Source organism: Acinonyx jubatus, chromosome D1 (assembly GCF_027475565.1).
Source record: "Acinonyx jubatus isolate Ajub_Pintada_27869175 chromosome D1, VMU_Ajub_asm_v1.0, whole genome shotgun sequence".
NCBI classification, from domain to species: domain Eukaryota; kingdom Metazoa; phylum Chordata; class Mammalia; order Carnivora; family Felidae; genus Acinonyx; species Acinonyx jubatus.
The window spans coordinates 111,802,745-111,865,679 of NC_069390.1; the positions used below are offsets into that span (position 1 = coordinate 111,802,745).

At 46.5% G+C, this 62,935-nt stretch overlaps 2 protein-coding genes and 3 long non-coding RNA genes across 6 annotated transcripts in view; all 5 read left to right on the forward strand.

Annotated features, from left to right (window-relative positions):
- The first annotated feature begins 8,576 nt into the window (after positions 1-8,576).
- Positions 8,577-18,771, forward strand: MMP10 (matrix metallopeptidase 10). Its single transcript, XM_015073921.2, has 10 exons — positions 8,577-9,046; positions 9,672-9,916; positions 10,008-10,156; positions 10,262-10,387; positions 11,843-12,007; positions 12,194-12,341; positions 13,650-13,783; positions 16,580-16,739; positions 17,467-17,570; positions 18,590-18,771. Exons 1-10 carry the CDS (start codon positions 8,942-8,944, stop codon positions 18,688-18,690), a joined length of 1,437 nt encoding a protein of 478 aa, XP_014929407.1. The 5' UTR covers positions 8,577-8,941; the 3' UTR covers positions 18,691-18,771.
- A 2,185-nt stretch (positions 18,772-20,956) lies between these two features.
- Positions 20,957-28,063, forward strand: LOC128311967 (uncharacterized). Its single transcript, XR_008290738.1, has 3 exons — positions 20,957-21,355; positions 23,600-23,712; positions 27,474-28,063. It is a non-coding gene; the product is annotated as an uncharacterized LOC128311967 (long non-coding RNA).
- A 6,109-nt stretch (positions 28,064-34,172) lies between these two features.
- On the forward strand, positions 34,173-36,531 carry LOC106976478 (uncharacterized). Of its 2 annotated transcripts, XR_008290737.1 has the most exons (4): positions 34,173-34,313; positions 34,760-34,885; positions 35,976-36,040; positions 36,424-36,481. It is a non-coding gene; the product is annotated as an uncharacterized LOC106976478 (long non-coding RNA). The 2 variants fall into 2 exon arrangements; XR_008290736.1 differs by having other exon boundaries at positions 35,976-36,531.
- A 2,658-nt stretch (positions 36,532-39,189) lies between these two features.
- Positions 39,190-50,334, forward strand: LOC128311966 (uncharacterized). The gene is made up of 5 exons (XR_008290735.1): positions 39,190-39,450; positions 40,892-41,057; positions 43,281-43,322; positions 46,624-46,702; positions 48,876-50,334. It is a non-coding gene; the product is annotated as an uncharacterized LOC128311966 (long non-coding RNA).
- Positions 50,335-51,634: 1,300 nt separating this feature from the next.
- Positions 51,635-62,935, forward strand: part of MMP8 (matrix metallopeptidase 8) — a 17,995-nt gene continuing 6,694 nt past the window's right edge. The window contains exons 1-6 of the mRNA XM_053204192.1: positions 51,635-55,757; positions 56,217-56,571; positions 58,497-58,741; positions 59,306-59,454; positions 59,542-59,667; positions 62,204-62,365. Of these exons, the coding sequence (XP_053060167.1) occupies positions 56,437-56,571; positions 58,497-58,741; positions 59,306-59,454; positions 59,542-59,667; positions 62,204-62,365 (817 nt within the window). The 5' untranslated portion in view covers positions 51,635-55,757; positions 56,217-56,436. The remainder of the gene's footprint in view (positions 55,758-56,216; positions 56,572-58,496; positions 58,742-59,305; positions 59,455-59,541; positions 59,668-62,203; positions 62,366-62,935) is intronic.

Consider the following 62,935-nt stretch of genomic DNA (forward strand, 5'->3'; position numbering starts at 1 on the left):
CTGTCTCTCTCTGTCTCAAAAATAAATAAACGTTAAAAATAAAATAAAATTAAAAATTAAATTTCCTTATAACCTGCAGCCCATTGACCAATGGTTGGGTCAGGCAGAGTAAGACACTCCTCCAGGAAGTCCCAACTGTCTTCATGATAAAGCTTGGCTAGAGTAAAAACAACCGTAGCTTGACAATATCTAAGCCTCCAGTATCCTGTGAGTCTTTAGCATGTGAAAGTCCCTTTGGAAACGTCCCCTTGCCTTTACCGCCCTCCCCCAATATAATCAGTCTCTCCTCACAATCCCAGGGAAGCTCCTCCTGCCCCTGGGCCCTGTCCCCATGCTTTAATAAAACCACCCTTTGCACCAAAGATGTCTCAAGATTTTGTTCTTGGCCATCGGTTGTGAACCCCAACATTTTCCACATCAAATATCACCTCCAGATGGAAACACAATTGTAGGTGCACATTTCTCCAGTGGTACCCTCTTGCTGTGGTGATCACGAAAGCACAGCCAGAGCATCCACGACATGGAAGAAGCCTGAATTCTCACCACTCAAAGCAATCACCCCAAACCTCAGTAGATTTTGCTTAAAAAGCTTTGATTGTTCTAAACTCCTAAGATTCTAGATTTTGTTCAAGTGGCATAATCTAGTTATTCTTTATGTGGTTTATCATGCCTAATTTGGGAGGGTGTTCATGTAAGTAGGAGTCCCACAAGTAGTATCTGAGCCCTGCAAGTTTTACGACGAGCTCATGGGTGTTCATGGTATTGGTGGACTTTCTGGTACGTAGAAGAGGCTTGGGAATATTTTGAGGTACTCATGATTCTGGGGCAGGCAGTTCTCAGCTCAAGAATTTGGAAAGAAGTGTAACCTCTCCTTTGGCCAGGTGTCTTTCTTTCTAATAAACATGTTGATATTGAAGTATATATAATGTAAATACAGATAAACGCACAAATCCTAAGTGTTCCTATCTGTGAGTTATCACAAAGTTAGCAATTTCATGTAACTCTCACCCAGATCAAAAAATAGAACATCACCAGGTACACAGCAATCAAGACCCTTTGATCACTGCTCAAGTCTGTGTCAGCTCAGTCCACTTGAATCAGAGCCTGAAACAGGAAGACTGGGAGAGGAGTGTTCTGAGGAGAAGAGTGGACACAACATTTGAGAGCGAGGAAACAGCTACAGAATATGGTCCCAGATTGCTCCAATCTAATGATTCAAAACTTGAATCACAGCTAATCCCATCTCAAGGCAAAGGGACCAGATTTTGTACCCCTGTATCCTCAGTCATCAGCCGAGGTCTGGTTTTGGGGGGTGGGGAGGGTGCATAGCTCCCAGGCAAGATGGCTTCTCTTTGGCAAAGAAATGGGACAACTGAGAATTGCAAGCCACCAACCCTTGAAGAAGCAGGAGGATGGGCACACTGGTGCTAATGGGGGTCTGGAGACACGACCAACCGTGTGTCCAGTACATTCTCCATTTCCCAGAGGCAGCCCTCATGCTGACCTGGAACATCTGAGATTAAATCTGCCTGTTTTTGAACTAAATTAGATCCAGTGTATCTTCTCCCGTATCTCCCTTGCTGTGTTCAACATCATGTTCCTGCACTTCATCCACTGATGATGGACTTTGATTTGTGACCATCTGGGGGCTCTCATACACTACTGCTCTTATGTAGGCACTTCTGTTGATTTTATACCTAAGAGTGCAATTGCGGAGTCATCCAGATTCCCAGTGCAAACACCCTCTTCAGATTCTCCCTTGGCCTCCTGTCTTGTGTTCCAGCCACAGCAGCAGTGACTGGTTCTGTCCAGGTTTTAAAGCAGCTTCTAAGCCTCTAGCTGTTCTCATCAGGCCTCTGCTCTCTGCTCTAGGGCTCCTGGCCTTTCCTGTTGATGTTGCATCAAGCACTGCTGTGGAACTCACTCAGAACACAAGCAGTCTGTGCGAAGAGCAGTCACCCGTGGAACAATCATTGTACCAGTGTGACAGACACAGATGAGTAAGTGGATCTCCCTCTTTCCTCAGTGGGATGTTCCCAAGATGGGTTCCAAGTGGGTCCTTGGTGCCATTCTGAGCAAGCTATTTCTCATCTCTGCCTGGCTGACAGTTCATCTTTGTATTGTCTCTTCCACTTTCCCTGTTTTGCTCTCCCCAACCCTCAATCCAGCCCTCCCTCCACATCACATGCCTTAATAGTCACTTATCTTTAAAATTTTTTTCAAGTTCTGCTATATGAAAATACCAGATTAAGTCCATTTGTACTAGAAGTGGGGCAGTGATAACCTTGGTATGTAGTGTCATCACAGTGGTGGAGATTCTCATCTGTGGTTGATTGTGAAGGAATAAAGGTGAATCATGAGTAATGGGTGATCAGTTGGCCATAACCCCTGAATGACATGGCAGGAGTGGTGGTTATAGGAAGTGGGGAGCGGGCTGGTTAACCACCCTTGGAATTTGATAAAAAGAAAGTAATTAGTTCGGGGCAGCTAAATGTCAACTGAAGAGCCACTGTGAAAGTCAAAAGACATTAATGACATTTAAGGAAATTCTCATCTATTGCAGGCTGTGCTGAAAATCAACCCCAGATCTCATTGCAAATTTGGGCACTTCCTAGCTGGAATAATGGGGGTACCAATCTGAAAATATGGAACACCTAAATTCTCCTGAAAGTTCCACATGGGCAGCAGTCCCTTTGCCAGAGGAAGGCAACATCCCCTTGCATAGGGAATCAACAAAGCCCTTACCCGAGTCAGTACCTCACAAGATAATGTTCATCCTCCTCTCAAATTCCTTCCTTCACTAGTTCCCAAGCAAATAACTAGGGTCAGGTCTCAGTATAGTTCAAATTCTAGCTATGGCAGGAAATTGCTTATAAACCAAAGGCATTAGAGGATATGGCCCTTGAGTGCCATCAGGAACTAAGGGAACATGCATGAGAATGGACTTTAAAGGCGTTGGACCAGGGTGGGAGGATGCAAGCCTGGACTGAGAAGAATTTATTAACATGGTGCACTCATTCTGGGCTCAAGAGTCAGTTTTCTGGCAAGGAAACTGGGACTTTGTCCAATACTCAGCTGATGTAAAGTCTCTAATCTTGAATGCAATGATGTCCTACAGTGTGTGAGGTAGAGATGCCAGCCCTTTTTGTAGCACGGTGTTAGGGAATGAGCCAGAAGGCACAAGGAGATGGGAATCTTGAATGGATTTCCCATCCATTCATTTCCCATCCCCCATGAGATTGGGGGACTCACCCCCAGATCTTTTCTGGTCCACATGGCTCTCCATTCATTGAGGCTGTACAGAATGCACTAGTGAGGGGATGTACTGGTGTCTGAGATACACAATGATGGTTGCTCTCTGTGGGCTGGGGTGACAGTATGAGGTGTGGCTTGGCATTGGGCTCTCTAGCATCATAGGGATGCTGTGATTTCAGGATGTCAAGGGCAGGTGTCCCACCTAACCATCAAAGGCAAGGTAAACTAAAGCAACTCTCATTAACGTGGAGACTAGACTAGGACTAGAAGGCCTTCATTTCCACAGATCATGTGTTTCTAGCAGTAAGTAGATGAGTACACGGTAAAGGTGCTGCTGAACTGATATTTTAAAAATTAAAAACTGCCAGTATCAGTTACTGCAACAGAAAAATCCTTCTCAATTTCCAAATCTAAAATGATTTACAAACTCAAGCTCATTGATTGCAGAGGAGTCTAGGTCTCCTTGAAGAAGGATCCTTCTTCATACTTATGTATTTGTATGGCTTAAACAACACAAGTTTACTTTCTCATGATTCTGGAGGCTATGATTTTTTTGTTGGTTGGTTCTATTTATTTTTGAGAGACAGAGCGTGAGTGGGGAAGGGGCAGACAGAGAGGGGGACAGAGGATCTGGAGCGGGCTCTGCCCGTACAACAGAGAGCCCGATGTGGGGCTCAAGCTCACAAACCAAGAGATCATGACCTGAGCCGAAGTCAGATGCTCATGTGACTGAGCCACCCAGGTGTCCTGGAGGCTGTAATTCTGAGATCAAGGTGTTGACAGGGTTGGATTCTTCTGAGGCTTCTCTCCTTGGCTTGCAGATGACCATCTTCTCCCTGTTTTTTCCTGTGGTCTCTCCTTTGTATGCACTGGTGTCCTAATCTTCTCTTCTAAATACAGACCCCAGTTATATTGGATTAGGGCCACCCTAATGATCCCATTCTAACTCAATTGGCTCTTTAGAGACCCTATGTCCAAATTCAGTCCCATCCTGAGGCATGGAGGGGCTAGGACTTCAACATATAAATTTTGGAGACAAAATTCAGCCCACAATACGCAGCCTGTGTGCCTGTGTGTGTGTGTGTGTGTGTGTGTAGTAAATTATCCCACAAAAGGACTTGTGTCCATTGACCAAGGTAACTGTGCTCTGGGGAAAGAGAAACATCCAGATTTTTCAAAAACAACTGGATACTAGATCTGAACTGACAATGACAAAGAGGCCACAAAATAGCAACTTGATCTTCTAGTTTAGAAAGGAGCCTTATGATACACCTGAAACTAAGAGTATACTGTATGTTAACTAACTGGAATTTAAATTAAAAACTTAAAAAAAACTAAAGAAGCCTTATGAAAGTTTAATGAACAAAGTTCTGACTCAAGCTCATCGTGGGTCCAGTGGGTCCATGGACACATCCTGTGGCCATTTTCTTGGTCAAACTTTCCTCTTGGTTTGCTTACTTGTGGCATCAGAACCTTATGTGGGAAGGATCAAACAAAAGCCTCTGAAACTGCTCCTCCCTAAATTCTCTGGCAAGATGATAACTTAGAAACACCAAAAAAAAAAACAGTACCACATCCTGGAGGATTGCATAGACAGGTAATAAAATCAAAGACTTCAAAACAACAAGGAGAGTGGTCCCTGTTGGAACTCCATTCGATTTCTCCCTCTGGCCCCGGCACAAAGTGGATGGATCATGGTGGGTGATGGCAGACTTCTGTAAACTTAACCAAGCAGGTGGCATGCCCTGTGGCTATTGTATCAGACACAATTGCTTTACTGGAGCAAATCAACAGAGCCACAGAATCTCAGCATGGAGTGATTTAGGAGGAAGGTTTGAAGATTTCCCTTCTTCTATGAGCCCAGATGCACTTTGAAAAATAGAGTATTTGCTTCTTAGTGTTTTGGTTCGGTTTTAGCCCCAAATCTAACTTTTCCAGTTGGAAGCCTTGGGAGAATTTAGAATTTAGAATTTACCATGATAAGGGGAAATAGTAGCTTTTTTTTTCTAGACCTCTTCTATGCGTGTTGAAGAGGCAGCATTCTGGCCAAGAAATTGCAGCGAAAGCCAGATCTGCTCTACTCAACTCTCTGTGATGTTAAGCAAATGATCTGGCCTTTCTGAATCTTCATTTCCTATCTGTGACAAAAGAAACATAATGCAGGGTTTTCCTGAAGACGGACAAGTCTACATCACCCAGCAGAGACCTGTCACATAGAAAATATCAAATAAATGAGAACTGCCTGTTCCTTCCCACACCCTCCTAAGCCCAGAGTTTTTCATCACTGTTACTTGCCTCACTAACAAGTTTCTTTCTACCAAAAAAGCGCACGATACTAATGACCCAACCCAACAATGAACCAGAATCCGGATTGAAAATACAGTAACATTATTTTGCGTATCCAACAAGTATTAATAATAGTGCTTATTATAGGTCACCATGTATAATCATGCCTCTGAATATTTACAAGAGGCACTGAAGCCACAATTCTGAAACTTGTCTAACCCCTGCCTTGACATTTTGCCTCCTTAGCTGATAGTCTTTATCAGGTCAGAAACTTGTTACCTAAAATACTTACCTAAATACCAGGAAGGAAATACAATGGGTGAAAATTCAGCAATAAACTATGTTCCCACTCTGCAACAAAGTGCTATTTAAAAGCATGGGAAAGGAAGTGGACTTCTCATTGTCCTCACCTTTGACCCAGAATGATAACCCCGACCCGTAATAACATCAAGACTTTCCAATGAAAGAAGAAATTGCACATTATGGTAGCTGGTATCATGACACAGCTCACTTAGGGTTATGTGTGTATCTACAGTCTTGGAATCAGAGGTTGCTGGATGTTGAAAATTGATAGGTAACCAGTTTTTCCAAGAACTGGACCATCTCTAAGTGGGGAGCATCCTACATTTCTCAGGCTCGGTTACAGGACAAGATGGATCGTAGACAGGTTCTATCTGGATGGCATCCGTACAACCCCCACATAAGGGTGCAGGCCACACTGAGTCCATTTCTCGCCCCCCCACCAGTGCACAGGTGGCATCCACCTTAGAGAACTACCCTGTGACTGCACCACTGTGCCCCTCGCTTCCTAAGAGCTGGGGATAAGGAGCAGAGAATGGGAGAGAGGGGGAGGGGAGAATAGCTGTGTGGTAGGGCCACACAGTACCTCCCGCCTGGGTCATCCACCCAGCTGCCTTGTCAGTAAGTTACCCTGAATAAAACTCCACGTGAATGGTGCGCAGTGGCTTGCCTTGTTTTTCGGCATTACAGCGACTTCTCAGGCTGGAGGGTACATCACTGGCCTCCCTCCGCCTTCCGGCGCCAGAAGGTCAGGTGATGGAGCAGGTGGACACAGACCAAAGGAAAAGCCCGGATTCACAGGATGGTCAGAGCATTGAGAAGACAACACAAGCTACAGAGGTCAGTTGAAGGCCCTTTCCCAGGTGTCGAGAATGAGAAAAACCAACAAAAAGTGTACAGAGGTGAGAGAAAGGCATTGGGGGCAGAGCCAAGGTTCAAGCCGAAAGGCTCGTTGATGGAAATGTAAGTTGCAGTGGTTAGGATTCTGAGTAATCACTTATCACTTGTTTGCTGGTTTACTTCATTTTTCTGATACTAATCTACACCACGGCATTGTTTTGAGCATGGGAAATAACACACTTTTAGGGCCTGGCATATCCCTAGAAAGGTTTCTCCTTTCTTTAAGAATCAGTTCTATACTTGCCTGACCATACATACACTTTAAGAAGCTTGACAAAGCCACGAATGACTTACGGACAAACCTATAGCGCTCTTCCCGCCCCAGGTCATCAATTCCTTCGCACTGTGGTGGGTGAGTGGAGGACACGGTACATACCAGCACCGCTCGTGTGAGGCCTGTGCTCTGGTGTTTCGACAGTTGTAATCACAGCACTTACCACCACATTAATTCTCATTGTGTCATGACCACATCGTAAGATCCATCAACAGGATGCTTGACAGCAATAAAATTATGACTCAGATAAAGACGAGGACTCCCAGAGTGTGCCCCATCCGTGCCTGGGACCATTGCCACGGAGCTGTCAGGCCAACAAGCTTTGTCTGGTAAGAGACTTGTTCCAAGCCTAAAACAACCTCCCTGCCAGTTGGGTTACATCCACCCTGTTTCTACAGAGGCCAAAACAGTGGTCCACAAAAATGATACTCTAAGTCCCACTGACTTTCTCAGAGCCCCACGTCCCTCATTCTCCAGCTGAGGTCCGTTCCATGCCACTGTGGTAGAGCCGACCCTGTGGCTCCATCAGCCACAGGTGGACGGGACTGGCTCAGGGCACCCCCACGCTTCTTCCAGCTCTGTCTGCCTCGGTGGGGCTTAAATGGCAGGTGGGCTGATGGGTGATTCCTGCACACTCATGAACTTAGACTCCTATCATGTAGAGTTAATTTGTCTGTAGTGAGAGAAAATCCTAATTCTACTCTACAAGAATTTTAGGGCTGTCTGTATTAATAGGTTAACTGGGTAAAAATAAGGTGTTGCGGACGTACTATGTGAAAAACACTGCATTTGGCTGAGAAAAGGAAAGAAAGAGACAAAGTGCTGTTTGTGTGCAGAGGTGAGTGGCTGCATGGGGAGGGTCTGACATCATTCCCCGTGACATATCTCAGTCCGTCTTCTTGCCCTGTGTACTTGCAGACGAGGAACCGAGGAGATTTTTCTTAAAGCCAAGAAGGTAGGAGGTATTTCCTTTCCAATTTAATGGGTTTTTACAGACTGGTTTCTGTGAGCGTGTCTTTCCTTCTGAAATCCACAGCCTCCATCCAGCACAAGCCGGGCCACAGGGGAATCAGTACGTGCTCCGTCCTCCCCTCTGCGGACCTTCCTTTCCACCACCTGCTTCCTTCCCAAGCAAGCCCCACCCCAGGGACAGCAAATCCATCTGAAAAGCAGTGGTGACAGGGTTTTACGACTCAAGAAATGAAATATCTCTTCTAATATCTTCTAGATAACAATGCCCACATTTAGACCAAAGCGGTGTCTGTCCTTTATTTCCATTCATCTACTTCTACCTAACCTGCTTATATTTGAGTTTAAAATAAAGTCTTTTTTTTTAACGTTTATTTATTTTTGAGACAGAGAGAGACAAAGCATGAGCGGGGGAGGGTCAGAGAGAGAGAGGGAGACACAGAATCTGAAACAGGCTCCAGGCTCTGAGCTGTCAGCCCAGAGCCCGACGCGGAGGCTCGAACTCACGAACTGCGAGATCATGACCTGAGTCGAAGTCAGACGCTTAACCGACTGAGCCACCCAGGCGCCCCAAAATACAGTCTTTTTAAAAGAAAAGGTCACTGCTTCCAAATGTCTCTACATATGATGTGTTACTAGGCTTTTCAGCTACTTCTCAGGAAACACACAGAGGTGAACAGTCCTTTATTTTTCCTCTTTCCAAACACAGAAACCATTTCTTGAAAATTAATCACGATTACATTACCCAAGTTGAAGAGTTGAAGGGAAGGGAAATTCTGATGTAGACCAGATCAGCTTTACATTAAATTTTTAAGAATATTCTTGATGTTCAGATAAAAAAAAAAAAAAACCACGAGCATGAATCATGCTCTTTGGATATAAGCACCATCACCCTAGAAAGGGACAGCCCCTGGAGGGTAGACACCCAAGCCAATAGGCAAGATATTTTCCTGAGCTATGAAGCATCCTGCAATCCTTGTGCTGTTTTGTCTGCCAGTCTGCTTTGCTTATCCACTGAATGGAGCAGTGAGGGAAAAGGACCCGAGCACGGATCTTGTCCAGGTACATCGTGATGGCGGCCACTGCAGCCGCTGGCCAGTCCCCCAGGGAAAAGGAAGCTGCCTGCTTGGTCTTGCAACACAAACTAGGCTGGTTTGATTGTCAGTCACTGTGTTGGACTAAAGTAGCATCGGGCACCTCGAGTGCTAGAGGTGGGTGTCCCTACGTTTGAGCAGAGAGGGAAGAGAGGTGCAGGAAGGGAATAGGGACTAGAAGTCTGAGCTCCTCGAGGTTGTAGGAACACACCAGCGGCTGCTTTGGCGCTAAGGGGAGGAACAAATGGGAAGTGCTCGAAACTTCTCTGGCTTTAGAATTTCTTTGGTGGAAATAATTAGGGCTGAGGAACATGCTCATTGTGACTTTCCAATAATTTCAGGTAATACTGTTCACATTGTTACTCATCATGTTTAGGCAAAAGATTTTATCCTCGTTAAGTCTTGAACCAGGAGTGGAGTAACTGTATCTTTCTGCCCCCTTCCTGCCTTTAACACCGTTCCTTTGCTGTAGGTGGACAGACGTCCTTTACACTCCCTGGATGGGTTGCTGACTAACTCATGACCTGTTCAATAAAGCCAGTTTGATCTTTTAAATTCCTCAGTGAAGTTTTTGTTGTTTAACATCCCACTAGCAATACCTGGAGAACTACTACGACCTCGCCAAGGATGTGAAACAGTGCGTCAGAAGAAGACACAGTGGACCTGTCGTTAAAAAAATCCGAGAAATGCAGAAGTTCCTCGGGTTGGAGGTGACGGGGAAGCTGGACCCTGACACTCTGGTGATGATACGCAGGCCCCGGTGCAGCGTTCCCGACGTGGGCCAGTTCACCACCTTCCCTGGCCTGCCGAAGTGGAGGAAAACGCACCTCACCTACAGGTAACGGGTCCAAAGAGGTGTTCACATCACACTGTGATTTTACCAAGTACCAACACAGGAGAAAATAATCTCTTCAATTTTTTTCTTAAAGGATTGTGAATTATACACTGGATTTGCCAAGAGAGGCTGTTGACTCTGCCTTTGAGAAGGCTCCGAAAGCCTGGGAGGAGGTGACACCACTTACTTTCTCCAAGATTTACGAAGGAGAGGCTGACATAATGATCTTTTTTGCAGTTAGAGGTAAAAAAAAAAAATTACATGGATCATTTATCTGGCGCTTACTGGAAAAGGGCATAAAGAAATTCTAAGCGCTTGTATTACCATTATTTTTTTTCCCTCTGCCAGAACATGGAGACTTTATCCCTTTTGATGGATCAGGAAACGTTTTGGCTCATGCCTATCCACCTGGCCCTAGTTTAGATGGCGATGTTCACTTTGATGATGACGAGCTGTGGAGGGAGGATAAATCAGGTGGGCACCAGGTTCCCTGGATGATTTCAGGAACAACGTCTAACACTATCCAAGAATAGTTAGATCATTCAGCATGAGCAGTAAATGTGACATCCTAATAACTAAAATTTCTGACGGTTTGGGTGCTAACAACCAGAAGCACTGGTGTTTCAGTCATCATTGATGAACATTTTCTAATGTCTGCGTTTGCTTCTTTGCTCCCAACAAGCACAATATGGGAGGCACCATTCAATCTTATTTCCACAGCTCAGGGTCCCATGGAGCTTTTTTAGGATCAGCATGTTAACAAATGCTTCTCATGTCTTTAACTAGCAATGACAAAGGTAGAAGGAATTGCACTGAATTGGTTCCAACCTAAAATGTGCCCTGGGGTTTCTTCTTTTCTTTCCATTTGCCTCCTTTTCTCTTAAAAGATCAGGAAAATGCCAGAAAATAAAGGAAATTGTTAAGTCATCTCTTTAAGGAAACCTATAACTATCTTTAGATTAGGAGCCTTTTCTTTTTCTAAATTAATTCTGAAAGACTTTACTAAGTTTAAACACAATGACCAAAATTAACTACATTTTTTTTCGAGGGGCTTCTAAAGTTTGGAAACACACAGTTGAACAACTGTTATTTTCAAGGTGGGTTGGGATGATGTTCGGTGCAAATGCAAAGAGCATCTTTGCTGAGGGTACACACGTGCCATGAGCAACGATCTTGCTTTATTGGAACGACCATTCTTTTCTGCATAATTGCTTGGAGACTTGCTTAAATAATTTCTACTATTAATTTCAATAAAAATTTTTAGAAGGTAAAGAAAAGCTGAAGCCAGCTGTGTTTGTGCTGCAGAAAGCCGTTATTGGACATATTTCTATTCTAAGCTAGAGATTGTACCTATCCATTGGCACTGACTACAGAAGACGTTTGTTAACCACCAAAAATTGTGTGATTATGTTTGAAGAAGAGGAAGGACAAGTCAGATTAAATCCTCACAGGAAATGACTAGTTTTGTTGTGTAAGAGTGGAGGAACACGGCGAATACCCTGTGATTAATTTGAACTTAGGTTACAGCTGGCACATGTTACTAAATTTGAACAATAACTAACTTTGTATTTGTAGAGACAATGAAGAGTTATCTGTATTGACATGTAGTCTTGGTACCTCCAAAAAATTATTTTGGAAACAATGTTTATCACCGTCAGTCCAGGCGAAATGACCAGGTTTTCCTGGCTAAAGAGAAAACTGGGGAGGAGGAATATGGTGAAACCCTCTCTTATTATATTGACTTCAAGTCAACCTTGAAAAATAATTAAATTTCTATGAAGTATGGAATATGCCAATCAACGAATGAATCCACAAATAAGGAGAATAGTACCACATGGTCCCAAGGATAGTCACTGGCATGTGTTCATACGTATGTGTTCACAGAACAAACAGCTTTTCGATTCTGAACATTTATGGTTTTTCAAACAGGAACCAACTTATTCCTCGTTGCTGCTCATGAACTCGGCCATTCCCTGGGTCTCTATCACTCGGCCGACCCCACAGCTTTGATGTATCCCGTCTACAACCCACGCACAGACCTGACCCGCTTCCGCCTTGCCCAAGATGATGTGAACGGCATCCAGTCCCTGTATGGTGAGTGATGCTGGAAAAAGGAGGCATTGGAGCTTTGCAGCCATGGTCTTCGGGAAAGCTTTAAAATGCTGCACAAAGCATTTGCAATTCGTCGCAATGCACTCAGAGAGTGTTTGGGAAGCATAGAAATCGACAGAAGCATCCCATGTCGCCTCATGTTTGATCCCCCACATCTGTTTCCTTTAGGACCTCCCCCTATGTCATCCCCTGATGGCCCCGCGGGGCCCACGGAATCTGTGCCTCCAGAACCTGGGACACCAGCCACGTGCGATCCTGCTTTGTCCTTCGATGCCGTAAGCTCTCTGAGGGGAGAAATCCTGTTCTTTAAAGACAGGTCAGACCAGAAGATTCTATTTCCCTATCTATTCTTTTAATGTACAATGCTTCGAAAGGAAAACAGAAACTTGACAGAAATATTTAAATAAGATATTTCCTCTACACTTTACAATCATTCAGATCTGGCTCTTGTTGCATTTTATCATCTCTTTAAAGTAGCCTGGATCATTTTTTTTACAGACGTACGAAGGATGATTCTGGGTCACTAGAATGTAAGCCAGGTGAAGGCATGGGGTTCTCTCTGTGTTGTTCGCTCTTTGATCCTGGGGGCCTATAACGGGCCCAGGACATGCAGTGTGTAAGGCGAACAACTGAATGATTGATTGGTGTATTTAACTATCATAAACCAGGTAACTTCTACTTCTGGAAGTCGAGCCGTACCTTGACCTGTGTGAGCAAATACTACTATTTAAATTGACTAATTTGAGAAAAAGTGATATATGTTTCTGGCACAATATTAACATAGCACCAAAAGACACAGAAGGAAAAGCGAAATCTCTCTCCCGTCTCTGACCTAGGTAGTCCCTATTCTCCCGTAGATTCAACCACTGCTAACAACTTCCTTCGTCTCTTTACAAAGCTATTCTATTCACATACAAACATAAATGGGTATGTTTTTTCTTACTTTTTAAAAAAATACTAATGAGGGCATAATATACATACCATTTTATGGACTTCTAGAGTGGTGTAGCTTATCGATTAAATAAAAGTTACTTAAGAGACAGCCTGTGCAGGAAATAAATCTCCAGGGGAAAGGTGCCGTCTCTGTACCAAGCGGTAAAGACACATCTTCATCCCCAGAGATGGGACGTTTAGAGCCAAGAAGGCTGGGTAAACAACCCTTGCTACTTTTTACTATGTGCTCCCCCAGCCCAAAGTCCGTTGAGGATTCCTTACTAATTAAAGATCCCACAGTTCAGCTCTCCTTGCTCTGTCCATGCCTCACAGATTTATGGTTTCTTTGTCTCGAAACTACGACAATTCCCTACGTCACTCACTTCTCTGGGTCCCAATTTCATTATTGGGCCTCCACATGCACGTAATACAACTTCGGTTTTTTTTCTCTGGTTAATCTGCCTCACATAAATTTAATTCTACCCGAAGGTAGAGCAGAATTCTCCTTCCCTTCAATGGGCACTGAGCTAAGTAGTTATATTACCATGGATTTCATCACCTTGGATCATAGGAAAGAAGATGGCCCAGTACAGACTTCTGAGTTGTCATTGATGGAAAGAGAGAGAATATGTTCTTTTATATATACACTGAAAGGAGAAAAACAATTGTAATTAATTTTTATGTTTTCCAGATATTTTTGGCGTAGATCTCGCTGGCACCTTGAACCTGAATTTCATTTGATTTCTACATTTTGGCCCTCTCTCCCATCAGGCTTGGATGCTGCCTATGAAGTTAATAACGAGGATACCGTCTTTGTGTTTAAAGGCAAATAAGATATCAGAATTTTAAGTTGTTGAAAAAGTTCTCTTGCCAAAATTTCACTGACGTGAATTTTCTCCATTATGTTAAATTTTATATGATTTATTACTGCAAAGACCTAGTGCCAATACTTAGACAAGATGTGTATAAGAACATTCTAAGTTTTACTCTCCATTATTCAATGACACTGGGGCACCTGGCTGAGCGTCCAAATTCTTGATCTCAGGTCAAGTCTTTTTGTTAAAACAATTTTTTTTTAATTTTTTTAATGTTTATTTATTTGTGAGAGAGACAGACAGACAGACAGAGTGTGAGTGGGGGAGGGTCAGAGAGAGAGAGGGAGACACAGAATCTGAAGTAGGCTCCAGGCTCCGAGCTGTCAGCACAGAGCCCGACGTGGGGCTCGAACTCACAAATTGTGAGATCATACCCTGAGCCAAAGTCAGATGCTTAACTTTGGCTGAGCCACCCAGGCTCCCCCCAATTTTTTTTAATGTGTACTTATTTTTGAGAAAGAGAGACAGAGCACAAGCAGGGGAAGGGCAGAGAGAGGGAGACACAGAATTGGAAGCAGGCTGCAGGCTCTGAAATGTCAGCACAGAGCCCAACACAGGGCTTGAACCCACGAACAGTGAGATCATGACCTGAGCCAAAGTCTGATGCTTAACTGACTGAGCCACCCAGGTGCCCCTCAGCTCAGGTCTTGATTTCAGGGTCATGAGTTCAAGCCCCACGCTGGGCTCTATGCACTGGGCATGAAGCCTGCTTAAAAAAAATTCAATGATACCTAAATAATAGAAGCTACCCCACGTTCATGAATAAGGAAATAGTAATAATGTAATGTAGGAAACATAGAGACAGTGTAGTAAAAATGTCAACTTACCTATAAATACAAGATATTTCCCATTCAAATGCCAAAATAGTTTTCATGGAACTTGACAAATCGGTTCCCTTGCGTGGGAAAGCAAAGGCCGAGAATAGCCAGGGTACAGCTGGAGGAGAATGAGCTAGGGAGGACAAGCCAAGGAGGACGAGCTGGAGACGATGGCCGCACGCTGGAACTGGAGTGGAGAACACCGTGTCAGCGTGTTGACAGTAACAGGCGGCCAGGACTCTCTGGCCCTTTCTCAGATTTTACACCTGCTGGTTCAGTCTCTTCCACTGTGAATGTGCTCTTTGAGTTCTTTTACTTCTGGAGTCAGCGTTGCTAACATATCTTTCTAGGAATGTGTCCATTCCGTCCATTTTCAAATCGACTGGGATGAAGCTTTCTGAGTATTATTTTGTTATTTCACTTATCGCTCAAGTTCTGTTCCCTTTCTCCTTCCTGCTCTTGGGTCTTTGTGCCTCTCTCTTCGCCCATCTCATTGGATAACAGGATACTTAACAATTTCATTCGGCATCTCAAAGGACTCTCAGCTTTGTCATCCTCTCTACTGCCTTTTTGATTTTCTGTCCACATCACTATTGCCCACGTTTTTGCCGTTTTTGAATGTATTCTGTTACTGTTTTTTATAACTTCAGTTTGGTACTCCCAGCCCTTTCTTCTTTCCTGGTATAAACATTTATGCCTAAAAATATCCCTTTCTTCTCAACTTTTGTTCCATTCCTACAAGTTTTGATGTGTAGTAGTTTCATTGTGTTCATTTTTAAGTTTTTAAAAAATTTTTTCCATTTTTAATTTTTCCCCTTGCTTCAGAGTTGTTTGGGAGTCTTTGTAAACATCAAACTGTGTGGGGATTTTTAAAAGTCAGGTATTTCTGACAATCTCACTTTTATGAGGAGGAAATGAAATCACCTGAAGTTGCATTGGCTACTGTAAATGTTCTCTAACTCTGAGGCGTTGCTTTCACCCGGTAATTTATGTGACATTTATTTATCCTTGCGATGTGCCAGTCAGGGTACTCCTTAGTGTAGTTCAAACCGGAAAGAGGCTCCTATTCCGGAGAGGGCAGCAGGGCTGAAATCGAGCGCGTTAGGAAAGATAAGAGCTGGGATTGAGGGGAGCTCGCAGGTGCCGTGGGGGACAGCGCTGGCCCCGCATCCAGGGCTCAGCAAAGACCCTGGGACGGGATGATGGTCAGGATGAGTGCTGAGGGAGAACTTTGTTCTGTGGAAAAGGACCGAGTGTGTAGAGTGGAAAGGCCTTCAAGGAGGAGGGACAGTCTACACAAAGGAAAGACAACATCTGGAGCTGCCCAGACAGGTGCAGGTCATTCGGGTGAGGCAAGACAGACACAGGACAGACTGGTGTTTTAGGTCAGTCACCCTGGCAGTAACGTTAGGGAGGGATTCGGGGCATGGCAGGGGGTGTGATGAAGTAAAAGCAGAGAGACTGATGAGCATTCAGTGTCCTGATTCACTCACATTTGGGTGGCTTCCTAGGCTACTCATAAGAAGCACAGTTTGGACTAGTGACCACGCGGGACCCAAGAAAAGTATCCAATAAGTACCTGACTTTGTGATGTGCAGTTACAAGAGGGTTCCTAGGTAGAAACTCAGACCAAGGAGTCACCAGCAATTGTAAGAGATGACCAGGACCAGTCACTGTAATTACAAACTGCAATCAACTGTATTATTTATAGATAATAAATATAAGACCCAGAAAGGACAGAGACCAGAGTTAACTACTCATTCATTCATTCGCTCATTCAGGGAATGTTTGCTAAATACTATCACCTGGGCGTTGGGTTAGTGGCTGGAACTAAAACCAGGATTTCCTGTCTCCCACAACAATGTGCTAATAGCTTCTCTAAAACCACAAGGCTTCACTAAAATTTCTTCGCTTCCTTTTTTCAAAAGGAAATCACTTCTGGGCCATCAGAGGAACTGAGGTACAAGCAGGTTATCCAAAAGACATCCACACCCCGGGTTTTCCTCCAGCCTTGGGAAAAATAGATGCCGCTGTTTCTGATGAGGAAAAGAAGAAAATGTACCTCTTTGTAGAGGACAAATACTGGCGGTAAGACGCGGTTGGAATGACTCTGTATGGAGCCTGATTAGGGACGTTAGGTTCTTTCTTTACAGATATCCTCCCTCCAGTCCCACCCTCTAACTCGGTCTAACCTCCAACTTCCTGATTATGAAGAAGACGACTTAGAGTTACCCCACTTCTCAGATATAATACAGGGCTCTCAGAATGGCTGGTCCCCGGGTCATATATCCAGACAGCAGAAGACATCACGAGAGGCCACCTGAGGTCCAGACAGCAAGCCACCATAGGAAGCCCAGGTGTATCAGGCTGTAGAGACATGATCTACAGGGCAAGTGTGATAAATAACCAGAGTTTGTTTTTAGCCAAATGATTAATTCACTTCGCATCTTATGTGTATGCAGTCCTCATGCATTTGTGGCAGAAAGGCACTTGGGCTCTGTGTTGAGGCTCAGAAACTTGACCTCAGACATAGAAATGGAGCTCCGATGGAATAGCATGATATCCTTGCCTCTGGAGTAAACGTTGGTTTGTGTGCTAAGCTTACGGTCTAGGAAAGTCGCACATTTTTGTAGTCCTGAAAATGCTTACCACTTCTTTACCCTACCTGAGAATTATCTGGGATTCCACACTGGAGCAGTAACATTATTTCCTACTGTCGTATGCAATGGGGCCTCTGCTCGATGTTGATATCATACTGTCGTATGTAATGGGGCCTCTGCACAATGTTGAGCTGTATTTCTTTCACTTGGTACAGATTTGATGAAAATAGCCAGTCCATGGAGCAAGTCTTCCCCAGACAAACAGCTGACGACTTTCCAGGAGTTGGGCCAAAGGTTGATGCTGTATTTCAGGAATTTGGTAAGAAGGCACCCACTTCATCGCCAGTGGGGACACTATGGGGCATTTTATGGAATCAAAATGATGTGGAGAGTCAATCTTCAAATCATTCAGTCTTATACCCTTTATTCTCTAAATTTTTGAAAATTTTAACTTTTAGCTTACATTTATTTTTCCTGGATACTTTCCAAGTCTCTGTTTCATACCTGCACATAAAATGAAAGGGTGCTTCCTCACACCGTGGTCAGTATTCCTCAGGTCACTATTTGGTAAAAAAACACAAGCAAGATTGAGCCAGATTACTGATGGCAGGCTGCCATTCTCCTCTCTCCCGTCCCATCCCAGGGGGCCTTGTGTGGGCTCGTGTTGAAGTCTGTAGTTGCCTACATTGAGTAATTCATTTGTAAATCAATAGCAGTCTTCCCTTATGCTCAAAATACACAAAATTCAATTCCTGGTCTTGGCTAGGTGGGATGGTGACATGTGTGCTTGTTCTGAAGGCATTTTGGAGGGAGATGCTGGGGCTCGACAGTCATGAGGCGTGTGATCTTATTGCTAAGGTATCTTGACCTTTGTGCATACAGAGTAGGAAATGACCTCCAGTGCTTTGTGTTGTTGGCCTGATTCTCCTTGGTCCAGTTGCCTCCCAACCTGCGCTTTAGGACCTAGAGGGGGAAGTGGGGTATTTAAAATACCATAGAATATTGTCAGTATGGAGGCAGTAGAATCCAGTGTTTTAGAGCCCTGGCTTTGAAGTCAGAAGAGATAGAGTTCTCTCTCCACCTTTCATTAGAGATGTTACCTTGCAGAAATTGCAAAATCTCCCTAGTTCTCATTTTTACCCCCATTCGTGACATCTCACACTTTTTTAGTTAAGAGAGAAGACATAAAGCGTGTAAGCACTCAGCACAGTGGCTGGCGCAGAGTAACAACTGAATAAATGCCGTTCATTATTAGTTTCCTCTCATTCTGAGCTTTGCATGTTACAAAATTGATTTATTTGAAGAATGTCTCATCATTTTCCTCATCTATACTTACAGGATTTTTCTATTTCTTCAGAGGACCATTACAGTTTGAGTTTGACCCGAATGCCAAGATGGTGACACATGTATTGAAGAGTAACAACTGGTTATATTGTTAAGTGAGAAGTGAAAGAGATTCATTTTAAATGAATCTAATAATTATTCACCTATTTTATTTTAAGTCAGAGGGATGAATTTTTCCTCTGACTTAAAATTTGTTTGGTGCAGTGGCCAAAGAAGAGGAGCCTTGCAGGCACTTTCACGTGTCATGGAGCATTTATCTGGGCCACTTCACTTGCTTTTGGATTACATTGACTAGAAGTTGGATACATCCATGTGCACTAGTCAGAGAACGTATTTCTGTGGGTGTTTTATTTGCTACTTAATAAAGATTTCTATTTTTGACCTGTTCCTTCTTTCTAGAATAATTCATTTTTAATATAAGGACCACAGGGTGGACTGAGCACTTAACAGCTGTTCTGCTGGTAGGTGTAATGGAAACACACACTCCAGGGATGTGGCATATGGCGGTCATGTGCCCTCTCCCGTTCTCTCCACCAACAGGATCTTTATTTTTACCTCCCAGATATCGTAAACATTCCTTACACATCTAAGGAAGAAAGAGCTTAGTCCATAGTTGTCCAGTAGGACTGGGTCTGAACAATGTTGGAAAATAGAATTCTAGAATATTGGAGCTTAAGAACCTAGCAAATCATCTACTGCATGTTATCGCTCACAGGCATGGAAACAAAACTAGTTTGGAATCCAGCCACCATTTTTTTTTTTTTTTACTTTTTTTTACTTTTTTTACTTTTTTTTTTTACTTTTTTTTTTCTTTTTTTTTTTCTCTTTTTACTTTTCTCTCCTCAGAGAGTCCCCCTTAAAATTTCTTGAGGGCCCATTTAGTGGTCACGAACTCCTTTAAGTTTTGTTTGTCTGGGAAACTTTTTATCTCTCCTTCTATTGTGAATGACAGCCTTGCTGGATAAAGAATTCTTGGCTGCCTATTTTTCTGATTCAGCACACTGAATATATCCCTCCACTCCCTTCTGGCCTGCCATGTTTGTGTGGATAGGTCTGCTGCGAACCTGATCTGTCTTCCCTTGTAGGTTAAAGACTTTTTTCCCTCGCTGCTTTCATGATTCTTTCCTTGCCTGAGTATTTGGTGAATTTGACTATGATATGCCTTGTTGATGGTCGGTTTTTGTTGCATCTAATGGGAGTCCTCTGTGCTTCCTGGATTTTGATGTGTGTGTCTTTTCCCAGGTTAGGAAAGTTTTCTGTTATGATTTGCTCACATAACCCTTCTACGTCTTTTTCTCTCTCTTCATCTTCCGGGACCCCTATGATTCTGATGTTGTTCCTTTTTAATGAGTCACTGATTTCTCTAATTCTTAAATCATGCTCTTTTCCTTAGTCTCCCTCTTTTTTTCTTCTTCAGTATTCTCCATAAGTTTGTCCTCTATATCACTGATTCATAGTTCTGCCTCATCTGTCCTTGCCACCATGGCATCCATTGGAGATTGCAGCTCAGTTATAGCATTTTCTATTTCATCCTGACTAGCTTTTACTTCTTTTATCTCCACAGAAAGGGATTCTAATTCATTTTCAATGCCGTCTAGTATTCTGATTATTGTAATTCTGATTTCTGGTTCAGACATCTTGCTTGTATCTGTGTTGATTAAGTCCCTGGCTGTCATTTCTTCCTGCTCTTTCTTTTGGGGTGAATTCCTTCATTTTGTCATTTTAAAGGAAGAAAAGGAATTAATAAGGTAAAAAAATTAAAATTAAAAAATTAAAACAACACACACACACACACACACACACACACACCAAGCAAATGATGCTAGATCCTAGGTTTGTTTTGGTCTAGGTGTTGAAAGGACCTTGATAGATTAGAGAAAAAGAGGGGTAGAGAAGGAAAATGTTTGAAATTTTTAAAAAATGAATACAAGGAAATAGAATAAAATGAAATGATGGAAGTAAAATACAATTTGAAAAATTGACAAAAAAGTAAAAAATATAGTAGAAAAAAGTTAAAGAAAAATATTTTTAATAAAAATTGGAAATAGAAATAACCTTTTTCTCTTTCCGTATTCAAAAATAAGAAAAGAAAAAAAGGAGAAAAAAGAAAATTGAATAGATGGAGTAAGGAAAAGACTGAAATACGGTTGGAATTACATCTGTTTCCCCTAGAAGTCAGACTGTGAAGTGCTTTATAGTCCGTAAACTAAGCAGGCTGGAGAGACTCATGTTCTAAAGAGAGACGTTGGCCCAGTCAGGCGGGGCTTAGTGTAACGGCTCCGTTCTCCACTAGATGGCGCTGCTTAGTTTACAGGGGTGGATTGTTGCGATGCCTGTAGGTGCATATGCACATGTGCGGGAGTGGTGAAAATGGCGTCACCCAGCTACCCAGTCTCTAGTATCGGAACTCTGTTCTCCACGACCAGCAATCCGGCACCCGTCCTTTGTCTCCGGCTTCCGTTCACTCCTCGCTTTTACACTGTCCGTGACCAAGCCTTCAGGCTGCCAGGCGGCACCTCCCTCCTGAGTTTTATCTCAGATGCAGCTGTGTTTCCCGCCCCCTCGCTTCTGAGGGACTGCGGCTTTGACCAGCTCGGATCCTCTGCCAGAGGGTCTCACTGATCAGTGGCTGGAGCCAGGCACCCCCAGGAACATTTGCACGATCCTGTTGCAGCAGCGCCTCAGGGATTATGGAAAATCACAACACGCATCTGGCACCAGCCTTCGCCCTTCCCACCAGAGCACCGCCAGGTATCAGCTGTGGAGTTGCAGACTCTACGCTCCCCCTGTTTATAGTCTGAATGGAATTTAAACCCTCTCCTTTCTCCTTTCTCCCTTTTTAGTTCAGTCCCTGTGGCTGTTCCCACTTTTCCACTTTCTCTGTGGCTGCTTTTGAGGGGGGGGTGGTGATTTTCCCAAACTCTCCCCCCAACCCCATCTCCATCCTCTCTCCACAAGCAGAAACAGCTTCCAGCCCTCTGTGGCTTCTCTCCCCCAGTTCACTTCTCCGCACCATGTACCTGCTGAATTCTGTGGTTTAGGTTGTGCAGATTGTTGTGTTAATCATCAGATCAGTTTTCTGGGTGTGCAGGGTAGTTTAGTGTTGGTCTGGCTGTATTTCATGGATGCGAGACACACAAAAACTTACATGCTATTCCTCCATCTTGGCTCCTCCGGCTCCAGCCACCATTTTCGAACCCAAGTGTTATTTCAGTGGTGCTCCCTGACTGCCCTAGAGACCAAATATCTCATTTCCTTCTCATTCTTTCATTAAAATATTCTCTCATTACCATTTTGTACCTGGCAGCTCCTGAGCGATAATAGCTCCCGTAGACCTGCCAATTGTATGGTTTTGCTGAAGTGGGTTTATCATCACTCAGTTATATGCGTCACACCTTTCCAGGTACCCTACAGAGACTTGGTCATTCTTTTGTTGATTCACCTACATGACAGGCACTTTCTTGAGTACAACATGTAGGACAGTGAGGAAAACACATTTGACCCAACCTCTTTGAGTTCTGCCTGGTGGGAGTAAGAAATCAAAGAACATGAACACAAATTAATATATAATTATAAATAGTAAAAATATTATTAAAGAAATGACAGAATGATAAGGGAGAGTAATGTTAGGGGTGGGAGGGAGCTACCAGCTAAAGCCCAGTTGTTCAAAAATGTCCCTCTGGGACAAGAACGAAGAAAAAAATGCATAAATTCCGTTGGCCAGGCCAGTGGGTGGAAGGAGATCCAGCATTCTAGGAAGAGAAAATGCACAATAATGTCAAGGCTCAGAGGTGAAAGAATCTTGCCACGCTCCCGGAATTGAAAGAAGGTGGGCGCCTGAGTAGTGTGTTGGAAAGTGGCTGTGGAGTAAGATGGTATCAGGCAGGTAGGAAGGATCCAGTCACGTCTGACATATTAAAGAGCTGTATTGTATTTTAAGTGCATTATGGATTTGCTGAAGGAGTTTTTAAGCAAAAAACTGACACAAGCCCGTGTGTATGCTGAGTGAGTTCCCTAGCTGGAGAGAATTGGAAGGAAGTCATTTTGCAAGTTGGACAACACATTAAAGGAGGTGATGGGGGACTGGGACATGTGATGGGCATGAGCTGTGTCTTAACATCATCTGATTCAGCAACAGGCTATCCCTGAGGGCAAAGAAGGTGTTCACAGCAACCGCTGGGTTCCCAGCATGAGTACTGGAAGTAGCAGTGACTCCAGGGTAGTTGAGGGGCACTGGGAGGGGAGCAGTTTTGTGAGAGATAGTTAAGAGTGAGGAAGAACGATCTCATTTTCCAAAGTTAGAAATTCCTGTGAGATAATCAAGTAAAGGCATCAATGGGCCTTTTGATGAAGGAGTGTGGAGCCAACACAGAGCAGATGATGCTGTGGGAGATGGGGGTGTCTGTGAAGTCATGGGAACAGGTGGACATGCTCAGAGAGCTGCAGGGAGGAGAGGGTGGTAAGGGACCAAAGTCCGTGGCATGAGTGTCACCCAGGCTAGACCAGGCTATGCTGTGCTCACGAACAGCTCCCAACTTTCTGTGGGTTAAAGCTAAAAGCCCACCATAGTGTCCTGTTGGGATTTCTACTCCAAGTTGCCCCCTTCCAGACCCAGCAGATGGAATGGCCACCCCCTCGAGCTTTGTCTGTTGCTGTGCAGAAGGAAAGGTTGTTGCTGTGTCTCGCCGACTCCCAACTCTGTGCGGATATAACCAACATCCTTCTGTCTGCATTTCATTGGCCAAAGGAAGTTCACTTTGCCTCATTGAATGCCATGGATCCACACATAACATCCTGTCATGCGCCTGAGGGGAGTCGGAAATACTTAGTAATGAACCACAAATCATCACCACAGGGGATTGTTTCGTTAAAAAAATGTAACATTTACATTTTTTCTTCAAGTATTTCACATTAGACTCTGAACTGGAAGTACAATGGACCAAAGTCCAAAGGAAGAAAGCATATTTGTTGAGTATAAAGTTTTTCTCCCTCCAACTTCCCCAGTTGTCTTTCCCAGACGTCAGCACCACTCCCGTCATCCATGCCTCTGTTTTGTGCCGCTTACTCCATGCAGTGTGGCTGCGGTGTCCCGGGATGGTTCGAGTGTAGACGGATTGGTAGGTCTTAGGGCCATCTCCAGTTGTGGTGTAAGAGTTGTGTCCCCTACTGTTTGGGCTCCACGATCAGAATAACAGCTGTATCCTTCAGGCCGGATTCTCTCGTGGGGCCCAAAAGCCACTGGCCTTATCTTTCCTCCATCTGTTATCTCTGTCCATACCATCTGTGAACTGTGCCTCATGGGCCACGCTACGTCCACCACTGTGGGAAGGAGAGAGGACCCCACACCCGGGACTGGCTCAGACCTGCAAAGGTGGGGGTGCTCAGTCCCAAACTCATCGTGCCGCAGCCAGCGAGCAAGTGAGGGCACACTTGATGTAGAGATGACAACATTGACGTTTTCCACTGAGAATGATATGAAGTGAGAAAGTGGAAAGTGGGCACAATCTCCGGGAGGTTTTGGCAAAGAAAAATCTGCTGAAGCTGTTTTCTCTTATGCTTCCAGGCTAATGGATGCCTTTTTTTGGTTGAGGGGTAAGGAAAAAGTGGACTTTCAATCTACAGGCCCCATATAAGGTGCTTTATTTGTGCAATCCATTCAGGCTTCATAAAAATGATAGTAAACAGTAATGTCTAACTATTGCAGGAATCAGGCTCTGGGGGATAGACTTTCCTGTGATCCACAACTAGTCAACAGTCTCACCGAGATCCTACTCCAGACCTCTGTGGGTCAAACGTCTTGCTCTTCTTGAGGCTAGATCAGAGATCTCAAGTCAACCCACACTAGTTTAGCTTTGTCTCCATCATGTGCTAGTTAACGTCTTTGCTTTTAAAGGCACACAAGTTCATCGAGATTGTGGTTCTCTGAGATAGCTGCACTAAATGCACAGGTGTTCCTGATTGTGTAGACCTCAGCAGATCAAAACAAGGGAGGACAGTTAGCCCTGAGACAAAACAAGATTCTGACTCACCCTCAGAACTGGCAGATAGGTGTTGGGCTCATGGCCCTTTGTGCCATGTGTGGAACCCTTTAGATTCTTGGAGACAGGAGAGACTTGACTCCTATGGTTCTGCTGTTCCCTTAACACAGGTGGCCTTCCCAGGCTTGTTCCTTCTTCCACCTTCCCTGGTTCAGGTAACAGCGCAAACTTCTTTTTTTTTTTTAACTTTGTTTATTTATTTATTTATTTATTTATTTATTTATTTATTGAGAGAGAGAGCATGAGCAAGGGAGGGGCAAGGAGAGAGGGAGAGAGAGAGAATCCCAAGCAGGCTGGCCACTGTCAACGCAGAGCCCGACACGGGGACTGTTCCGGTGAGATCATGACCTGAGCTGAAATCAAGAGTGTCACACTTAACCCACTGAGACACCCAGGTGCCCCACCACCTTCTTCTTACATATTCATCTTGGAATCTTCTTCTCCGACTCACAGGCCACATTCCCTCAGTTGCCGTGCCATCTGGATTCTTCATGTGCCATGTGTAGAGAGAGCAAAATAAAGGGCGTCAGCCGGAGAGTGGCAGATGGGATGGGAGGAGGCCACGTGGGAGATGTTGTTCAGCCTTTGTAATTGTCTAACTGCATGCTCTGCTCACGCTGCCCTGATTCTCAACCCTCTCCCCATCTCTACTTGCACAACACCGACCATCCCTCGTGGCCTGGACCGTCTTCCACCTTGTCCATGCTATCCTCCCACGCAATATTAACTTCTGACAGAGATTCACGCGGTCTTGAAATCAGTTTAAGCATAACCACTCTCTTAGAGCGAGACACAGCTCCAGCAGGTGCCGATGAGGAGATTCAGTCCAGGGCAAAAAACACACATCCAAAAGGGGTATCAAACTGAGGCGGGGCATAACCTAGTCAAGCGCGTGAGGTTTCAAGTTGTGGTGGAGACACCGGCAGCAGGAGGACCACTGGGCAGCGCAGCTGTAGGCAAGCGGTACCAGGAAAGCCGGGTGGCAATCAATTAGGACCCCCCGTCGGCCAGAGTCCAGCACTGATGTTCAGCTGGCAAGGATTCCCAGAGAGAGGCGCATCGGAGGTTACTGACTGACCTCTGGCCAGTTTTGGTCCAGGCAATTGGAAAAAGGATGCCCTCATCTGCAGGAAAGCTTTGAGGAGACCAAGGAATGTTGGGGTAGTGAACGGGCTGGAACTCGTCAAGACATGGCCATAGGATGGGGCAATGAGATGGCAGAGAAAGGAAGTGAATACAACCTGAGTAAGCTTGGGAGTAGATTCTCCCCCAGCTCCAGATGAGAATGCAATGCAGCCAATGCCCTGGGATTTTATGAACCCCACTACGCCACGACCACAGAAACTAAAATAACAAACTAAAATAAATAATGTTCTAATCCACCAAGTTTGTGGTAAGTTTAAAAGCAGCAGTACATATCTAACATGGCGCATGATTGTAGGTGGGGTTACAGGCACATAGCAATTATCCAGAGAACTCAGGCCAAAATCCAGTTCTGCTAAAGAAGGTCTGGAGGCAGAAATGTCTTACCCCCTTTTGGAGCTCACAATACCCTTGACATAGACAGACATGTGACTGTGTCTAAGGGGAGCTTCAAGGCAAATTTTGAAGTAGGGAAAATTGGTCAATGATGCCCTTGTTTGATTTGGGGTATCTTTCTCTTTCTCTTCCTGCATTTTTTACTCACCCCCTTATCAGGCATCAGGCAGCACTATCACACTGCATTTTCAGTCATTAAGGAAATTATGAATGATGACGAGTTTGATGCGTTTGAGTTATAATGTCCCTGTCTTGCTATTGAGAATTATGAGGGTACATGTGTTAAATACACATGTAGAGAGAAATAGTAGAGTCAGAGTAAAACAGAGAGAGAGGGAGGGAGAGAGATGAGAGACAGTGAAACAGACAAGGGAAGACAGCGAGAGAGAGAAAAGAAAAGGTGACATGGTGGAGATCCAGGACGTGCGAACAGTATTTGAAATGCACAGAGGTGATCCGGTCCTGAGCAGACCAAAGAAGAAGAAGTCTGAACTGGTGGAGAGAAGGAGACGCACCGTGAGTGGAGAAGGAAAGGGTTGGGATGACATCGTGTAGGACCACGTGAGGAAGTTACACTGGGGCCAGGCCACCTACAACGGAACCTGGGGGTCGGAGAGGGGAGAGCAGCCTGGGGAGCAGTGTCACCACAGCCCTGAGGTGAGACAGAAAACCTGGCACGAGGTCTTTATGCCTCACGTACCAGGAACAGAGAGAGTGGAGCTGGTCCACCTACGAAGCCGGCCTTGATTGCTCTCCAAGTGGGTGCCACACCAGGGACACAGGCACAGAGCACTGCAGACAAGGCTGTACGTTGTGGATGGAGAAGTGAGCGGTCTGGCTGATCTGGTACCAAGCACCCCAGCCATGATGGGGGAAGCCCGTGGAGCTGTGGAGTCACCTAGAAGGGGCTCCATCCCAATATCCAATACTGAAGGGTCACTGCAGGTCACCGAGAGGAAGAAACATCCACATGGAAAACCAAAGAGCAAGGATTTAGGAGCCAAGGGGAAGGGTGGTGGCCCAGGTAGGGAGCAAGGAGAGTCTGGGGAGGCGTTAGGACCTCACACTCTGAAGAGGTGCTTCTTACAATACCTGCAGCAAAGGACCAGTTTCTTAAACTTTCAACAAATTACACACCAATATTTTTGTAAACATGCATTGAAAAGGAATTACTAGGAAAGTGAAATGTCAAAGATTTTAAGAGGGCTCAGTTTTTAAACTACTTGATTCAATAGACATAACTCACTGTCAAACCGCGAGAACTTCAGACACTCGTTCTCCTTTCCTGTGTCTAACGACAGGAGGGTGACCAACAGTTCACGGGCACAAAGAACACTTGGAGTGGCCCTGACCTACGGTTTGCAAGCGAAGAGATGTATCACGGACAGGGGGACCTCGGACTCTCCTGCCGAAAGCACTTCCCAGGTGTAGCCGGTGTTCAGACTCTTGAAAACCAGGTCTGGAAACTACCCATGCCCCTGACTGAATTGTCACAGTTGAATCTTCCAGACCCCTCCTTGCTAACACCAGGGCAAATATTCTGATAGAGAGAGCGGGGCCCCGGCGACTGGAATGGGGAGAGTTGGGGAACGAGCTGGAAGAAGTGATGGGGAACTCACTCTCCCTTTCTACCCCTTCTTCTAAGTGCTTATCACTGGGTGCCGTGCAAGTCTTCTACTGACTGACAATAAACCCTCTTTTGTGCAATGTGACGGACTTGATTAAAAACATAAACAACATAAACTTGATTAAAAACAAAACATAAACAGAAGCTCAAACACATCACAAAGGCTGTCCCCACGCCTCTCTCCCTTGTTTTCCACAGCTCAGCTCTGTTCTCCCACGTGTGTTACACACATCGAGCCCAGGGGCTCCTAAAATACTTCTCATGTTCCACTGTAACTTCTTGCCTCAAATTTATCCTATATCAGGCTGCAACCTTCTTGAATTATTTACTACTCTAACCTACTCAAGGGCACAAGGATTGGCATGAAGCAGATGGTCAATACCTGATTGTTGACTGAATGCAGAAATGGGTCCAAAGGAAATAATGCTGCAGCTTACAGTAGAGACTGGGAGTTGTCAGGCTACAGATCTGAGGGGGAAGGGCGTTCCAAGGGCAGGGAACAGCATGAGGAATGGCATAGAGGTGTGAGAGGACTCGGAAGATGTTTGGTTAGAGTCCAGAAAAGCATAGGCCCTTTTGATGCACATTGTGGAGATAAATGTTTGAAGCATTCAACTTGTCAACTTATAATTAAGAGCCTGAGATTTTATTCAATATATGAAACAATTGAGTTAAAAGTTTCCACAGAGTTCATGTCTGGCTTTACCTTTTGTTTTCTAGGATTCATTTACCACACTCATTCATTTGTTCATTCAATAATCATTTAATCACAGCATCAAACCCATTTTTTTAAACAAGCAAAACTTAAGCTGAAAAAGAAGGTGCTCAGCTAGGATGCACAGCCTATTCCATTTCTTCAATCCCCCAGTGCACACACACTATTTTGGTAAGTGTGCAGGGGAAGGAATGGCCTGTCCTCTGAAAGACGTCATCAAGGGAGATCATCTGGTTATTTGTTGTTGTGTACAAATAAACACACTTTAGCCTGGGTGGCTCAGTCAGTTGGGCAGCCGACTTCGGCTCAGGTCATGATCTCACAGCGCGAAGGCTCGTGGGTTCGAGCCCCGCGTCGGGCTCTGTGCTGACAGCTCAGAGCCTGGAGCCTGCTTCCAATTCTGTGTCTCCTTCTCTCTCTGCCCCTCCCCTGCTCATGCTCTGTCTCTCTCTCTCTCTCTCTCTCTCTCTCAAAAATAAATAAACACTAAAAATAATAATAAAAACTAAATACACTCTAAACCTTAGGAGCTTAAAATGACGATCCCTCACGGTTGTGTGGGTTGACTTGCATCTCCCTACTTCTTGCTCAGGCTCATACGTGGTTCTACTCAGATGATTACTCGGGCTGGGGTCATTGCACGCGTCTTCCATCGCTTGTCCGGTGCCTGCCTGGAAGGGCGGAAGTTACCCGATCCCACGCCTGCAGCCTCTCTGGCTGGGTTGGGCTCCCTCAGGGCATGTGACCTCAGCAAAGACACATCTTGTACACGGACGCTCAGGGCTCCAAAAGCAAGTGTTCTCAGACAAAAACCAAAGGCTACCAATCTCTTACGGCACTGCACCATTTCTGTGTTATTCTGATGGCCAAAGCCACCACAGAATTCATCCGGATTCAAGATCAAGGACACAGACCTGATCTCTCAAAGGCTGGGGTGGAGGAGAGCTGGAATGCTAAAAACTGAAGGCCCTTGTTTATCTGCCACGCAGATACTTAAGGATTCGTGCAAACTCGATCCCTGAAAAGTCAGTAGAGCACACAGCTATCTGGGGGAGAGTCTTCCCTGGAGTCTGGACTTGATAAGAGATAGGTCAGTTGATACCTGAACCTGATTTGTAAATGATTGTATCAGTAAGCTTTCCTGAAAAGATTCAAGGGGCGGCATTGTGCTGTCATTAGCTAAACCACAGGCTTGCTTATGTAAGATACGTGACTCAAGGCACAGTTTATCTCTCTTGGAAGCATGTTATTTTGGAAAGTATTCCTAGTATCGCATTCCACTTGTGGTGATGATGGTGATGATGAAGGAACACGTGACCACACGGCTGTTTCTTGGGCGAGGCTCCCAAAGTCCTAAAGGAGATGATTCAATGCAGAGTCTGTAATGTGGATACAGCTGAAAGTATTTTGTCTTTGTTTTGTCTCGCTGCAGAAACAATTTGTTTCAGGGTCACACCTCCTTAAAGGGGCTGAAATCCACCTTGGACGATCTCACCCATCCCTTGAATCACTTCCAGATCTCAGTTTTCCCTTCTGTCATGTAAGGAGGTTTAATTGGGTTATTTTTAAACAGATATCTGTCCATTCTAAAAAAAAAAACCATCAGTACTCACTGAGCAATGTATCTCAGTGTGACAAGAACTGATGCATACACATCACACACATTAGTGAGCGGGACTCTCCCGAAAACCTTTTAGGGAGATATTATTATTCTTGTCTCTGTTCTCCTGCAAAGGAAGCAGGCTTCACAGGAAAATCCGCCAGCCACGTTCTGCATGCCCAGTAGAGAAGACAGTCAGGGTTCACACTCCTCTCTGCCTCTCACCAAAATCTTAATCCTTCCAGTTTATTTTTATTTGAGTACAGTTGTGCACTACTGATGGGAATGCAAACTGGCGCAGCCACTGTGGTAAACAGTACGAAGGCTCCTCAAAAAGTTACAACTACAAATACCCTATGATCCAGGAATTACACTACTGGCTATTTACCCCCAAAGTACAAAAGCAGTAAGTAGGGTTACACGCACCCTACTGTTTACAGCAGCACCGTCAACAACAGCCAAACTGTGGAAGCAACCTGCGTGTCCATCGACTGATGAATGGATAAAGAAGATGCGGTGTATACGCAGTGGAATATTACTTGGCCATCTTGCCGTCTGCAGCGATGTGCATGTAGCTAGAGAGGATGATGTTAAGTGAAATCAATCCTTTCCCTGTAAAGGGCTGCCTTCCATCCAACATCCCATGAACCCATGATCATGAAATCATTCAGATTTTCAGTGAAGCTACTTAAGGTCTCAATCACTTAAGGGTTGTGTCAAACTTGTCCTGTGTTTTCACTACTTTAGTTTGTAGTCTCTCTTTTGATGTCAGAGAGATGCTTTGTGAGCAACACTTCGCCTTTGTAATTCCTGATGATAGGGGAAATCTACCAGGGAAATAATAATTATCACAATTTCATCAGTACAACTGAGGGAGGATTCATTAATGTAAGTTCGCTTTTAATAACCTGGAAGGAGAAGCATTATAATTTCCTTGTTTATAACTGAGCATCATAGACGTTAAGAAGATGGTCCGTGTGCTCAGTTTACAAGGGATGGAGCTGGGATTCAAACCCCAGCCCGCTGACTCTCAGCTGGGCTTCATCAAACGTGCTGCTTGGAAGGTATCAAAGTGCCGCCTCCACCCTCACCCGTGCGCGACTGTCTTCAGACCCCAGGTTGTCACTCTAGGGAGCAAGCCACGAAAACCAGAAGGAACACTGACTTAGAAATCCATTCATTCTGGTCCTAAATCTCAGGTATGTGTCACCCCGAGGAGGGTCATCTAAGTGCCAATTCCTTGTCACTTGTAGGTGTTTGGGGAGGGATTGTCCTCCCTCGTCATTGTACAGATATCGTCTAGGATCTTGATGAAAAGCAACGCAGCATGAGCTGAAGTCACAGGTGAATCCCTGAGATCTCTCTGCAGGACTGCGGCGCCCACGTGAGGGAAACCGTGTGCCCTGATTTGGGAGACATTTCAACTTTCGAATATTGTGCTTTATGGTCTGCCTTTGCTCCTGTGGGCTTGTTGACATCATGAGCCTCGATTAGGAGTACACTAGATGGATTCCCTCAAAGCGTAGACACTACCTGCCAGCATCATGCGTTGAGCAAATTCTGGGCCAAACACTCGACTTTAGGCTGATGTAATGCGCTCCAAAGAGACTTGACCTTTCAGTCATCTGTGTGGGAGAACAAAAGTAAAACCAGTCAGTTCTCACTAGTCATAGAATACAAAGCATGCTTCTAGGTCTGTGTCAATAAAATTAAATAATATAACATCGTGGTTTGGTTGGAGGCCCTGTGAATCAATATTTAATAATGATCTATCTATCTACCTATCTACCCATCCAACTATCTTTCTATCTGTTTCTCTCAGTAACTCATTCAAAAGCCAAGATGTCTGCATCGTTCGCTGATATGTACTTAGAGCTTGGTTGCCTGTTTTGTGTTCGAAAGACCTGGGTCGCAGATCCTCCCCAGCCATGTGGTGGCTTTGCAACCTCAGGCCTGTCCGCTTAATTTTTGTGAGGAGCTAGCCTCCTCATCTATCAGGTGGAACTAATAATATCCACCCTAAGTGCTCTATAGAAGTGTGGCGAAGACGAAGTTAAGCTCACGTTGTAAAAGGCACGAAGCTCTGCGGACGTTACGTGTGGTACTTTTCATCCGGTGCGCATTTGACCAAGAGTTGACTAATTGACGAAAGCAATAGATCAAACTAGTTGGCCTCATAGTAAATTAGGACAGAGGCATGAGTAACCTAGACAAAGAAAACAACAATGCATCATGTGAAAATTCCTCTGTCCAAATTGAGGCAAATTCAGCAAAACAGAACATAATCTGTTTCATAATCAGAACCTGATTCACAGAAAAGGGATCTGAAGGCAGGAAATCGACACACATTAGCGAAGTCATAGTCTGGATTGCAGCATGACTAAGAGCCCACAGAGATGCCCCGGGCATCCCCATACATCTCAAACCTCCACCTGGGGGCAGACATGCGGGGTCCTGGCTCGTCCCCGCCGAGGCTCTTCTTCAGAAGAGCCGCACCTGCCAGAGAAGGTCGGCTCGTGTGAGGGCGGCGCCCTCATCAAGGGTGTGCCTGTGCCGTAACTCGGAACACCTTCCGGATTATTTCATAAGGCACACCCGCGAGGAGACGTTTCTGGCCGCACACGAATAAAGCATGGAGACAGCGCGGAAGCGAAGTGACCTTCCCTCGAAACACCCACTCAGCAGCCACTCGCACTCTCACTGGCGTCTCTTAAAAAATTATTCCTCCCAAGGAGAGTAAAACACACTGAATCTCATCATCCAGGGCAGTGTTTTTGCAGATAATTGAACCTGTGAACTTCAGCTCCTTGGCCCAGTCCACATTTGCGGGTCCTCTCCGAAGGGGCCACGGCGGGAGTGACTGCAAACTGTCCTTGCAAAGGAATCAATAAGAGAACTGTGGGGGGGGGAAGTGTGTCTCTGTTGATGTCCTGTTTGATCACAATCACAAGATTGTAAAGACAAAAGGAAAGATGAAAGGTTACCCCGCTTGAAGTCACGATTTTTGAAGGTTGAGCCCACCCGTTGCAAATCAAGAGGATGCGGCTCTTCTGGGCAGATGTGAATCAGTTAGCCTTTGTTTTTCTGGGGCTGCAAGGACCCTACAAAAGGGGGAGCCCTAAGGCGAACACCCTGGAGCAGCAGGAGATGGGGGGCGTCGGAGGTCTTCAGCAGAGAAGGACAACCTAGGTGAGCATGCCCAGCCTTCCCCTGCTGCTGCTGCTCTGGGGCATGGGGGTTCACGTCTTCACAGCGCCTGCTGAAACACGAGAGCGAGATGCCACGATGGTCCAGGTAAATGCTGATTTCCACATGCCATCCTCACGTTTCCAAGGTCAAGGTCTAGAAGCTCAAGCAAGTCTGGGATTCATTCTGGGGTAACTACTTTCTCTGAAACAGGTTCCCTCATAACAAAACGAAACATGTCTTTACACATCTGTAGACATTTCTTTGGAAGATAGAAGGAAACAGAGACAGAGAGAGAGAGAGAGAGTCCTGACTACCTTAACACTGACTTCACAGTGTTATTATTTATTGGTAAGCCTCATAAAGGCTATGAAATCATCACAGATGCAGACAGGTTTTTTTCCCCCCTCTTTGCCCGAAATGTTCAAGACAAAAGAACTTCTTTATCCCCACAGTGAAATCCTGAAGATTTTCAGGCAGTAAATGAGAAAGGTTTCACGTTTCGTGTTTCGATATTTGCCTCCTTATCAGAAATACCTACAAAAGTACTACAACTTGAAGACTGGAACCAACAAATCTGGAAGGCAGAGAAACAGCGGTTTAGTGGTTGAGAAGCTGAAGCAATGCAGAAATTCTTTGGGCTGAAGGTGACTGGGCGGCCAGATGCTGAGACCCTGCACATGATGCAGCAGGGCTGGTGTGGGGTGCCCGACGTGGCTCCCTATGTCCTCACTGAGGGGAACCCTCGATGGAAGCACACAGACCTGACCTACAGGTAACCAGAACGGGCACCAGAGCGAGGACTCTATTCCCCATCAGAGCCATGACAGAGGAGGTCTGACATGTCTCTCTTTTATTTCACATGAAGGATTGAAAATTACACACCAGACCTGCCAAGAGCAGAGGTGGACTGTGCCATTGACAAAGGTTTTCAACTCTGGAGTAATGCCTCCGTCCTGACCTTCACCAAGCTCTCTGAGGGTCAGGCAGACATAATGTTATCCTTTGGGGAGGTAAGCCCTTCTTATCTCCCAAATCTATTCTGGACTGTCCTGATGCTCGCAGGCCTTCTCCACTGGGGGTGGAGGGGTGTTGATTTCATGGGCCAAAGAAAGGAAGCTTCAAAGATCAAGAATAGCTTTGGGGGGCGCCCGGGTGACTCAGTTGGTTAAGCGTCCAACCTCGGCTCAGGTCATGATCTCATGGTCCGTGAGTTCAAGTCCCGCGTCGGGCTCTGTGCTGACAGCTCGGAGCCTAGAGCCTGTTTTGGGTTCTGTGTCTCCCTCTCTCTCTGCCCCATCCCCACTCATACTCTGTTTCTCTCTTTGTCTCAAAAATAAATAAACATTATTATTATTTTTTTTTTAAGAATAGCTTTGGGCTCTTTGTCACCGCCCTCGCCTTTCCCGGGGAAGCCAGACATAACGGGGATACGCCCCTGCTGTCCTGCTCTTCACAGATCATGGCGATAAGTCCGACTTTGGCAGAATCAGAAGCCCGCTTGCTCATGTGTTCCCGCCAGGAAGGGGCATGGGAGGAGGTGTTCATTTTGATGAGGAAAAAACATGGACCGATGACTTCAGAAGTGAGTCCACAAATTCTTCCTATTTCCCCCTTTTGTGGGTCAGTGTTTTCTCTACAAGAATGCCTTTAGTCAAGTGGCCCAGCTTTGTGATCAGCCTTAAATACTTTAGTAAACATAAGCTTTTATTAAAACTATAATTGCTTAGAAAGCCAATGGGAACTCTTTGATCTCATTTATTTTTTTTAAATGTTTTATTTACTTTTAAGGCAGAGAAAGAAAGAGCATGAGTGGGGATGGGGCAGAGAGAGAAGGAAACACAGAATCTGAAGCAGGCTCTAGGCCCTGAGCTGTGAGCACAGAGCCAACGCAGGGCTCGAACGCAGGAACAGTGAGATCATGACCTGAGCCAAAGTTGGACGCTTAACCAACTGAGCCACCCAGGCACCCCTGGTCTCATTTATTTAAAATAAGAGAATATTATTTCTGCAAGTAATACCATTTTACCCATAAAAGTACGTTACTCTAAAAATGTAGCTAGGATGTTTTAAATCACACTGTCACATATATTATTACATACCCAAATGGTTATTTTTGGTAAAGTGATTTGGGGGAAGTTTTCTTGGTGCTTTCCTATGTTATCTAAATTTTCAGAAGTAGACATAGAAGATAATATAAGATTTATGAGCAGAAAACAATAATAAATGTCAATAGAATCCTATTATTCCTCTAGAATATAACACTTTCTACCTTATTTTATGATAGTTATTTATCAGTGGGATTTTTCTTTGTCAGTTGAGTTTCTTCCGGGAATTATACTAGTCCAATCTCAGAAATTCAGACTTTCCTCAGCCCACCTAAAATTATTAAGACACTCTTCTTTCTTTGACGAAACGTACACACACACGTATACCCCACACAGACATACCACCAGCTACACACCAAATCTGCACAAAGAAAGTCAAAAATAAAGCTTCTGAGGTTTGGATGTTTATATTTCCCCTTTGGGTTCCTCAAAAGTGCATTCCAGTAATTGCAAACATGTTCTGTTGGTCTTTTTAGACTACATCTTGTATTATGTGGCGGCACATGAGTTGGGCCATTCCCTTGGACTACTCCATAGTGATGACATTGGCTCTTTGATGTTCCCCAGATACATCTACTATGGTGATGCCCTGCTGTCTCCGAAGGACATCAATGCCATCCAGGCCATCTATGGTGAGCACAAAGTAAAAATGCTGGACAAACAATTAGGGGTCTAGATGTGGGTTTCAAATAAACAGCTTTCAGCTGCGTCCTTTAAGAAAGAGCCTTCGTTCTGTGGGGCAACTGGATGGCTCAGTCAGTTGAGCATCTGACTCTTGATTGTGGCTCAGGTCATGATCTCAGGGTGGTGAGATCAAGCTCTGGGTTGGGCTCCGTGAAGAGTGTAGAGCCTGCTTGGGATTCTCTCTCTCTCTCCGCCCCTCCCCTGCTTGCTCTTTCGCTCGCTCGCCCTCTGTCTCTCTAAAATAATAAAAATAGAGGCTTCATTCTAAATGTTTTTGTGTTAACATAATATGCCAACTTAACTTACTTCAGAACTTCTATTTATTTTTTAGGACCTTCCACAAATCCCATCCAGCCGAAAGAACCGCCAATCCCACGAGCCTGTGATAGCAAGTTAACATTTGATGCTGTCGCCAAAATTCGTGGAGAATCATTCTTCTTTAAAAACATGTAAAAAAGAAAGAAAAAAAGAGGGGCTCCTGGGTGGCTCAGGCAGTTAAGCATCGGACTTCAGCTCAGGTCATGATCTCACGGCTCATGGGTTTGAGCTCCATGTCGGGCTCTGTGCTGACAGCTCGGAGCCTGGAACCTGCTTCGGATTCTGTGCCTCCCTCTCTCTCAGCCCCTCTTCCACCCATGCTCACTCTCTCTCTCTCTTTCTCTCTCAAAAATAAACATTAAAAAATCTAAAAGAGAGAAAGAAAGAAAGAAAGAAAGAAAGAAAGAAAGAAAGAAAAAGAAAGAAAGAAAAAGAATTGAAGAAAGAAAGAAAAAATCACCATTAATACTGATATGCTTTTAAGTTGTTCTGACATTTTTGTTGAACGGTCTCTGTTTCTTTAGCAATATATTTTAATTGGTCATTTTCATAGTAGTGCATTTGTATGAAGTGATTTATTCTTCAAAAATTTTTATCACAGATAAGGGGCACCTAGCTGGCTCAGCCAGAAGAGCATACGACTCTCAACCTCAGGGTTGTGAGTTCAAGCCCCACGCTGGGTGTAGAAATTACTTAAACAAAAATAGAAAGAAGAAAAACAAATTTTTATCATAGGTAAGTCATTCAATCGCCAGAAAATTCATGAAGTCAAAGGCATTATAAGGCTTCCACTCCACACTGGCCCACAGGCAAACTTGTGGGTTAGGCAGACAGATAGATCACAGGCTTGTCAGTAATGGAGCTGGAACTCGTCTTCCAACTCCTTTCACCAACCCCTGAGCTGTGAACCTCCTGAGCTTGTTTCTGCTGTCTGGGATGATAAACGTGTTAGTGAGTTGGAACAAATAGGTTCTTCCGAGCAGCACTGCTCAAATCAGATGTCTACACCACGCTCAGGGCAATGTAGTCTAGGGCCCAAAAAGGAAGGTCCAGGGGATGTCAAGAGCTGAGAGGGACTGATGGGGGCCAGTGCCGACACTGCAGGGGGCTTGGTGGTGGGTCCAGGGACTGCGAGCAGCGGCTGGGCCTGCTAGGAGGCTAACAAGGAAGGTTCTTTCCGGGACATGAGCCCTCTGGTCCTTCCCAAGTCTAGTGGCTCGCTGTATGCTTCCATTTGGTGTCTATGGTCTTGAGAACACTCCCGTCAGCCCACGTAGGAGCCTGTGCTGAGCTGTCACCCTGGTCCCCAGGACGTGACACAAACGTAGCAAAACTCCCAACCAGAAAACCCTACGATGGAGAAGCTTGGTCGGAGCCTCTCACACCTTCTTTAGCCTCGTCGTCGGCCTGTGTCATCTGCCGGCACGTAGGATCTCTGTGAGATGAGACATCCCGCACGTAGAGGGCCCAGCATGGGGGGGGCAGACTTGTGTCCAGGGAGAAGAGCTGGTCATCAACCCAGGCTGTTGCACTTACAATCTTTTCCTCTCTTCTGAATCAGGTTCTTCCTACGCACAGGTGTCTTCTACGAAACAGTGGATCCCGACGTCATTTCTGACTTAGGTAATGGAGTAGACGCTGCTTATGAAGTTGCTAGAAGAGATGAAGTTTTCTTTTTTAAAGGTAACGCTTCCGGGGGTTTTTTTGGTTGATGGGTTTATGAGTTACATGTTTCATCAGGTTTTTGTTGCTAGTTGAAAATTAAGGGGGCCATTTCCATAAGTCAAGAATCTTGAAACAGATCTAACGTGTGTGGAGAAAACAGGAGGGTTTATATACACACGAGGTCTCACACTGCCTTCTTGTGAGGCGGTCGCGTGTTTGTGCTCATACTGCGGCATCATGACGTGCGATGCGCTGATGTGCTGGAGATGCTAAGCGAGCACGTACCAAGTTCTTTGCCAGGAGCTGAGAGGGGCCTCCCGGGGAGATGCCATGGCCGCAGGACCCCTGTGCATCTGGGGAAGCCAGCCGCCTGCACCCCGGACAAACGCCTGGCTCGGGGACACCACACTTGGGAATAAAACCCTGTATCCACCTCTCGTGAATGAGTGTCTGCAGGAAAGCCTGACTACTGTCCTCAGAGCCCTGGGCACAGTGTTTTCATGCTCGATTTTTCTGTTGACAGGTGGTAAATACTGGGCCATCAAGGGGCACCGGGCACTGTATGGCTATCCCAGGGACATCTACAGCTCCTTCGGCTTCCCCCAAAGGCTGAAGAAAATCAATGCTGCCATTCACAAGGAGGAGACTGGGATGACGTACTTCTTTGTTGCCAGCGAGCATTGGAGGTAAAGACAGGCAGATCACTCAGCGGAAGGAGCTGCCTTTTTAAAAATCATTCTCAAACCCTGCAGAACCTCCATCCTCCCTTGGTGAATGGACGCAGCTAGACCAAGAGTCACTCGGAAGCCTCTCTGTTATCGTCACGCCATGTCTGTCCTTGCGAGGCAAGGGACCTGTAGGATGGAGTTGAAAAGGACGATAGAAAGCGGGAACAGAAAGGAACCTTCTTTCCCACGGTAGTTCTCCTTGATAGGGCAGACAATGGAGTCCGAGATAAAGTTTGAATCAGATTTTAGGGTTGATGCTGCTCTAGTCTGTTCCAGTCTCCCATAACCCTATTGAACTGGGACCCTTGCCAGTTGGCACCTATTATTTCCATGCTGGCAATGCACCCACTCACAACTGTTTACAGCGGTGGTTTTCTACAAAATGAAAATGAAGGCAGCCCCCACCTCTCAGATTTATTGTGAAGAGTTGAGGAAGCAGTATACTTAAACCACTCAGAACAGTGACTTGATACTTAATGCTGAGTATTACTTATTGCTATTAATCACACATTCTGAAATTTCTAATACATTTTTTTTTACCGGGTATGATGAAAACACGCAGTCCATGGATGCGGGTTTTCCCAAAGAGACAACTCAAGACTTTCCCGGAATTGGCAAAAAAGTTGATGCTGTCTTCCAAGATGGAGGTAAAGATGTCTCCCTTTTGTGGCCATAGAAATGACAAATGTACTGTTCCTTAGATATGAAAGCAAATTGCCTGTGTGGAAATGGATATTTTTTTTCAAGAGTTCATATATAAAATCACCATCTATTTGTCTCATAGGATCGTTACCTTTCATTTTCTTCCTAGGATTTCTATTTCTTTCGTGGAAAAAGGCAGTACAAATTTGATCCTAAAACCAAGCAAATTTTGACTGTCCTGAAAACCAACAGCTGGTTCCACTGCAGAAGTAAATGATGATTGACTATCACAAAGGAGAAAAGAAAAAATACCCCTGATGAGCCCAGGGGAGGTGTTTCCCTGAGGACCCAGATATTTCAGTATTTTATTCTTGTCTCTCGGCGATACTGAGGCACAGGCGTATGAGCACAATCTGATTTAACCTCGATCTGGAGATAGTCTGGGTTAACGAGATTGTACTCCTTCACGAACTTCCACACCTTAGCTTGACCTGAGTGCTGAGGGTCTCATGGCTGTAGCTCATCCCTAGGTTTACCTACAGAAAAGCTTTTTGTCAATATTCTATGATATTTTAAGTAATTATGCTTCTCAAGATAACACCTTCTCACGTGTTGTGTCTGTAAGGCTAGGCAAGCTCACCATGAAGTTTGTGGGAGGACAGGATGTACAGAGTTTCAAGCACATTCCTTTGTCATGGCGGAGGCATCACCTGAGGGGAAGGGGCTGGTTATTGAGCCACCTCTCTGGTTTTGATTACAAACTAAGCCTTAGGTCAAGTAAGGGAAGGGATTGGGAGTGCCTGGCTGGCTCAGTCAGTAGGGCACGTGACTCTTGATCTTGGGGTTGTGAGTTCAAGCCCCACATTGGGCATAGAACTTACTTAGAAATATATATATAAAGAAAGGAAAGAATAAAAATGAGCAGCTTTTTAATAAATAATCACAGTGGAAGAAGGGATTTACTGAGCTTTGGCTGGGGGTCCCGGAGGGAGCCCTGGATTCGGTAGGTTTATGTGTATTCCCTCAGCCCTATGAGGTGACTTCTCTCCAATTTCTCAGTGACAAAGTCCAGAGCCTGAAGCCAGCACATAGCCTCAAATTTACTGCAGAAACATGAGTGGGCTGCTTAGACTTCTCCACTATCATCCTAGCTATCTTCATCAGGTTAGGAGCTGGTCCCCGAACTACGTAGCCTGAGGGCTCTTGTCCTCCAGGGAGTGTTCCGTGCAGAGCACTCTGGGTGGGTCACATTATGCAGATACACTTTGCAGAGGCTAGTGATTGCTGCTGAAAAACAATCGAGGCCATGCAAATCCTCGCTTCTGCTCATACAACTGATTTCTCTTAGGTTTCCTGATGCTGCTCTGTGCTCAAGGCGCCTCGATTTTATAGTGAAGTATTTGTATAATGTTTGTGGTTGAGTATTTTCTTTTTCTGTTTACCAAGATAATAAATGCATGCTCAGTAATTCTGGGCAAGATGGCAAGCCGCCTGCGGGCTCCTTCCTGTGAATCAAAGGCGCAGAAGTAAGGGGAGGCCGGTGAATCCTAGAATAGACGCAAGCGGGGAGAAAGCCTGAGTGGCATGGGAAGAGGAAACAGCACCCCGATGGGTGAGGGACAGCTGCCTCCATGCGGGGGCGGGATTGTGGAAGTGGGTTCTACTGCTGCCCCTTCTCTCACGTGTTGCTGTGGACCCCGCATCGGCACGGCAGGCCTGGACGGGGCAGGATGAGCGAGAGACGAGGGGTGAGGTCAGGGCAGTGACCCTATTTCACGCTCAGCGAAGGCTCAGGCCCCTACAAGGCCCTCCAAGCCTGCTCTCTCTGCACCTCGTTGTCTAGCATTCTCCCTCTTGGTTGCTGCATTCCAGCTGCACTGGCTTCTTTGCTATTTGTGGAGCGTGTGACATGTATTCGGGCCTCAGTGCCTTTTCACCACGATTCCCCCAAATACTTGCATGGTTGAGTCCTTCATGTCTCCTGCAACTCTGCTCAAATGTCCTTCTCAGGGGGACCATCGCTAGCTGCCTCTGTCAGTAGTACAGTGTGCACCACCCCTCCACAGAGACACGGAGTCCTGACTGTCCTACACCACTCTACAGTGGTCACCGTCTAGCATATTCTGTAATTCAGTCTCTCCTTACATCTGCTGTTTACTGCCTGTCTGCCCTCTACAAAGCAGGCTCGTGAGGACAGGAGCCATTGTTAGTTTCTGTTTGATGTTTGTCATTGTTATACTTCGGGAGCCAAGGAGGTACACGCAAAAAATTAACAAATTAATACAGAATTGAGGCGGGATGCCAGCGGAGCCGGGACGCCAGTAACAAGGTGTGGGGTCAGCTTGACCAGCTCCTGAAGGACCCGGCTCCCCGTGCCCCCAGCCCGGACACGGCAGCAGCTCCCAGAAATGCTCGGAGCCGGACACAGAATTTCTGAGCGGTTCCTGGTGGGGTGGGACCCACTGATGAGGATGAGAAAAATGAGAACAGTGGAGTGCAGACTGTCTTACCAAACATCTGCCCCAAGCTGCTTCCATTCTATCTTGGTCCAGCTCGCAGAGAACACGCCAGGACCCAGGCCTTAAAACCATCCACAGAGTCCAGGGAGACTGACAGTTTCGTGGAAATACGAGATCACGGGGGAAGTGCGTATTTCTAATACCTACATCTGACCAACGACTTGGACCCAGTAGAGATAAAAAGTTCCTACAAAGCAATAATAAAATGACAACCCAAGTAAAAATACACAGAAGTCTTTTTTTTTAATTTACATCATTATTGCCTATAGTGCAATAATGATTTCAGGAATCGAATCCAGTGATTCATCACTTACATATGACACTGAGTGCTCATCCCGACAAGTGTCCTCCTTAATGCCCTTTACCCATTTAGCCCATCCCCCACCCACAACCCCTCCAGCAACCCTCAGTTTGTTCTCTGTATTTAAGAGTCTCTTATGTTTTGTCCCCCTCCTTGTTTTTATATTATTTTTGCTCCCTTCCCTTATGTTCATCTGTTTTGTATCTTAAATGCCTCATATGAATGAAGTCCTATGATATTTGTCTTTCTCTAATTTCGCTTAGCATAATCCCCTCTAGTTCCATCCACGTTGTTGCAAATGGCAAGATTTCATTCTTTTTGATTGCCGAGTAATACTCCATTGTATATATAGACCACGTCTTCTTTATCCATTCATCAGTCGATGGACATTTGGGCTCTTTCCATACTTTAGCTATTGTCAATAGTGATGCTATAAACATTGGGGTACATGTGCCCCTTCAAAACAGCACACGTTTATCCTTTGGATAAATACCTAGTGGTGCAATTGCTGGGTCATAGGGTAGTTCTATCTTTAGTTTTTTGAGGAACTTCCATACTGTTTTCCAGAGTGGTTGCACCAGTTTGCATTCCCACCAGCAGTGCAAAAAAGATCTTTTCTCTGCATCCTCACCAACATCTGTTGTTGCCTGAGTTGTTAATGTTAGCCACTCTGACAGGTGCGAGGTGGTTTCGACTCCTACTTCCCTGATGATGAGTGATGTTGAGCATCTTTTCATGTGTCTGTTTGCTGTCTGGATGTCTTCTTTGGAAAAGTGTCTATTCATGTCTTTTGCCCATTTCTTCATTGGATTATTTGTTTTTGGGTGTTGAGTTTGATAAGTTCTTTATAGATTTTGGATACTAACCCTTTATCTGATATGTCATTTACAAATACCTTCTCCCATTCCGTCGGTTGCCTTTTAGTTTTGCTGAGTGCTTCCTTCACCATGCAGAAGCTTTTTATCTTGATGAGGTCCCAATAGTTCATTTTTGCTTTTGTTTCCCTTGCCTCCAGAGACATGTCGTGTAAGAAGTTGCTGCGGCCAAGGTCAAAGAGGTTTTTGTCTGCTTTCTCCTTTAGGATTTTAATGGCTTCCTGTCTTACCTTTAGTTCTTTCATCCATTTTGAGTTTGTTTTTGAAAAATACACAGAAGTCTTAATCAAATCAAACTCTTCATAAAGGAAGACATACAAATGGCCAATAAACACATAAAAAAAGTACTTAACATCATAAGTTACCAAGAAAATAAAATTCTTATAAGACATTACTACAAAACCACTAAACTTATTAATATGAATGACTGAATATACTCAATGAGGAGCTAGAATATCTATACCTTTCCTACGATATGGAAGTCACTCACAAAGTTAAATATTTACCTACCTTATGACCTCTTCAATATATTTTCCTGGGATAAATGAAAACACAAACCTACAAGAAGCTTGCTTGGGAAGGCTCGTAGAAGCTTATGCATGTAGCCCAAATCTGGAAAGAGTATATTCACACGGTACAATACCATAGAAAATGGAGTATAAATGATCTACGAGTATACACCACCACACAGATGAAGCTAAAAACTATTATTCCAGGCAAAGACTACATATGCTTGGTTCCATTTGGATGACCTTATTGATTAGGAAAAGTAATCTGTAGGGAAAGAAATAAGAACAGTGGTGAGTCTGGGGAAGGATTCAGATCGGGTGAGAAAGCCATAGAGATCTTTCTAGGGCGATGGAAATGTTCTAGTTCTTCGTGGGGGGGGGGGGGAGGTGGATTACATGGGCAGGTACATTTGAAAATTCACCGAATTATGCACATAAGACTTGTATCCTTCACTGTATGTCAGTATCTCAAAAATATTTAAACCAAAAAGAAACTAACAGAAAAAAGAAGTCTTAATCATTAGATAACTACTAAAACAATTAGAAATAGTGATTTACAAATCTTCCCCCAAACACTGGCCCAGATAGTTCTATGGATTTTTTTGTGCAAAAATTCATTTCAAGGAACAGATGGCTCCAATATTACATGAACTCTTTCAGAGAAAACAGTGTATATTCTACTATGACACACAGCAGATACGGACACACTTCACTCATTGTCCTATTAAATAAATGCAAATAAGACAAAACAGCCTACATCATTGATGCTTATTCCACATAGTCTTGGATACCTGGCTGACAATTTGGACAAGAAAAAAAATGAGAAAAAAATAACATGAGTTATAAGGATCAAAAGGGAAGAGTCCAAATTACCATTATTAGCAGGTCATTTGATCACTTCCATAGAAAAGCCCAAAAGAATCAAAACTCCTCAGACAGGACAGACCTTTCAGTGTTCCCAAATATAACATCAACACATCAAAATCACTTATGCTCCTACACATTCACAATAAACAAGTAGATAACATATAGAAAATAAAATACTGATAGCTACAGGAAAATCTATAAATCTATCTAGGAAGTAATCTAGCAAAAACAGAGTAAGACCTCAATAAATAAAATTTTTCAGACCCTATTAAAGATAAAACAAGAAAAGCTAAAAAAAAAAAAAAAGAGAGAGAAAGAAAAGAAAAAAAAAGAAAAGCTGATGACCTACAACTCCAAAGATGACCAATTTTCCCCAACTTAATTTGTAAGTGTAATGAAACTTCAATTAAATCCCAATGGGATTCTTTAGGAAACTTGAAAAACTGATTTTGAAGTGTTTACAAAGGAATAAAAGCAAAGACAGAGAGAGTCCTCCCCGCCAGACATGTTACAAAACCACTGCGTCGCCAGGCGCAGAATGGATACAGAAGCAGAGATAGAAGGAAGCTAACAGAACCAAATATGAGTCCAGAAACGCATCCTTGGTGTGACAGAGGTGGCGTCACCAACTCGAAGGAAAACAACAGATTATTATACGATGCCTTGGAGAAGACTGCATGGAATCCAGGAAAAAACCCAGATGCGTTAGATCTCTCCTCAGGTGTTCATGATTTATACATTTCACCACGTGTTTCCGGGTCCTCTCCTGCTGGACACAGGGAAGGGTTACCCGTTCCAGCCCATTTGCAGTGTTTTGGCGTCAGATCACTAGTTCTGGACAGTGAATTGGCAGTGTCCACCAATGGCGGACGTGTGGCGTAGGCCAGAGATGAACTTCTGTTGCTTCGAGAGACCTTAAGGAATTCAGGGCTTCTAATCTCCTAGAAAAAAGACAAAACTCTAAAAATAATTGTAAAAAGGATAGGCAATTTTTGCCACCTTAACGTGGGGAAGAATTTCTCAAACAACACCAGAAACGCTGAAGCTCTATGGGGTGGGGCTGATAGGTTCGACCACATCAAAATTTCAACCGTATACCCAGGTAGCCAAGAGCAGGTGAAGGCATATCCAACTGTGCAATCAGAAAAATAGGAAATGTAGACAGGTTGTAGATTTCTACCCATCGAAATGGCAGAAATTGGAAGTTCTGGTAATCCTAAGGGCTCGTACAAACATGGGGGGGGAAAGACGTTCATTCTAGCTGGTGGCACGGCTCTGCCCGAACCCCAGTGATTCCACTGCTGGGTGTTCATTCTGATCACGGTCCGCAGGAGAATTGTCGGAGGGTGACCGTTAGAGCAGGGTCGGTGACAACAGGGAGCTAGCTGCGGCCTGGGGCCTTTGCTGGGAGCTGACCAGGGGGATGGGACCCATCCCCGCACGCGATCGAAATATCAGAATACCACGCAGTGCTGGTGGACCGCACACCAAACGGCACCAGACCAGCAGGGACTGACTCGAAGGCCAAGTGTGAGAATGAAGAGCCAAGGCCAGTGCCATTTATAAAAATAGAGAGTTTACACACAAAACGGGGCCATATGCTTTTCAAGAGATCGTGCAAATTTACATGAACCTTTGGAAGGAAACTGGGAGGATATATATTAAATACATTAGGTATTTGGTTTTTGTTCGGTGGCAAATCCTTTTTTAAGTTTGTATTTAAATTCCAGTTAGCTAACACAGTGTAATACTGGTTTCGGGTGCACAGAACGCGACTCAACACTCTGCACGTCACCCAGTGCCCGTCACAGCGAGCGCCCCCCTTAATCCCCATCACCTGTTCCCCATCCCCGCCCCACCTCCCCTATGGTGACCATAAGTCTGTTCTCTATAGTTAAGAGTCTGGGTCTCAGCTGGCTCTCTGTTTCTTTTATTTCCTTCCATTTGCTTGCCTGTTTTGTTTCTTAAATTCTGCATACGAGTGAAATCACGTGGTATCTGTCTTTCTCCGACTGACTGGCTTCACTTAGAATAATCCTCTCTAGCTCCATCCACATTGCTGCAAATGACATTTCATTCTTCTTTTTTTTCCTTTTTTTTTTTTTAGGTAGGCTTTACTCCCAGCAGAGCCCGACATGGGGCCCGTCCCGGGGCTGGAACCCACAACCCTAAGATGAAGACCTGAGGTGAGATCAAGAGTCGGGTGCTCAACTGTCTGAGCCACCCAGATGCCCTAACTTCATTCTTCTTTATATCTGAGTAATAGTCCATGGGGGGGGGGGGGGGGTTAGGTGTGGTGTGGGTAAAGAAGAAAACTGATAAAAATAATAAAAGGAGTAACATATAGACTAGTGAGGATAGTACGGCCTGAGGGGGAGAAAAAAAACCAGAAAACAAGAAAATGGAAAAAATGGAAAAGAGAGGGGAAGAGGAGAAAGAAAAATTGAAAGAAAACTTAAAAAACCCTAAACATTCCAAAAATAAATCATTTATAATGTTACCACCCAATGTTAAGCACCGTGAATATTTTGGCTCATAAACTTGTACTATTTTGATGCTTATGTTTCTCTTTATGAATATGAAAACACATTGTACCCAGGTTTCTATCGCCTGGATTTTCCTCCTAGCAAATGTCATGATATCAAGTAGCCTCTACATCGTATTAAGTGAAAAAAGCCCTTACTGACCATCTACTATGTGGATGCGGCTTTATGCGCTTCGGCGGCATCGGCAACATAGTGAGAGCTGTCTTCGTGGGGTTCACACTTCTGCTCAGGGAAGACAGACACAGAGTCAACGTAATTTAAAAAGAAAGCCTGTAGGAGGGCGATACACGTTACGGGGGAGCACGCAGGACGAGCGAAGGAAGAGTGTTGGGCATAGGGGTCCGCTGATCCCTGTAGCGTCGCAAGCAATAGGGTCAGCACTCACAGACCAGGTGTCCCTTGAGGGGAGACTCGGAGCACAGGAACAGGGCACTGATCGCCTGGGGGAGCTTGCTTGGCACAGGTCACCAGCCAGGGGGGACGCCCCAGGACGGGACAGGCACCCCGGTGCACGTGAGAGCCGCGTGGCAGCGTGGCTCCGGCTGAGTGAGGAAGCCAGGCGTGGGGACTGAGGCAGCAGACGGCCCGAGTGGACAAGTCACCATGGGCCGGTGTGAGGACTTTGACTTGGAACCCGGACGCCAGGAGCCAGGGGCACGCTGACCAAAGCAGCGCACGCTCACTGCTGCTGGAACACATGCCGCAGGGCACCAAGAATACAAGCAGGAAGCCTGTTGTCCGGGCACGAGATGACGGCGGTTCAGACCACGGTGGCAGCAGGGGACACACATGACAGAAGGCACTTGTAGGTGTCCTGTTCTCCTCACAGACATCTCTTTTCTCGCAGGTTCTACTGGGCCCTGTCCTATCGGTGGTAGGTAGTTACTAAGCCTTCAACTGTTATTTGACGGACAAAATGTTTTCCTTTTACCATTTCCAAAGCAAATTGTGACTCACTGGGCCTCTGGGGACCTGCATATGAGGTCCACCTGTGACCCAGCATCCACTGAATTCGCTGAGCAGCTGCTCTTGGTGAGAAAGCTGCGTGGCCCGGCAGCTGGGGGGACAGCCTGTGTGAAGCACGTTCAGGCGCTGAGTGCTGGCCACTGTGTGACCACGTGCGGCCTCTCAGTGACCTTGTACAACTGCTACCCACAGCGTGACATCAAGAAGATGCTCTTCAGTCCCTGAGGGACAAAACTGCTTCGGGACTCCATGGCTGCTCCGTGAATTCCCTGCCCTGTGTTCTCACCCACAGCAAACTGCGTTTGAACGAGCTTTGGCTGAGTCCCTAGTGCCCAGTCGTCCAGCGACCCTGCCTTGTTCAGAGCCTGGCCGGTCCTCCCCAAATGAGATGATGGCAGCCCTTGCTTCCGTTCCCATTCAGGGGCTGCCCGAGTGGACTCTGGGCGCCCTCTCCTGGTCTCGCACGGGCGTGACCAGCTCCAGCCACACCAGGGGGGCCATGTGTCCGGCATCCAGGTTTCCATGGCTTCCACGAGCCCAGCTCCGGGGTGTCTGGCATTTTACACTGGATACACCGGAGTCCTGGAAGCTCTCCCGTAACTCATGGCAAGCTCCCGTATGTGCCACGAACACACAGAAAACTCCCTGCGTGGAGAGAACGTGCGTTGACAGCTGTCACCTCTGGCGGAGGCTTAGGAGGGTCACATTGACCTGTCGTGCTTAGGAGTGTTTGAAATTGCTTTTCACAGAAACGTGTGTAGTCCTGTATTACTAGAATATTTTCAACGATTTTTTGTGAGTCCTGTGAACTTCAGTTTATGACCTGCTTTCCATCCGCTGCCTCTAGGACGCACGGCTGTCCTGGGAGATCGTCTCTTACACGACTGACGGAAAATGGTCACTCTTGCTCTGGGTGCCGGGCGGTGGGCTGAGCGCCTCCCATCACACCTGCACCTGCCTGGAGTCTTTACAGCCTTCCGGCCACGGGGGCACCACTGAGGAGACCCAGGCTTCAGGATGGGACCTCGCGGCAATAAGTGGCTCATCAGGGATGTGAAACCGAGGCACAGAGACTGAGGAACCTGTCCAAGGTCAGGTGAATGGAGGTGGGGGGTGGTGAAAGGTCAAACTCAGGCCTCCAGACCTTGGCCCCACCTACAAAAGAGAGACTGGCCGCCTGTGAGGACACGAGGCTCTTCAGTTCGGGCTCCACCCCCTTGCCCTAGGCAATCACACTCGCAGAACTGGGGAGAAGGAAGAGCCAGAATGTCCCCATGGTGACCTCAGTACAACATTTAAACAATCCTGAGATGACAGGTCAACTCTGGTCCGTGACTTCGCTGAGCTCCAACAGAAATAGCTTCGGAGGTGGGGTTATAAAACCAAACCTGGGCCCCCAACTCCATTTACTTGTTAGCTGGGTGACCTTGAATCACTCGCTTAACCTGTTTACATGAAAGTGATTTTGCAAAGGCTCTGAGGACAACACCTGGCCTATAACGTTTGTCCAGTAGACATTTACGTGACACAGTCTTCCTATCCAAAGTCAAACTGAGGACCAGGGTGGACGCAGGTGGTCCTGGGATTTTAGGACATAATCTTCTCAAACCCCATGCCAACCCACATGATCCTCAGGCGCAATCACTCCACACAGTTACTAACCACCTCCCGCTGAAAATGTTCCCGTTGAAAATGATAGCCTGCGGGAGGCGGATAAGGGCCCCCAAACGCCCCAATTCCAGGATGCCTAATCCCTGAAATCTGTGAACACGTTTGCTTACGTGGCTGAGCAGACTTTCCAGGTGTGAATAAGGTTGAGGACCTTGACATGGGGGAACGGCCTGGGTTATCCAGGTGGCCTCAATCCAATCGTGCAAATCCTTAAAGTGGAGAAACCCTTGCTGGTCAGGGCAGGAGGTGAGGCAGGGAGAAGGGGTGGGGAGAAGCAGGCTGGCTGGCTTTGCAGCCGCAGCAAGGGGCCACAGCCAAGGTGTGCAGGCCGCCCTGGAAGCTGGGAACACCTCCTCTGGAGCCTCCAGAAGGGACTGGAGCCCTGCTCACAGTTGGGTTGTAGCCCGGAGAGACTCCCAGCAGATCTGTGACCACAGAACGGTGAGATGATCCATTGTCTTGTTTCAAGGGCACCGAGCTCGTGGGTAACTTGTTAAAGCAGCCAGAGGAGGCTGGGGCACTGCCCGGGACAGTCGTCAGGGGGTAGGCCGTGTTTTTCTGGTATTTTAGGCCGAAAAAATTAGTTGAGATTCATTGACCCAGACGAGAACAGAGTCTAGTGGGGACTTTGCAGGTGGGAGGCAGAGCTAGTCCAGAGGGGCTCCCCTCGACCCAGGCGGGGGTGGGCTAGGGGGGTGGGGGGCAGGGGGTGAGGAGCAGGGGCGCCGTGTGATGGTGTGAGGGTGTACGGAAGAGGGCGCACCGAGCAGGGGGCGCTCAGAGCAGGCCCCAGCCCCCGAGGAAGGCTGAATGCGAGGACACGAGCTCGGGGTGCGGGGGGGGGGGGGGTTAGTTTTCCACCCCAGGGGACACCCGCTGCTGGCAGACAGGGACAGGCCGTGTGGCAGGGTGCGTGCTGCTGCAGGAACGCGGGCACGTCCGCGGACACCACGGGGCGGTTCCCAGGGGCCTGGGGTGACGGACGTCACAGGTGACGTCATCTCGCGGGATAGCTGGGCGGGAGGCTGGACACTGGATGGGAGAAGCTTCAGGAAAGACTCCGCTCCGGAAAAAGGAAATCAGAAACCGCAGCCACAGGCCAGGCCGGCTGACGGGAGGAGAGAGACTTTGGGGAGATCCACTCCGCGGCTTCCTGCCTCCAGCAGAGCCGCCTAGAGAAGTGGCATCGTGCCCTGGTGGGGACAGGTACTGACCATCCGTGCGGTCTCGCCCTCCCCGTGCTCCGCCTGGGAGGAAGCACAGGCTGGAAGACCCGGCGGGGGTGGGGCTGGGGGTGGGGGGCTCCCGCTGCCGCCTGCAGCCATCCTGCACGCGCATGGCCGCCACAGCTGCCCCTGTGCCCCACCTGCCACCCGCGGGACCACCCCCTCACTCATCGGGGCCCTGGATGTTAGCGGTGTGGACGCCCCAGGGCACGTGTGTGACGCGATGGTACCTCCGGCCTCCTCCACGTCCTTCCTCCCCATCCAGCCTGCCCCCCAGAGCTGTGTCTCCTCGTCCTGGAGGAAGACCCAGGTCACCATGCCCCTCACCCAAACTCCATCCCCCCCGGGTCTGTCCTGGAGGCTGTGGCCAAGGTTACCTGCACTGACTCGCTGAGGAACCGACGGCGGCCGCTTCTCAGCGGCCTGTTGATGCTCAGTCCTGTCCCTCCACCGCTGGGTTCCAACCACCACTGCAACTTGCTTGTCTTAATAAGCTGGACACACATTCACCAGGAACCGTGTTAACCCCCTGGTACAACCCAACCTTCCTCCTCTCTCCGCCCTAACCCACCGCAACCCATCCACCCCAGCCCTGGAGGTGTGATGGTCCCCTCTCTTGTCATATGTTCTCAATCCTCTTTGCAGCAAAGATTTTTTCTTTTCTTTTTTAAGTTTATTTTTTTTTTGAGAGAGAGAGAAAGTGGGGGGAGGGGGCAGAGAGAGCGAATCCCAAGCCAGCTCGCTGTCCGCACAGAGCTTGACCCTGGGCTCCCGCTCCCTGAGAGCATGACCTGAGCCCAAGTCGAGAGTCGGACACTCAACCGACCGAGCCACCCAGGCTCCCCACTGCAAAGGTCCTGAACTCCTTTTCCAAGTCGCCCGGGATGCTCTCTAAAATGGCACACGCCTGGGAACCGCCCGAGAGACTCGGGCGCAGCAGCCGGAGCGGGGTGCACCTGTCTATGTTTAATGCACATCCTGAGGGTCAGCCAAGAGGGAGAACGTTTGCCTCGTTTTGAGTTTTTCCTCCCTGGGAGCAAAGGGGAGAGATGCTTGGAAGGATCCACAGAAAGGCCCATTTGGTGGCATCTCTGAACCTCCTTGTCCTTAACTTTAAGATGAGGATGCCAACCCCTACTTCCTCGGGTGGTTATGAAGCTTACGGGAAGGGAGAGAGACTGAACACCCGAGACTGAGTCCACACGCCCCACACACACCTTTACCTCCGCCAACGGCAAAGACCGCTGGCTCGGCACAGGGGGTCATTCATGATGATTGGAGTGATTTCTATCCGAACCACTTGTGCTCTGCACAAGGAGTTACCACATGTCCTCTGGCTGCACCAGGCTCTGGACACGGACAGAAACTGCATGGAAGTTATTTCGTCACTCGGTGGCTTAACCGTAAACACTTCTCTTTCTGGAAAAGAAGAGCTTTTCGACACTGCGACCTCGGTTCGCGGAATGGAAGCGCGGCCACCGCGTTCATCCCCCAAAGAGGACACCGCCCTGGAGGGAGTCCGCAGGTTGTCACCTACAGCATCTCCTCTAATCGTCCTGAGGCCGTGCGAGGTGTCCAACATGCGGAACTCACGACAACAGAAGAGCTGTGAGGAGTTGCACGAGTAGGAAGTGGCAAAGCTAAAAGTCGAGCCCACTCAGCACAATATCAAGTGCAATGTTGTTTACGCTTCACCACAACCGACCCCAACAATCACCCTGCTAACCGGCTCACGTGTGTAGACCTCCATCCTGATCACAGAGTTAAAATGCATGAGGCACAGGACGCGTTCCTTGGCTGCTGTGAAGCAGATTAGCCGTGTGCCACGCGGGGTATACTTCCAGGCTCGGTGACCTTGTTTCCTACCCCAGATCACGTTCCTGTTAGCAAACTCCCACTCCGCCTCCAAGTTCAGGCACACATCCACATGTCCGGCTTTCCCTGCCACCTATGCCCATCCCAGCTGCCTGGACCCATTTTTTTTTTTTTTTAATTAAACGGAAAACAGACTAAATCTTGCAGTTTCAGTTCTTTGGGGCTAAGATGCAAAAGCGAACTACAACAGTACAACTTGCTGTCGCTGCTGGGGGACAGCATATCAGATCATCAGACGAGGTTGCTGCCCAAGACGGAAATAGGGAGACCCACCATTGCCTTGGATCGTCTGTCCAGAACTTAATTTCCTCCATCTTCTTAATCCCAAACGCCTCTTCTACAGAAGAAAGCCTTCATTTTCTAACAAATTGTTTGCTTTTTTTTTTCCAAGTAAGTTGACTTAAAAGGCAAATAGCCCCTAAATTTGCATTAAAGTGTAAATGACTGACAGTCGACCCTTCCACGTAGTACATTTTCTGAGGGTAGAGGGCCTGAAAGCAGTGTGGGCTCCAGGCATCAGAAGGGGTGAGGCACGGATGGCAGGCAGACAGGCAGCGGTCACGTGTGAAGGAAGGACTCAAAACCTGGAGGCCCAGAAAACTTATATCGTCTTCTCCACCTCTTGTCACAGCTCCAGAAGCGTAAGTGACAAATGACAGTAGCATCTGGTGTAGAAAATCATGATTCTACAAGTCCACACGTAACCATGTGTTCACGGCATCGGGCCCTGCCACCCTCTGTCCCCACACAAGGTTATTACGGTATTACTGACTGTATTCCCCAACTGTACTTCCCATCTCCATCTCATCTATTTGATAACCATGGGTTTGTATCTCTTCCCCCCTTCACCCACCTCTTCTGTCTCCCCGTCCCCTCCCCTCGGGCCACCCCTCATCCTCCATATTTGAGTCTGTTTCTGTTTTTGTGGTTGTTTGTGCATTAGGGTTTTTTTTTAAGGTTTGAGGTTTTATTTTTAGGTAATCTCCACACCCAACATGGGGGTTGAGCTCACGACCCCACGATCCAGAGTCACATGCTGCATTGACTGAGCGAGCCAGGCACCCCTCATTTGGTTTTTTAGATTCCAAATATAAGTGAAATCATATGGTATTTGTCTTTCTCTGTCTGACTTATTTCACTTAGCATAATACACTCTTGGTCCATTCATGTTGCCACAATGACAAGATTTCATTCTTTTTTATGGCTGAGTAATATTCTATTATATATAATTATCCTATTATATATAATTTTTTGCTATATATTAGATATATATCTGTATTATATATATTACATCTTCTTTATCCATTCATCTATCTACGGACACTTATGTTGCTTCCATATTTGGCTGTTGGAGATAATGCTGCAATAAACATAGGGCTGCATATATATATTAGTGTCATCCTTTTCCTTGGGTAGATACCCAGAAGTGCATTACTAGAACATAAGGTCCTTCTATTTTTATTTTTTTGCAGAATTCTGTCTAGCATAACATTTATACAAACACCACAAGTTTTAGATTCTTGCATAAATCGCTGACCAGGATGTTCAGAAGAAAGTGCCTTTATGAACCTTGTAAACAAGCCAATGCATCAAAATATCTCAACACAGGGTAGACCAGTGTTCAGGCAACCTTAGTGGGCAGAGGATTTGTCACTAGAGATCTAAACTAGGGGAAGCGGGGCACCTGGGTGGCTCAGTCAGTTAAGTGTCCGACTTCGGCTCAGGTCATGATCTCGCGGTCCGTGAGTTTGAGCCCCGCGTCAGGCTCTGTGCTGACAGCTCAGAGCCTGGAGCCTGTTTCAGATTCTGTGTCTCCCTCTCTCTCTGACCCTCCCCCGTTCATGCTGTCTCCCCCTATCTCAAAAATAAATGTTAAAAAAAATACTTTAAAAAAAAATAAACTGGGGGAAGCCACATCCTGATTAAGTTGTGCGCCTGGGACGGTTGACACGATCACGACCTTAGAACGGCTTGAAAAACCCGAGGAGGTTGCACACGCATTCAAGGCCTGGGCTTCTGCAACTGTGCACATTTGCCTCGTGTTTGCCCTTCGAGGTCCAGTTCTAGCTCGACCTCGTCCGTGAAGCCTTCCTTAATTCCACCTTCCCCCACCATTGCTTCTTCCTCCAGACTCCTGTAGCATTTCATCCCAACCGCTCTGACCTTCTCTCCCATAATCGAGTACCCGTCACAGCACCTGGCATATGGTGGGTCACAGGAAACATTTGAGTGAATGCAGGAATCTACACCAGGAGCCTTAATCTGCTGCCCAGATATGTTCTAACCTGAGACGGATTTCTTTGGATTTTTCCAAAGCTCATGAGAAACTTCTAGAGGGACCCGAACTAAGTACTGTATAGCATCCCAAACAAAGGCCTATTTCCATATCAACACATGTCCTATGTCGTAAACATTGGTCATGTTGACAAACACATTTATACACCCCACACCTGTCCTTGCAGGATACATGTAAATATATGTAAATGAACACACGCAAAGACTGTCTAGTGACATGATCTACATGTACATCAGAATAACTGTGACCAGGTGACATGATTTAAAACCTGCCCAGGGGCCCCTCAAAACCAGTGCAGCCCATTTGCAGCCACAGGGGCTGAAAATCCTCTCCCCACATCTTTTCCCCGGGGGCACACGCACACACACCGTCTCGTCCTCCTCGGTGAACACAAGCCAGGGTCCCCCAGTTTGTCGCAGGCCTGGACCGGGTGCTCATCGTGGGGCAGCCGGGCTCCCAGGTGTGGCTGCTGGAGTGCCTGCCCACTCGGAGTCTCAGGACCCATCGCTTGGATTGAGTCCGAGCCACCCCCCACCCCCCTCACTCAGCGCATGACTTATACAAGTTCTCTTCTCCGGATCTGATCTCCTCTGCAAAATGCAGGACATGACAGCATCCCGAGGCCGTGCGAGGATGGCCGGACACAACAGATGTACAGCAGGTACGTGTGGGACGTCGTACGTACTCAACACACTGAGTACTCTTGTCATCATCACTGTTGCTTTCTTTGTCCTTCCCATGGAAAATCCAGCTTGCGGCCTGGGGATTTTCTAATACACTGACGCCCAAACCCCATCTCCCAGAAGCTGCTCCAGGACCCCACACGGGCCCTGCTTGCTGACCACACGCCCAGCCACGCTCTCCTCACATCCAGAGAGGTTCTGGGATCCCCGGCCCCAAGATAACTACCATGAATCCAACAACACCCCTGCGTAAATTAACCCGGCCCCAGCATCTCCCACACCTAGGAAATGGAAACCCACGGGTAACTGCTGTTCTCGAACTTCAGGATCAAGCTTCCCTTCCTTCCCCTAGACCAGACAGCTTGGCAAGAGTAAATCTCTGACCAAAAAACCCCAAGAACAGAGAAGAGCAAGTTGCAATTGTTTTTCTGTTGCAGGACACTGCCATGCCACCGTGGAGTCCCACATCGTGTTGTGGCGTTGCACAAGTCTCCGAGCATCATTAACCCGTGTTGCTTCATGTTGCCGATGGGGCAATTGTTCAAAACACAGCTTTTATAAGAGACCAGAAGAGGACCGTGAGGGACATCTGATCCGCTGAACTCGAGGGTACCCAGGAGGGGAGGACCCTGCCCCAAGGGCCAGAGCAAGGCCAGGATGGCGGTGCTTGTGGGAAAGGCCAGGTTCAGTCTGACGATGCTTCTGCCTCTGCTCTCATTCCTCCTGCACCTCTCCGGGGCCTTTCCGGTACCTTGGGAATCCCCGGAAGAGGAGACCACGCAAGTCGTTCGGGTAAGTTGACAATCCGGCAGGCGCGTGGTTGACGTGCCGCTTGTTAGGAAATCGTGTGGGTTGTTTCTTCTTTCTAGTTAAATCAGCCCGAGTGGAATTGTGCGGTTGCTTTGTTTGAGCTTGAACGTCTCGTGTCAGGGCTTTGGAGGGCCCCAGGCGGGGCTCTTCGATCCCAGGAAAAATATCGCTGTTGGGCTCCCTCCGGCTGGGGAGCCGTTGAGCAGGAACGGTTTTAATTGCAAGACTAAATGATTTTCTTTCTCGCAAACCTAAGATTCCCCCGTTCGCTTATATGCAGCCCAGTGACTCCATGTCCGGTGTTGTCTGTATGGACTTGTCTTCGCAGCCAAAAATCTCAGGGGGACTAGAGAGCGTGAGGACAGGAAATCAGAAGGAACTAGAAAGCAATGCGTAGTGCAGTGAGATTTCCTACTCCAGATTCTGAGGCTGTCTACGAACTATTCCAGGCACCATCAAAGCCAAACCCATAGCTTTTCCCCTCATCCCACAGTACAAGAGTCAGGCCACATTTTGAAGAAGCACCGGGAACGCTGTCACCGATTTGTCACGTGCAGTTTTCTTAGCATTGCAGTTGTAGAAAAGCATTCTTTCTTTTGCTTTTTCCCTTTGCTTTGTTCTTGAATATATCTTGCAGTGAGAATACTAAGCCCCAGGCTAATAGCTAGAGCTCACAGAGTGCTTACTCTGCACAAGACACCCCACTAAACGTTTCCCCAACACTGTCTCATGTCGACCTCACTGCAGCCCTGCAAGGGAAATTATTGTTCCCACTGTGGACACTAAAGTGAGCCTTGAATCACTTCTGTGATGCGCCCAAAAACTCAGTTAATCTAAGGCAGAGCTAGTATTCGAACCCCAGCCTCTGTGAATCCCCCTTTCCCCATTTCTGTGCTCTGTCGTGTGCCCCTGGCCCCTTCCAGAGGATCTGCGGTGGATAAGAGGCTAATGCCGATGATGGTGCCATTGCCCCAAACCTATCCGGAGCTCTCATGAAACTGTCCGTTCTCACTTAAGAAGCATCCAGAAGGTCTGGGACTTGAATGGGCGTCTCGGCAATTTTCCTCCACGCACGCACGCACTTGCATGTCTTAGCGACAGGGACTAAACCTTCTCTAGAGGAGCAAAAAGATACGTAAGAGAGACTCTGCATTGATGCAACTGATACCTTAAAACATCAACAAATGCGGGGGCACCTGAGCGGCTCGGTCGGTAAACGTCCGATTTCAGCTCAGGTCACGATCTCACGGTTCATTAGATGGAGCCCCACGTCCCACTCTGCGCTCACAGTGTCAGCAGCGTCTCGTTGGGATTCTCTCCCCCTCTCTCTCCGCCCGTCCCTCCTTCTGTCAAAATAAATGAACTTAAAACACTTCAAGAAATCAGGAAGGCCTAGCCAGTCTCCTGACTGCATACGAGCATCTTGCACGCGGCCTTGGACCTCAACCCTTATGGAATACCTGTTTTTATGTTTTTTAATTTTTTTTTAACGTTTATTTATTTTTGAGAGAGAGACAGAGCATGAACGGGGGAGGATCAGAGAGAGAGGGAGACACAGAATCTGAAACAGGCTCCAGGCTCTGAGCTGTCCGCACAGAGCCCCACGGGGGGCTCGAACTCACGGACCGCAAGATCATGACCTGAGCCGAAGTCGGCCGCTCAACCGACTGAGCCACCCAGGCGCCCCATACCTGTTTTTATGTATAAACATTCCCGGGAGCGCCGAATGGAGGGGCCGTGCTGACCAAGGGACGGCGTTCTCTCAACACCGGGCTGCGACTCTGTGTTTGCTCCCGTGACTACCAGCTTGTTAGACGGTTGGGAGTGACTTAGGAAGGACGCCGGGAAGCCCGGAGCACCGACGGAGGTGACTGAGCGAGTCCCCTCACGTGTGTGTCTCGGCCCAGAATTACCTGGAGAGGTTCTACCAGCTGCCGCGGGGCGGATACCGGTCCGGACGGAGCAACGGCACCAGCGTGGTTGTGGACAAGCTCAGAGAGATGCAGCGATTCTTTGGCTTGAACGAGACGGGGAAGCCAGATGAGCAAACGCTGGAGATGATGCAGAAGCCGCGCTGCGGGGTGCCTGACAACGGGGACTTCATGGTGACCCCGGGAAACCCCAGGTGGAAACATACGAACCTGACCTACAGGTGAGATTCCCGAGCTTCGGGACGCGTTAGGGGTGTTCGCGAGCGTGTGTGACGCACCAGGCGCTGCTCCAGGACACGGGGCCCACGGGACCCCGTGTCCCCACCCCGGGGAGACCAGAGTCTAGTGAGTGAGGCCAGGGGGGAAAGAGCAAAGACCCCACAGGCTCTCCTCACCCCAAAGCCTGGCGTTTTCGTGCTCCTCCTCCAAGTCTAAGGGACGATGGCCACATCAGACTGTCCCTCCGTGAACCCCCTTCAGGCCCCGACAAAGGCTTAGTCATTACTCCCCGCGTATCCTGATGAGAACGATCTACATCAAATACCACGATCTGCCGAGTCCTGAGTGGAAGGCCCTACATGTATTGAATCCCCCAACAGCCCTCTGAGAGGGGAGCTATGTTATGATCCTCCTCTTAGGAACAAAGACACTGAGTTTGAAGATACGGAGGGACTTGTCCGCAGCCCCGAGCCCTCCTTAGACCCTGTCCAGGGGCAGCGCATCATGTCACTGACCCCCAGGTGGATGAGCTCAGTGTGGTGACACCCCGTGTGCTCATTTTGAAGGATCCTGAAGTACACCACGCAGTTGTCCCCGGCCAAGGTGGAAACTGTCATTAGCACAGCCTTTCAAATATGGGCTAACGCATCATCCTTGACCTTCACCAAGATCTCACAGGGAGAAGCGGACATCAATATCGCTTTTTACGAAGGAGGTAGGCCCTCCGCTCTCGAGCTCAGTTTTACTTTCCCGAGCTAACCTGAGACTCGGCAAGGACCTGATACGGGTTGTTCTATTTCAGATCATGGTGACAATTCTCCATTTGATGGACCCAATGGAATCCTCGCTCATGCCTTCCAGCCAGGCCCAGGTATTGGGGGAGACGCTCACTTCGATGAACAAGAAACATGGACCACAAATTTTGAAAGTAAGTTAACCAAGGGCATGTCCACATGCAGCTTCTGAGTGAACTTTGTCATGTTAGCAGCACCACGTAGATACATACACACATCCAAGGGGTTTTAACATTTCAAACCCACACAAATGGACCTTTTTAAAATTTCCCTACCCCATATTAGGTCAATTTAGGTTTTTCAAAAGCCTAAGGCTAAGTACTGATCTTGTTTCCTAGGATAGAAATCAAAAGGCTACAGACGACGGGTAAATCCAGCCAGTCCTGTTTGTATAAAGTTTTATTGAAACAAGGCCCCCTTGTTTATGTACCATCTATGGCTGTTTCCATGGCACAACAGCAGAGTTGAGTACCTCCTACAGAAGTACTCACAGAAATCACAAAGCCTAAAATATTTACTATCTAAACCTTTACAGAAAAAGTTTGCTGACCACTGCTTTAGGGGATATCTTTCTTTTCATATTCTGAAATTTAATGATGTTTGGAAAAGGTCCCTATTTTTGGAAATCCAGAAACAGTTGGGTTCATTTAGAAACCTATCCCACTTGGAAATGAGCCGCCATCTTTCTCGTCAAGTTATGTCATCTTTGTGGAGCTCTTCTTCAGTGGTGTGTTCCTGGGGACAAACCAAACCTTTCAGGAGAAGACTCATGATAAGAGTCAGATCACCTGAAGGGAAGGATTGAGAATAAGGACAGGTGTATCTGGACCATGTGGTACTTCACAAGGCCACAAGTAACAATACGCCACAGAACACATTCTAGAAAGTAGGAAAGGAACCTTTTATCCTTGCTTGGGACCTGTTCTTCCCACCATTTTCTCAAAGAACCAAGTTTCTCCCACCAAGTTCTCAAAGAACTTATTCTACCCAAGTCCCTGTGCTAGGAGCTGCCTATACCCTAAGACAGATAACACTCTCCGCTACTTAGAATTCCTAAAGCCCTCCTCACCGGTCCACATGGTCATTCCCTCTTACCTGAACTAAATGACACAGGTTCCCACCTGGACTCTTTACCTCAAGTCTCTGCTCCCTCTAATTTTTCCTAGCATGATAGCAAAATTTATATTTGGAAAGCCTATCTTGGATTACATTACTCTCCTACTTAACCTTGCAGTGTTTACATTTTCTGCAACCAATAATATCCAAATACCTTTCCTTGGCATTGAAGCTCTCAGTAGTTTTACACCCTCATCTCTCATGGCTGTCTTCCTGTGTCGCATGCTGTAGCCACCTTGTGCATTCACCGTTCCCACATGACAGCGCCTGCTTTCCAACCTCCCTACATTTGCTCACATTGTGCCCCAAGCCCCCCCTTTCAAAATCTCTTTCTGTGCTATGTCACATGCCACCCCTCTGTTGTCTTGCAGCTGGAAATGAGGACATTCTCCTCAGAATCCCGACAGTCTTCATGTCCCTTTCTCTAGCTGCTCTCCTCACTGTTTGGTGCCATCCAAGTTGTTGGCATTCATCTCTCCTTCTAGACTGTGCATCATGACAAATCCCCCACATTTGCTTGCCATTCAAGGCCCAACACTCAGAGATGTTTTTGGAGATGCATTCATGATTGCAAAAATACAAGGACGTGATGGTCAAGACAAAAATGTCTTGGAGCATGGGTAGAATTAGCGTAGGCTAATTGTCAATAGGAAGTTGAATGTTGTAGTTGGAGAATGGGGCTTGCCCTTGTACCTGGATTTGACCCCAGCTCTACCACTTATTATTGCAAGACCCGTAAGGAGATACCTGAAATCTATGGGATTCAGTTCCTTTACTGTAAAAACATTTCTAACAATACTTCATACAAATGTTGCGAGGACTAAATAGTATTATACTTCCTAGCATATGGAAAGTACTCTACAACCCTAGTTACTAATGTATAAGAGATGGGTGTGTAACAAAATGCTCAGGCTGTCTGTGAGATGGCCAGACTGAGAGATTCACATCACGAGTCAAATCCCCATGTGTCTGCTGGGCAAGTGAGGAGGTCTTGGACTTGGCCAGGGAACTTGGGTGCTAATTGCCAGGAGCGTGAACCTTGGAAGTTTGGGTTCCCAACTGGCAAAGGCACTGTGCTCCTGGAAGTTAGAGATGGGGGGAAGGAGCAGTGTTTGTCTGTTTCTGGAGGGGAATCCTTGAAGCTGCTTCGAGAATTCAGAATCTGGGAAGAGCTGGTGTCCGCTGAGACTCTACTGAAGCTGAGGGCTTGGGAGGCTGGAGAGGGCTGCTGAGCATCAAGAGACCATGGTGGCCCTGCCACCATGGTCTCTCAGCCTCAGGTTCACACTCATGGAGTACCAGAATCAGAATGAAGGCAGCTTTTCTTGGTCCTAAGGTTTGATGCGAAGCTCACTTAATCTGAACGTGTAACTCCTACCTTGACTGATTCCAATCTCCATTTCTTCAGAAGCCTGCAAGGAAAATGCAAAAGAAGGCTTGGGCAGTGCTGTTTCTCCAGGAGCTTTTGGCTTGGAAGCTGCTTTCCTCGAGATCAGAATTTCCTCCACCCTTGGATCCACTTGGAGCCATTCACCACATGTGCTTGCATTGCAGATTATAATTTGTTTCTTGTTGCTGCCCATGAATTTGGCCATTCCTTGGGGCTCTCTCACTCCACTGACCCGGTTGCCTTGATGTATCCCATCTATGCTTTCCGTGAACCCAGCACCTACACCCTCCCTCAAGATGACATCAACGGCATTCAGGCCATCTATGGTAAGGTTATCAGAAGAACACTGTGGTACACGGCGAGGTGTGGCACATCGAGGATGTTCTTCCCGGTCTTGTCTGTGGTGGTGGAAGTTGGAGGGCTCCTGGGGTCTGTTGGGAAGAAGGTACCGGTCAAATTTGGTGGATGTGCGCCATAGACTAACGCCAGGCAGGGACACCACTGAATTAGAAGTGCGCGTGGCAACAACAGAGATGGGTCTTCAAAACTTTGTGCTTCGTGGAAAAAAAAACCAGAATGATGCATATCACACAGTGTTTAAATTACACAGTATATGATTCCACATACATTAGAGTGCATATAGGCAAAGAAGGCATTTCAAGAAACATGCCAGCAAGCAGATACATATTGCCCATAATAAAAGTGTTGTCTGTGGAAAACAGAATGGGAATAGCAGTGGAGGATGCAGAGAAAGAAACATCTTTTAAGGACATGGCTGATGCTCTCAGGGAGGGACATAGACAAGCCCAGATCTTATACATCTCCTCCTGCTGCCTTCCTGGTCTCTAGAGGCTGTAAGAACGAGAAACCCGTGAGAAGGTAGGAGGGTCTGTAAA

Bases quoted from the DNA above. Each gene is read 5' to 3' on its own strand.
- MMP10 (XM_015073921.2), top strand. From the start codon at position 8,942: ATGAAGCATCCTGCAATCCTTGTGCTGTTTTGTCTGCCAGTCTGCTTT. The intron at 9,917-10,007 runs GTAACGGGTCCA...TTTTTCTTAAAG, and splicing joins AAAACGCACCTCACCTACAG to GATTGTGAATTATACACTGG. The intron at 13,784-16,579 runs GCAAATAAGATA...TTTTTTCAAAAG, and splicing joins TACCGTCTTTGTGTTTAAAG to GAAATCACTTCTGGGCCATC.